The 72,089-nt window shown below is 42.6% G+C and overlaps 2 protein-coding genes and 2 pseudogenes across 2 annotated transcripts; 2 read left to right on the forward strand and 2 right to left on the reverse strand.

The window, feature by feature from the left end:
* Positions 1 to 9,893: 9,893 nt before the first annotated feature.
* On the reverse strand, positions 9,894 to 13,699 carry LOC131407605 (DNA-directed RNA polymerase II subunit GRINL1A-like; annotated as a pseudogene).
* A 4,691-nt stretch (positions 13,700 to 18,390) lies between these two features.
* Positions 18,391 to 20,524, forward strand: LOC131407228 (interferon-induced protein with tetratricopeptide repeats 2-like). The gene has a single exon (XM_058543486.1). The coding sequence runs from the start codon at positions 18,537 to 18,539 to the stop codon at positions 19,785 to 19,787; it is 1,251 nt and encodes a 416-aa protein (XP_058399469.1). The 5' UTR covers positions 18,391 to 18,536; the 3' UTR covers positions 19,788 to 20,524.
* A 5,289-nt stretch (positions 20,525 to 25,813) lies between these two features.
* Positions 25,814 to 43,246, forward strand: LOC131407233 (interferon-induced protein with tetratricopeptide repeats 1B-like). Its single transcript, XM_058543495.1, has 2 exons — positions 25,814 to 26,022; positions 40,637 to 43,246. The coding sequence occupies exons 1-2, from the start codon at positions 26,018 to 26,020 to the stop codon at positions 42,054 to 42,056; spliced, it is 1,425 nt and encodes a 474-aa protein (XP_058399478.1). The 5' UTR covers positions 25,814 to 26,017; the 3' UTR covers positions 42,057 to 43,246.
* Positions 43,247 to 46,651: 3,405 nt separating this feature from the next.
* LOC131407606 (DNA-directed RNA polymerase II subunit GRINL1A-like) lies at positions 46,652 to 51,008 on the reverse strand (annotated as a pseudogene).
* Positions 51,009 to 72,089: the final 21,081 nt, after the last annotated feature.

The following is a 72,089-nucleotide window of genomic DNA, read 5'->3' on the forward strand; positions in this document are numbered from 1 at the left end:
GCTTTTCCTGTCCCTTCTCTTCCTCCTAATCATCCTCCATCACCTCTAAGGCTTCCTCAGTGAAGCATCCTACATAAAAAGCAAGCCCATTTGATCCAGCTGTAATTCATGAATGTATGAGGGTCTAGCCTGGCCCCCAATGCCGGATGGTGACAGGTCACAAAGATGGTGACCTTACTCCAATTTTCTGCCTTGACATAGCAGTGAACTTATAGCTTGAAAATCCACCGTTTCAGGAGTTCTCCCTCCTTTCCCAATTTGGGGAAGGAGCGACTAATATGCCCCATGCTGGCCCACAATGTGCTTGTTTGGGCAAACCCAGAAGAACCTTTCCCTATGAGGTGGTCAGGGAACCGACTCACATCATGACAGGGAGATTTAATGCAGCTTATTTTCTATTGGAACCAAAGATGAAAAAGATCACTGATGGGTGAGTAGAAGCTGGTCTTGGCAAGTGGGAGTCAGTCATCAGAAGCTGGGAATATTCTTGGATATTCACCATTCACATGGTGACCAGGCAGCTGGGGCTTGTCAACTTTGGGGAAGGGTGCTGGTGGCTGAGAAGAAGCTGATCTGAATTTGAAGCTCAGAAGTTGAGTCTTGTCTTCCAGCAATAGTGATACCAAGCAATGGGTTCACTCTGCTCACTGCAATCTGAGTCAACTAATCACAACGAATTAAAGACGGGGAAAGGAAGCTTTAATCTGATCAGCCAGCATAATTGGAAGACAGATGACTAATGTCTCAAAAAACCCTATCTTCAAGAATTACAGAATCTCGAGGTAGTTATATAGGGAAAACGGGCAGTAGGGAGGGGGTTTAGAAATGTCAGCCTTCAGGCATGAAGGACTCCAGGGTCTTTCACTGTTCTTTTCTTCTGTCAGTGAGGATGAATATCTTATAAGTGTGTTTCTGTTACCAGACACATACCCAGGTTCTTTACCCACCACACAAGAGGGGCCAAATGAAATTGGAATGCCAGGCTTATGGCAAAGAAAGAGTTTTTATTTCGGGTGACATCAGCCGGAAGATGAGAGCTTTCAAATTTGTCCTGTTTCCCTGAAAGATGGGAGGGAAGGGGTTTTAAAGGTTGCGAGGGAGAGCATGTGCTGGAGTTTTAAGGAAGGGAAGGGAGCTGGAGCATGTGGCCATGCTGGTTGGCATCTTCCCACCGGCCTTTGTTTGGCCTTGAAAACTGAATTTCTTTTCCTTGACTGGACTTTTCTGGTTAGTTTTCATCTTCAGCCTGTGTTTGGCCTTGTGAAGCTGAATATTGATCTTTGGACTTTGATTTCCTGGGAAAGGTAGAGCTCACTTATGTATTAAGGAGGGACAGAAAGACCTGGTTGATTTGAAACAATAGTTGATTATGCTGAATATGCACAGCTGCAGTTAGCAAAGCTTATCTCCAAGATTTTGCTCTCTTCTTCTAGCCTAGGGAAGATTTTTTTAACCTCTTCATGCTTAGTTTCAATCTCCATTGTCTTATGATTGTTTCTTAATCTTGGGGAATGGGAGCAAAGACCACTCTAGCTACTTTCTGCTGTAAAAAGGCAAAGATCAGGATCAGAGGAATGAAACCATTTTACCTTTATTTTTAAATATTTTGGGGTATCAGGTGGGGAGAGCAAGATATGCTTTGCATGACTAATATTTTATTACTCTGATCATTGGCTTTGGAACAACATTTAAGTTCATATTTTATAATTATATAGATGACCACATATATTAGCAAAATAGACAGCCAAAATTTTAGTATCCCCTCCATAATGAACCTCAATCCTTAGGGAATCTAGGAAAAGAGGCCTGTAAACCAATCAAGGTTAGTAGCCTAGAACCTCAAGTGAAATCTGATGTAGCCAAGTAGCCTGCCGTCTATAGTCCAACAAATAAGGTAAGACCTGGGAGTCATTTATTACTTATCTTTAGAAGACTGTTCTTTGAACAGCAACTTGCAGTCTGTCAGGGGTTCATTTAACCATTCAGAGAAGTCATTGTCTAGAGTATAAAGTCACCCAAGGTTTGGGTGATTCCAGTTGTAATGTTTTTGTATGGCATGATTCATATTCCCCATGGTGTTTTTCATATGGTCCCGTCCAGAAGGGATGTGTCGGGGGAAGAGGGGGAATCTCCCTCTGCCCTTTTCCTTAAGGTTCTTATGGCTGGCCAAATAATTAACAAGACAGGTTAACAGGAGAAAATAATACCAAGTTTAATAACATGTATACATAGGAGAAAGCAGGGACACTGCGTTTCTCAACACAATAGCAGAAATTCTCGTCTTAAATACCATGTTCAACCAAAGACAAGGAGGATGTTGGGGGTGGGGGTGTCAGTTACAGGAGATTATCACTAAAGCACTGTAAACAAGAGTAAGGTTTATTATGTAGTTTTAAGGCCTCACCTTCCACATTGATAAGTCTCTAGAAATGAGGTCATCCCCCCTCTTCCCAATGCAGAGAGGGAGATACCTTTACAAATGGAGACTTCCCTTGTAAATGATTGTCTGGTAACTCCTCGCAGGGCCATCCAGAGCATGTGGCCAGAGAGACAGAACTTCCGATAAGATGGGCTTGTTGGTGCCTTTTCTATTGTAACCTCTATCCTACATTATCTTTATAGCAGTCATGATAATAACTCCTTCCTGAAACAGATCTTTTGTTTTAAATTCTTTAGGCAGTTTGGGAGGGGAAACTCAAATATTCTTCCTGAGTTCTCTGAGTCCTTATTGTCTTCGGCTCGAAGTAATCCGCATACCAGAGTGGTGCTTCCTGGGGTAGCTTGCCCCGAGCACCATCAGATGGAAGTCCAGGATTTCAATAGGACCCAGTCTCTACAACAAAGATGGTGCAGAGAAACATCTGACAGTGTTTAGCTCTTTAATTTGAGTTCCCTCCAGGTCTTTTGGATCATATCTAGAACACAGAAAGGGTCTCCCAAAGTTAGGCCTACATTGTGTAAGCAAGTAACCAGATATATAATAAGAAGCATTTCTAGAGAACAAAAAGAGGAACAAGGTTAACGATTGGAGAAAATTATAAACCAATTTCTGAGCCCAGGGGATGGTCAGTCAAGAAGATCTCTAGATGTCAGGGTTGAAGCATCCCCTGTAGTTTGAAACGTCTCCAATGATGTCACCAGCCATTCAAGTAAACCTTTTGAATGGCTTACATAGCAACAGGCATGAAGATTGCCCAAACATGGGCTATCATAGTGCTCTCTCTTAGTTTTAGATCAAGTTATCCAGCTTCAGTTTGCAGGGCCTCAGGAAAAAGGATGGTTTTAGTTCTCAATGATTCCAAATGAAAAGGACTGAAAATGTTAATTTGGAGATCTGTACCAGATATCTGAGGAAACTAGAATTCAGGATCTAGTCCAGTTTACAAATAGAAAACAAAAACCTCAAAGACAATTAACAGAACCTGAATCCAACATCCATAAATATGTATTATAGTTCCTGTTGAAACATAATTTTTCTTTCTAAAATCATCCTCATTTTTATCAAAGATAACCAAATTAAGACTCACTGGTTTGCAAAATAAGTCTAGTTTTAATAAATTTGGCCCAGTTATTCTGTACAGCAAGAATAGCAACTGATCCTATAGGATCTTTTAAATCTGCTTTGCTGGAACTTTTTATAAGGAATCTCAGATTGAACTTAAAAGGCTTCTCGAGGCCAGGAAAGCCAAGCCAAGGACTTTGTCATCCGACTTTCCTGTAATACCTACAGATTTGGGTGAATTCCTCTCTTTTTTTGAGGTTCCCCAAAATATTGAGGTTCTAAGCACCTGCCAGATAAGTGACCGTCCTTATCCAGAAGGTTGCTGTTTGGAACATTATAAACACGGTACCAGGCAAATATTTTCAAGGGGCTTTATTCCATAAAGTCCAATTTTTGTCTCTCAAAAGCCATCTGGTCATATCTGAGTCCATGCCTGTTTTTCTGAAATATGATATTCCAGTTAAAGTCTTGTTAATATAACCAATGTTTCCAATTAGGTCCTGCTACAAGGAGAACAGATTCTTATTGAACTTACGCAAATAATTATATTGCCATGAAATAAGAACATTCACTTACTAAGAGTTTTCAAATTCCGGAGGGATCAGGTAGGGAGAAAAAGGTAAATGTTTACCTTTTCTGTTTACAAAAGTATAATTTACAAAATTGTTATAAGTCATAGTTAAAGAGAAAAGAGAAAAAGTTTTCCTTAAACCTGAAAAAACAAAACATTAAAACAATCAACAATATTTCAAACAAAAAGTCATAAAAATTATAATCATTCTGGTCAGTTTTCTTAATTTCATGTAAACAACTCTTGAGCTTCTGTTAGCAGTTTCATGAGGCCATCAGTTTTTCCTTTACAGTTCTGTAGTTTTTTTACCCAGCTCAGTTTCATCATCTGAAAGTTTATCAGAAATCTGTATTTTAGAGTAAGTGTCAAAGTCTTTTCCATGACTCTCTCTGAAGATGAAACATATTTGCAAAAACATCAGATTAAAACAACAACCTTCTGCAAATGACAAAACATTAAAAAATGGCAATTGATAAAGACACTTGGCTATTTCTGTAACATATAACACTTTGAGATAATAACTAGAATTATGACTGACAACCAGGACAGATCAGAACTTTTGGGATATTATATATTTTTTTAAAAAACATTTATATTAATAACATTTACCTATATAATATAACCTAGGAAGGCTTATTATAATTTATTTGACAATATTTCCCATGTAATTTCACATACCAATTAAGTCTAATTAGTTTAATGTCTTTTTCTTTATAGAAAGAGAGAATAAATTCTTTGAGAAGTTTTCAAGGCTGATTGAAAATTCTCAAAGTTTCCTTTTTAAGTTAAAAAAAGATTTTAATTTGGGGGGAAATTTGTCAAAAATATCAAAAGGCTTTAAAAAACTTGGTCAAATAGGAAATAATGTCCAGTTATCCCATTCATCAAGGTGACAATAGAAACAGCCAAAAGCAAACAGAGTTAAAACAGTCAAAAAAAAAACCTTACTAGAGACCTCAGTTCTTTTGAGCATAGGAAATTATTTTAACAAACCATAGATGTCCTGTCTTTAAGACTTACTCAAAGGAACTCCTTTTTAACCTCTATATAAAGAGCAGACCAAAAGTTTAAGAAAGTTATCTTTATAAGAGAGAAAGCCAAATCCTAATTTTCCACCAGCTTACTTTAGCCAACTTGACCATGTACAAAACTTCTCAGGGTTTTACTTTCGTAAACCTTTTGTTACTTACTTTTTATGTTCAGAATTTGTCCCATGCTTTCTTCCCTTTTTTCTTTCCTAGTATTTTAGGACAAATTTATCTTTCTTAACAAAACAAACAAAAATATCTCTATTCTTTATACCTTCTTTACTGACAGCATACATTTTGCTTTCCTTGTATACAGACTTTCCAGAAATATCTGCTTTCTCATAGAAAATTTCTCAATATGCAAAAAACATGTTTATCAATAAATTTAAGCATCTTTCAGTTTCTCTGAGATAAGAAACCAAAGGCAGACAAATCTATGCTTAGTAATCAATTTTTAATGTTTTATCTTGTGTGGAATTGAACCAGATACTCAATAAATTTTATCATTTAACTTAATTTAGCAAAACTCTAAAGTTTCAAGTTACCAAAAGATTTTTGAGGCTGTTTTTCAAGTGTATATATCATAATACATAATGATAGCACCCCAAAACTCTTACCCATTTCTATCTATCTAAATTACTTGTTCTCAACAATTATGTTTAGATTATTCACAAAAACTTCATGTGCCATTAAAGCAGTTAGCCATTATCTTAAGTTGTTTTAAGTATATACATCATAACATATAATTATTGTTAAAATGTTACCCAAAAACTTTTTTTTTTTGACGAAGATTGGCCCTGCGCTAGCATCTGTTGCCAATCTTCCTCGTTTTTCTTTTTTCTCCCCAAAGCCCCAGTACATAGTTGTATATCATTGTTGTAGAGTTGTAGCTCTTCTATGCAGGACACCACCACAGCATGGCTTGATGAGCAGTGAGTAGGTCCATGCCCAGTAGGTCCACAAACCCCAGGCTGCTGAGGGAGAACATGTGAACTTAACCAATACGCCAGTGGGCCAACTCCCAAAAAACTTTTATCCTTTTCATATCTATTTAGTTGACTTGTTCCCAATAATTATATTTAGATTGCCTACAAAACCCTCATGAGACTTCAGACAGAAACAGTTATTATTGTTACTATTTTTTCTGACAAATTTTCCAACCGAGATAACATGTTTGTATCATATTCACTGTCGATAACTTGGAAAACATGTTTATTTCAATTAAACCAAGCAACAAACAAGCTTTTCATTTATTAAAGATCATTTTATATCATGTTAACCTGAAAGACATCTGGGTTAGTTTCTGTTATATTTAGAAATAATTTGTAAAAATGTTTATTTAAAGCCAATTAAATAGAGCTCCTTTAGGAATTGTACCATCTGGAGGCAGACAAATACACATAGAGACAGATAAACACAAATAGAGATCTTCAAAATTTTAACCAGATCTCAGGTACAAAACTCAGAAGAACACTTAGAGCCATTGCTCCTTGGCAGATGGACCTGCTCAGATAGCAAAAGATATGTATTCAAGATTCTTTTCTTTTTACTGTCAGGATCATTTTGACAGTGTTTTTGAAGTTACTTTGTCTTTTAGAAGTTTCTGTATATTAATTAAAGATTGCATTCCATAGTGAGAGGTTTTGAATCCTCTCTTTTAAGGGTATCCCCTTAAAGTGGCCTCGTCTGAAACAGAGGTTCTCCAGAAAAGCCATTACAATTCCAAGTTATTCTTTCTATTTACCATGGTAGAAACTATTCCCGTCCTCTAACCCTGCCAAAAATATCATGCAAAAGCAATAAACAAACATACACAGAAAGTTATGATTAACCAAAAGTTGCTTGAGAAGCATAGATTTGGTTTAAAGAAGTACTAATAGCATATGAAATCAGTAAACATATCCTTTTGCAGAAAAGCATTTTTGAATAAGATGTAAATAGCCTTAAACTCCATGAGCCAAGAGCTGCAGTTGTTCTTGAGGACTTGAATTATTTGATTTTTATTTTATATTTTAAAAATTGTTCATTGAGTCAATATCTGTTGAGCACTCATTATGTGCAAGGGCTAGTGTTAAACATTATGAAAGATTAGAAGCTAAGACATTACCTGTGAATCTAGGTAAATCTAGCAAACTATTACAATTAAGAAATGTTTACCAATGCAAGTTTGGGAACTGCCACTCAGAAGACCAACTGCTTAATCCGTATTATGGCCAAAATATAGGACTTGGCATTCAGTAGCCAAATAAATGACGCTATGTTGGGCACTCTTACGTTTCATGGCATATAACTTCAGTGTCCCAAAAAACATATAGTAAACAATCAATAAAATCTTGTCAATTGACTGATTTCCCTGAAATTGTTATACTTGTATTTTGAATAAGAATTCTGGCTAAGTCTTTGTTGTGTATACAGTGAAGTCAGAGGAACCGGTTGCTATTTCTTAAAAATGCCATTGGGGGAAGGCAAGAGCCTGGATGCAACCAGCTAAACCCTCCTATTAATGTAGTATGTGCCCGAAATGCTTAATGTCAGCTTTTTGAAAACAGGGATCACAACTTGTATCAGTCAGGACTCTAACAAGGACACTTAAAAGGATAACTGAAAGTGAGCTGATTTACAAAGGGACTATTTAACAGTTGTGGGGTAGGGGAACCACAAGATAGCACAGTAATCCTGGAATGATAGTAGCCCAGCTCTTAACCATCTCTACACCTCAAGAGATGAGATGGTTACTGGAAAATGGAAGGAGAGAGTCTCATAGAAGCCTCTTTGAAAGAAGCAGTATCCTTCAGTAGAATTACATAGCCTGCAGCCTTCCAGCAGGCCGAGAACCAGAGAATAAACACTCTGTTATCACTGTCTCCCTCCCTTCAATCTTCTGCAGGTGCCCCCCATTGACAAAACACAACCAGTAGCCAGAGGACATAGGACCCTGCTAATGTAATCTATTCGGTATGCCTCCTACTTCACAGGGCAGGGTGGAGAAGGATGGAAAGTGGAGCTAGAGGGGGAAATGCAAGATATTGTTCACATGATCTTTCTACACTCTGCTGTGGCAGAGGGAAGTAGAAGGAAGTCCAGGATTGTGCTTAGGAGTGCAGACTCAGGGGCAGACTGCCTAAATTCAAGCCAACACCTACAATTTGCGAGCCGTGCAAACTTGAGCAAGATTTTTAACTTCTTTATGCCTCAGTTTCCTCATCTGTAAAAGAGGTTTAGTAGTGTCTAGGGCCATTTCAAAGTTCAGATAAGATAATATGTGTAAAGCACTTAGAATAGTGCCTGGCATATAGCACTCAATAAATGTTAATTATTTTTATTATTATTTTTTATGTTTTTCCTTATGGTAAATTCCTTTCTATAAATTTAATTTATTTGCTTATTATTAATGGCTTTTAGTTATTATATACATTCAATATATTTTCCATTTAGGTGTACATACTTCCAACCCTATTTTCCTCTGCATACATAATTTCACAAAAATGGGCTAATACTATACATATTATTTAGTTATCTGCTTTTATTCCCACTTAGTATTGCAACTCTTTCGACGTTTAATGGTTGCATGTATGATTTTCTCATGTAGAAGTATAATAACTTACCTAACAAATCCCCTTTGTTGGATGTTTAGATTATTTCCATTTTTTAAAACCAATATAAGCTACATATCCACGGTCATTTCATTAGGATACAGTCGTAGAAATAAAATTTGTAGGTCTAACATAGGCAATCCTTTAAGGATTGATCTTTTTTGCTCTGATTAATATTTTATTCTTCTTTCAACAGTGTTTAGAGGCATCAACATATTGGACAAAGAAATCTTTGATAGCATAAGAGTTAATTTCTCTGGAGACAACCATGTAATACTTTAAGTGACATGAAAGTGTATATATGTGAGACTGAGGATTCTGCAACGTATATATGTGCCTCTTTTGGGGAAATTTAAAGTGATGTACTGGCAAGACAATTCAATTGTAGCCTTTGAAAATATTAATTCTTCTCCAAAAGTTAATTTCCAGTAAATGAACCTATCATCTGTTAGATCAAAGAACTCAACACAAGTAGAGTGCAACCTTCACCTCCATCCATCATCTTAGACTTTTCTGAGAGCCCAGGCTACTCCAGGACAATTTGGTCACTGAGAAAGATCCTCCACCTTTCCTCTTCTACTAGAAGTACTCCTTATTCCCAACCAGAAGAAAGGTAACACTCTTCCTAAGGAAGACAGAAGGAGGAAACACACAGTTGTTAAGCATTTCCTATGAGCTTCTTCCTAGGTACTTCACATCCAATATTTCAATAACCCCGTGCAAAAATGCATAAAATTCTCTAGACTGCTCCCTTCTTTATCCCAAAAAGCAGGGTACTGTGTTTTCCTAATTCATTTTAGGTGATGCTTGGCACAGCTAAGTATTTCACTGAAAGACATGTAATAAATACTATTTGATAGAGATGAGAATAAGAGAAAAAGTAGTTACCTGCTTTCATTTGGTTTAAAGAAAAAAAGAGAGTGCTCTACTACAAGCAGTACTCAGACCAATGCATGACATAGTATAAAACTTTAATACAATGTGGTTAAACACAATATTCAAATATTAAACTTTTCAAGCATATGAAACTCATCTTCTGACAGATGAACTGGGCACTTTTTTATAGGTTCCTTAGTGTAACTTTATAAAATTCTTGCCCTCAACAGTGTCTGACACTGATCTCGATACTTAAAAAGTCTGATGTAAGATAACCACATCTCAACAGGGAGAGATTTAGAATATTATCCCAATGCCTGTTTTCACAACACATCATCTGAGAACTGATCATGATCTTCATCCCTTACTTCTCAGTATTTCCCCTGAAGTCTCCCCTTCTGGATTACAGCTCTGCATTTTAATATTCAATCTTTCAGCTAATTTTTGTCCCGTGAGCTTGGCTTGCATCTCCTCACAACTGTTTCTGAAGTGCCAAAGATCCTTCCAGGAAAGCAGCTGTGTAGGCATATGGCGAAGTGGTAGAAGTCTAGTTGCTGTGATGTCAAGATGCCTCTTCTCCCTGTGCCCTCCTTCTGAGGAAACAGGAGCTCCTCTTCTTGGATGATGACTAGATGAATTATTTTGTTGGAAAGGTAATACATTTGTTTTAAATTTATGTGGTGGGGGCACTGGGTTTTTGGGTGGAATTCCTAGCGCTTCCATGGATGAGGCTTCTTCTGAGTTCCACTATGAAGGCCTGTCAAGTTACAGTACCCGTGTTTTCTTCTGAGTGGTGTTCACGTTGGTTGCAATTATGGTCCTTTGTACCCTATCAATAGACAGGTTGTCAGAGCTGGAGTATCTTCTGCTTAACTTGAACGTAGATGCTGAGGGAGGTGCCCACTAGCTTCCGATAAGGAGATAAGGAAGATGCCCTGTCTCTGCAGCTGGAAGCCTTGCCTTTGCCCATAGCTACCTCGCCTCTGAAGCCTCCGCGTCCGTTTTGTGGAGATGGACAGTCCCTGCCTGTGTGAGGTTGCTTTAGATGACCTGCTGTATCTACAGAGGAGCAGCCAGGAACTGGTCATGAAATGTCAGTATCAGTGTCAGAATTCTGGGCCTTACCTGTGTCCACATCCACTCCCGCCGTGGCTTTTCGCCTTAGCTTAGTCTGATCTAACGAGATGAAACCGTCTCCTTTTTCTTCGAAGCCCTTCACGTTCTGCAATGGCGGCTTACAGTTTGGCCGGAGTCTAAGATCTTTTTACCCTTGGTGGACAACTTGCAATGAATTTTTCATTGTGCCAAGTCTCTCCTGGCGCTTCAACGCCTCCCACAGCTCCGCCAAACTCCGCTGCCCCGAGGCGGGGGAGCTGGGGCTTGGAGCTGCGGCCACGAGGACATCGGGGGCGAGGTGGGCGGGCGGCGGACACTCGGCCCCTCCACAGCACCGCAGCTCGCACCCATCGCGGAGGTTGAGGACACTGATATGTTACGAAACCACCATCTAGAAAGCCAGTCATGATTTGGACTTCCACCAGAAACCATTCAATTATTGCAGAAGGATTGGATCTTATTTTCGGTACCTACTTTGCAATCTATTAAATATTTGGGAAAGGATTTTTTTTTTTTTTTTTACCAAAAAGTGAGACTAATTCCTAGTTATGAATCTGCAGGTCCAGATTTGTGGTGACAACTGGATGTGATTACAGAGTCACTGAGGTCTTATGGTGTGGGTACATGCACTTAGACTTTGGAGCCAGAAAGATGGGTTTGAATTCTAGTAAGACATTTATTAGTTGTGTGGTCTTAACGCCAATTTCTTCCTCTTTAAAGGATTGCTCAATTATGTCTATGCAAAGGGCACATGGATCTTGGTGACAGTGAACTTTTATCAACTTAATCAGATGGTCACGCCAATTTAGCTGCTGCTTCAGACGTCCTTTTGTTGACGGAGCAAACTGACATTCCCTGGCACATGGTATGCAGCTATGCATCTGGTAAATGCTGTATTATCTATCTGTGTTAGCAAAGACCATCAGAAGCAGTTTGCTTCCAGCTGGCAGGACCAGAAATACACCTTCCCTGTCCTATCTCAGGGATATATAATTCTCCAGTCCTCTGTCACTATTTCCTTTGCAGAGACTGTGATCATTTCTCCATTTCACAAGACATCATGTTGGTCCACTGTGATATTGGTGGTATTATGCTGATTTGGACCTGGTAGGCAGGAAGTTGCAACCATTCTAGACACCTTGGTAAGACACATGGGTATCAGTGGGTGGGAAATAAACCCCTTAAAATTTCAGAAGTCTGCCACCTCAGTGACATGTCTAGGAGGCGAGTGTCTGGGGCATTGTTGACATGTACTTTCCAATGTGAAGCATAAGTTGTGGCATGTGTTCCCTCCTACCATTGAGAAAAAGGCACTGGGCCTAGTGGGCCTCCTTGGAGTTTGGAGACAATACATCCTCATTTGAGTATGCTCCTTTGACCCATTTTCTGAATAACCCTAAAGGCTGCCAGTTTTGAGTGGGCCCAGAGTAAGAGAAAGGTCTGCAATAGGTCTGAGCTGCAGCCAAGCTCCTCTGCTACTTGTGCCATATGACCTAACAGATTTGATGATGCCCAAAGTATCTGTGACAGATAGAGATGCTCTATGGAGCCTTTGTCAGATGAATCACAGAACACACCCTTAGGATCTTGGAGCACAGCTATGCCATGCTCTGCAAATTACTGTTCTCATTTGAGGAACAGTGTCTGGCTTATCCAGGGCTCTAGTAGAAACTGAATGCTTGACCATGAGCCACCAAGTTATATACGACTTGACTACCCATCACGAATTGTGTGTAGTCTAACCCATCAAACTACAAAGTTGGGTGTGCACAGTAGCCCTCCATCATTAAGTAGAAGTGGTATATATGAAATTGAGCCCATGTGGGACCTAAAGGCTCAAGTAAGTCAAACAAGCAAGATTCCCATGACCTGTACTCCTACTATCTTGCCTCTTCTCTTTCAATCCTTACCTGTGTCCTCATGGGGAGTTCTATGTGACTAGTTGACTGAGGAAGAGACGATTTGGGCTAATTTATACGTGGCTCTGCACAACATGGGGGCACCACCCAAAAGTAGACAACTGCAGAGCTCCAGCGCCATTTAGGGGTAGTTCTGAAGGACAGTGGTTTGGGAAGTTCTCTTCCAGTGGAAGAGCTTTGGACAGTTCACCCGGATGTTAACTTTTCCTAGAAGGAGAGATGTCCAGAGTTATGGATCTACATAGATTCATGGCCCCCATAACCTGGAAGCTGAAATTGCTACGTGGCTACTTTGGGCTCCTTATTCTCGTAAAGCAACAGTATCAGAACTTGGGTCAACGACTGCTAGTTTCCTATTTTTTGCCCCTCACATCCACCCTCACCTTCTAACTCAGGTCCAACCAGAGAAAGCCAAATCTGTTCCCCAAACCAATCACATAAGATGTCCCACTCTAGTTAGCCCTCCTCTAGCTTCCCCCGTGCCAACAGCCTCGTCAGCACCCGTGGAGCCTTCCCTTCTCACTAGAAAGCTCTCCCACGCCCTGCCTGCCCGGCGTCTCTGCCAAACGCAAGTGATGGTGGCCGACTCCGCGCTCCACGAGCCCTGAGTCAACAGCCTCTGTCTGTCCGCACTGGGAGTGTGTTTGTTTATCTTACAGAGCCACCTCGCCTCCCTCCCCAGGCGGAAGAGAAGAGGGAGGCAGGCCGGCGAGAGAGCAGGGCTCGGGGAACACGCGCCGGGCTGCGGCTTGGCCCCGGCGGGCGGAGCACGGCCCGCGGCTGGAGCGGCCTCTCCCGTCCGCCGGCGGTGGTTCTCCCGGAGGCGACGCTCCCGCAGGCCGTGGAGGTGCGGGAGCCGCGTTTACGCGGACCCGGGGGGCCGCCCCGGAGTGTGCCCCCCGCCCCCCCGCCCCGCCCGAGTCCTCCTGGCCGCGCCGCCCGCGCAGCGGCGAGTCCTGCCCCAGCCGCGCTGGCGCTGCCCGCGGGGACGCCGCCGGCCCCGCGTCGTCGCCGGGCTCCGGGGAGCGGGGTCTGCGTCCTCCGCCTGAAGCGCGGGGAGCCGGCTTGGCCGCGGAAGCTGCTTCGTGCTTCATCCCCGCCTCCCTGCCCACCGCGCGAGGGTGGAGTGTCCGCCCTCTGGCCTTGCCTTCAGGTTCATTCAGGTTCCTTCCGGCAAACCTCGGAAAAAGATTTCGTCTGTAGATCTGATCTTGAACTTCCCGGAGAAGCTACCAGCGGCCCCTGCCGGCTGTGGCCGTGGCCATGGGGAGGGGCTGGGGTCTCGCGTTAGCGCAAAATCTCTGGCTCTGGGCCGGGTCGGGGCTGCCCGGCGTGGGCGCGGTTCCCTCTGGCCGCCGGGCTCCCCCGCGGCTGCCGACGCTGTGGGCAGGGGGCCCCGCTGGCCTCGCTCCTCACAGGGACCCGCAGGGGCGCAGCCCAGAGGCCCACCTGCTTCCTGCTGCGGGCGGGCCGGGGAGACTGGGGCAGAAGCAGAAGCCGGGGGCCCCGGACCCGGCACGGTTAGGACGTCTGTGCCGCTCTGCCTGGAGGCCTGGCCGGCGCTGGATCCCTCCCAAAGTGGGGCATTCCTGCTCTGATTTGTGCTGGGGGAGAGCTCGCTGTGGGCAGGGGGGACAGGGGTGGTCTTCCGCCCCTGCGGTCCGGGTAGGGGGCTGGCAGGCGTGTTGGCTGTGCTGTGGCCCTCCGCCCTGTCCCCTGACCCTCCCCAGGCCCTGCGTCGCTCCTCTGAGTACTCTTAGTAGCATTAGAGGTGTGAATGGCAGGCTGCTGAGGCTGTGCTGCTTGCAGCTGGCAGAGCCCCTGAGCTCCTCCTCCTGCTCTTGTCAGATCAGCTGCAGGCTGAGGCTTCAGGGTGGTGGGTGCCCTCTGCTCAGAGCTCCCACAACCCGGGAGCAGACATGTGGCCGTTACCTCCTATTCCTGGCCTATCAGTGAGTCCTGGATCTCTCTTTCCATGTGTAACCCACGGACACCATGAATTCAGTCTGCGGGGGGTCCTTGTAGTCAGAGAGTGGCTCCACGTTGGGCTTTAGTTCCTCATATTCATGACCCACAATAATACATGGATCCTTCTCAGTTTGCACTGAAGTGCCTCTCTTGCTGGGATTGAGAATGAGAAATTTCTCAAGCAGATTTTCACATTCCGTTGACATGTAGAAAGGAATGTGATATATTCTGCTCAGTACCCACTCCCGTAGCTCTTGATGGCAGGAAGTGTCCATCGAGCAGTGTATAGAGGACGACTTCGAGACTCCATATATCCACTGGGTCATACTTTGACCCTGGAAGGGTTCCCGGGCCCCGTTGAGAGGGACTGCCACCGAAGGTATCCAGCTTGCTGTGAAAGGTGCATTTGTTGCTGAAGTGTGCAAGCTTGATGCTCATGGCAGCATCCACAAGCAGGTTTTCTGCCTTTAAGTCTCTACTGACAATACACTCTGGTGACAGTTTGCACAGTAGACACTATCTGCTGGCATTTGCCTTCAGCCTCTTGTCTTTCCTACTGCCATGAGCCACTAGGGGCTCAGACAGCTCTCCTCCACTAGCGTCCTCCCTAACATGGCAGAGAGTTTCCTCAGCCTCCGACACTTCAAATATTGAACAACATTTGGGTGATCTAAGGCTTCATGATTCCTGCTGTGGGACAGTCTCTGGAGGCTGGAAGGGTCGAGTCTCATTAATGACCTTCATGGCTCTCACTTTCCCAGTCAGGATGTGCTGGGCCGCCTTCACCGCAGCCGAGTTGCCCTCGCCGATGGTCTCGAGGAGACGTTGTCAGTATGAGCCTCTCCTCAGCAGAGATGGCTGAGAAGCCCGCAGCGTGTTGGATGTCCTGCCGCGCTTGGAGTCAAGGTGCCCTAAGGTCAGCTTACTTTTGGGAAAAGCTGATGAGACCCTTGTTCCAAATCGCCTCGAAAGAAAATCAGTCCAAAATTCACCTGATGAACTGGTCTTTATCGTGGAATCAAAACACAATGCCAGACAAAAAAGAAAAATAAACTGAATAGCTAGTAACAAACTAAAAAAGAAATGAGTAAAAAGAATAAAGGAAAAAGGAAAATGAAGAAAAAAGAAAAAGAGAATAAAGAGAAACATGAGAAAAATAAAGAATAAAAAAAAAAAGAAATGAGAAAAAGAAACAGTAAAGAAAATAACAAACAAAATAGACAAAAATGCAAGGAGGAAACAAGCTAACTGTGGTCCAAGTCCCTCAGGGCTTTGCAGCTTCCTGAGGTGGAAGGACCAATAACCTAGGCCCAGCCGGGGACTCAGTAGGTCCTTGGAGTTCCCAAGCAACAGTTTTGTATGAGATCATAGGAAGAAATGGACCTATCAACAAGGTAAACAGTTGGAACTTCTAGAGGCATCGGGAGCATAAGTCTCACAAGTCTGAGTCCAGGAATCAAGTATCTGGGACCAGCTTCTGATTTACCAGTGGAAATAAAAACCCATAATCACACAGTGAAATTGGATGCCTTTTGAATGGCTGCTCAAAGGGATTTTATGAGTGTATATATTAAATGTCTCTATCCTGCAAATACACAATTGACTATATGTTTTATATATTGGAGATAATTTCAACTGTATTCACTCTCTCTGTTTCTTTTATAAAATGAGAAAGGAGCTAAACAGCTTATGTGCTAAGGGAATCTTCCTGTAGCCTCACTGAGAAGGAAAATAGATCAGATTGGACATGAACTTTTCAAGGGGAGGCTCCTGTCATTACAATGCCAGATACCAAGCCAGGCACTCTCTTGGGCTCCCTGCCCCCGGCCCCCCATGTTATATCAAGAGGCTTAGACAGCCTGGCTCTTCACTGAGACCTGCCCAGGGCTTTGAAAGGACAGAGGGTCCCTTCCCTGACTGGAAACTCCTACCCATTTTCCATCCTATCTTTTGTTTATTCTACTTGAGGTAGTTAAATCTCCATTTGTTTCAAGTAACAGATATGGCCAGGAACTGATTTCAAGTTCCTAGAATGGCTGACAGGACCCGTGGACTATAGCAACCTCAGGAGGACTAGAACAGAAGACTGGAGAGCTTGAGGGATCCAGACTCTGTGTCTTCTCCATGTGCATCTGGGTCACTCACTCCGCAGCATATATTACAGAATATGGTCACCATCAGACCCCCAGCGTGCACAGTACTCTTCATAACATGTGAAAACTGGCTCCAGCTCCCTCACTACCTCTCAGTTCCATTTCCAGCTTTCACTCAAGTTTGGGTGCCCAGCCCTGGTCCAATCAAATTAGGTGGTGGGAGGGGGCTATAAAAAGTGAAAGATAGGGGGCAGGAAGAAAATGTCCAAACACTTTGGACAAGTGTTTCAAAAGTGAGCCTTGCCACATTACATGACTTCAGAGATATCTATTGGTTCTCTATGTCATAATCCATAATATTTAGAATATCAGCTCCTGATAAAAGAGCTAATTCATATATACCATGAAGAAAAATTTTTTAAGTGAGAAAAAGCTACATTTCAGAGTTTCTAACACATAGGCAATGTAGAGAAACAATTTTGGGCAATTAATGATTTTTAACCTACTCATCTCTAAAGTTATTCAAGATAGGCTTTTTGTTTATTTGTCTGTTTGCTGTTTCTATTTGGTTAGTTTTGCTTATTTGTTTATTTATTTATTATTTATTTTGAGGACGAACACTAGAGAGAATGGAAAATCTTCCCAGAAGAGTTGTAGGGGCACCCTAAGGGAAAAAGACCATTTTCCACAAGAAAAGATGCTAGCTGTCTTGTGGGCCTCCTCCTGTAGCCACACTTCTAACCCCCTGTTACGAAAGAAAAGCACAAGAGAGGAAAAATAAAATTTAAAAAGAAAATTAAAGCAACAAATGCAAAATTATTAATAGATCACCTCAACGAGACGTGTTAAAAACAGAAATCACCAGTCTAAGAAGTAGAGGTGGGGAGGAGGGGAGGAAAAAATGATTATATTTTATTCCAAAATAAAAGTTTAAGACACTGCTAACATATATAATAATAATAAAGTTAAGAGGCAGAATAATACAAAAGCAGGGGAAATGAGTAAAAATTAAGAATGGTTGAAATTAAGATTTAAATGGTTAAGATGGAAAAGTTCAGACAAAATGAGAATATAGAATGTCAAAATAATAAAAAGACAAAACAAAACCAAATTGATAGAAAAGTTTGGAAAAACAAAAATAATCAATTAAGAATATATGAAAAGCACAAATAATTAGACAGGACATAGAAAGTAATAAAGAGTTAAACAGACAAATTAAGGAGAACTAAGGAATTAAAAATATAGAAGATAAAATGGAGTTGAATTTCAGAGGGATAACAAGAGATTAAAATCAGAATGGCAAACCATTAAAAGAGTAGAAAATTTTACAACTAAAATTTCAAAATACAGAAGTAATTCTAGGTAAAAATGAAGAACAGAAACAAAAAGCAAGTAAATAGAATTACTGCTTAAACATCACATAAAATCCAACCTCCGCTAAAATCAGTTGCCACAGATTTGGCAGCCCCTGCAGAGGTCATCACAAGGAGAGAGCGAAGGACCAGCGCCACCTCACAAACACCGCCTTATTCAGGAAAACCTAGCCCCAGGCTCAGAGACCTGCCCACTCCTTCTCCCTAACTCTTCTGCTGCCCATAGTTACCCAATGCCTGCTTCCCCCAGCATATAACACACACACCAAGACACAGAAAGAAAAAAAAAGAATTGGTAAATCTGTGCTGTTTCTCAAAATGTCCATCTTTGTGTTTTCCCCTACAGTGAGACCACAAAGAACTCCTTGGAGAGCAGCCTACGGCAACTAAAATGCCATTTCACCTGAAACTTGTTAGAGGGAGAAAATTCCTTGGATGATTTTGAAGACAGAGTGTGTAACCAGATTGAGTTTCAGAACCATGAATTCAAAGCCACAATGTACAACATATTGGCCTACATAAAACACCACAGAGGCCAAAATGAGGCAGCCCTGGAAGGCTTACAACAGGCTGAAGAGTTAATCCAGCAAGAGCATGCTGACCAAGCAGAAATCAGAAGTCTGGTCACCTGGGGAAACTATGCCTGGGTCTACTATCACATGGGCAGACTCGCAGAAGCTCAAATTTATGTAGACAAGGTAAAACAAGTGTGCGAGAAGTTTTCCAGCCACTATAGAATTGAGAGACCTGAAATAGATTGTGAGGAAGGGTGGTCACGGTTCAAGTGTGGAGGAAACCAAAATGAAAGGGCAAAGGCGTGTTTTCAGAAGGCTCTGGAAAAGAACCCAAAGAATCCAGAAGTCATCTGTGGACTGGCAATTGCGAGCTACCGTCTAGATAACCGGCCACCGCCTCAGAATCCCATTGACCCTCTGAGGCAAGCCATTCGGCTGAATCCTGACAACCAATATGTTAAAGTCCTCCTGGCTCTGAAACTTCACAAGATGAGTGAAGAAGGTGAAGGAGAGAGGTTAGTGGAAGAAGCTTTGGAGAAAGCCCCGCATGCAACAGATGTGCTTCGCAGTGCAGCAAAGCTCTATCGAAGCAAAGGTGCCCTGGACAAAGCTATAGAACTGCTTAGAAAGGCTCTAGAACGCATGCCAAACAATGCCCACCTGCATTACCATATTGGGTGCTGCTATAGGGCAAAAGTCCTCCAAATACAGAAGGTAGGAGAGAATGAAACGTATAGGAAAAGAGAGAAGGTACAGGAACTAATAGGACAAGCTGTGGCTCATTTAAAGAGAGCTGATGAGATCAATGGAAATCTCCCCGATGCCTGCTCCTACCTTGCCTGCTTCTATGCACAAGCAGGTCAGTATGAGGAAGCAGAGTATTACTTCCAAAAAGAATTCAGCAAAGAGCTGACTCCTGTAGCCAAACAAGTGCTCCATCTGCGATATGGCAACTTTCAGCGGTACCAAATGAAGTGTGAAGACAAGGCCATCCTCCATTTTATAGAGGGTGTGAAAATAAACCAGGAGTCCAAGGAGAAAGAAAAGATGAAAGACAAGCTGAAAAAAATTGCCCAGGGTAGACTTTCTAGAAATGGAGCAGATTCTGAGGCTTTGTCTCTCTTGGCGTTTCTTCAGGAGGTGAATGGAGAATCGGGGCAAGCAGGTGAAAATTCTGAGGGGGCTTTGGACTCTGGAGGCCTCTTCCCTTCAGCATCTTTAGCTGAGGAATGAGGAACTGGGACATGGTGCCCTCAGGGCTACTGCTGGAAGGGAGCTGAAACCCCGCCAGCAAGTTGGTATTCAAAATATTAACAACTGGGGTGGCATAGGCATGGACTAAGACACTGGCCACCGGACTGGATCAGGGATATGGAGAACATTACCAGGCCAAGTGTGAACACTTGAAGTGCTCAGGGCGTTCTGGGAGAGGCACTAGATTGGGACAGGTCCTGGGGCTTGGTAAGGGGGCTATTTCCCAGTGGACTTCTTGGGACCAGTTTGCACGGGGACATTTGCTTAGTCACCTCCCACGCGTGGGGTTTGTTTCTATGTTGATAGAAAGCAGCCAGATTGCTCACATCGGTAACACTGTGGTCCATTTTTGCAATGTTTTTCCATCCTTAGAGTCATTTTAGATCCTCTACAGTTCGGCCCTGCATAGACACAAATGTCCTGTGTCCATCCAAAGGCTAGGGGACCAAAGCTTAGATAGGACTGGGTGTCCCCTCTCTCTGACTTCTGCCTTCTTCCCCCTCCTCCTCCTCACACAATCCTCAATCTAGACTCCCCTACACAACATGGGTTCAATTGTCTCATTAACTGAGGTGGGAATGTAGTTTGAAAATAAGAGCAGAGAACAGGTCAAATCTGGAAGGAACACAGTTAGGAGAAGCAATGGGGTCCAGCCAACCACAGTACCATTTTTCAGGAGCCACACGGGGAAATTTCACCTCTTCTCTGCCCTCCCTAGAATCGTAATACAAGCAGGTGAAGAACAAAGAAAAGGATTCAAATCTTCCGGGAAACTACAAAATTCATGATAGGCTTGAGGCAAATGGGATTTTCTAGGTAAATACTGCATAGCCTGCAACATCAAGGTCGGTGTGAACCCAAACAGAGTCAGCTGACCCAGCATGACATCAGCAGCCACCCTCTGGGTTGCAAAATGTTTGCCTCTTAGAATTAGCTTAGATTTAAATGGTAGTTACCAGGGCCTGAGGGGTGGGGGAATGGGAGAGATGTTTAAGGGTACAAACTTGCAACTAGGAGATAAATAAGACCTGGAGATCTAATGCACAGTACAGTGATTACAGGCACACTGTTGTATTATAATCATGAAACTTCCTAAGCGATGAGATCTTAATTATTCCCACCACAAAAAAGAGATGAGAAATATACGGCATAATAGAGGTCCTAACTATCGCTACAATGACAATCATATTATAATACATAAACGCATCAAATCAACATGTTGTAACCTTAAAATTACACAATGTTATATGTCAACTATATTTCAATAAATTTAAGTAGACATTAACATTTTATTAAGCAATTAAAACATTGTACTATAAAATTCAAGGTGTTTTTAAATTAAAAATTCCAACTACTATAATGCAGTTTTATGTCATTTTCTGTTTCTATTAAAAAGTGTTGTGTGCGCTTGAGATCATCAGTATGTACAGTATGGATTTCTGAAACAAAGTCATAGATTTCATTAACAAATAACTTAGATGTGATGGACCATAAATGGTGTCCTGGATTTTCTGAAATTTTGTTGTACCTTAAGTCTTCCAGACTCAGCTACTGATGAATGAAATGTTACACTGGGTACGAACTGGCTCTGTATAACCCAGACTGGTCTACCATCATAACCACTGAATAGAACAAACAGTTTTTTCTACAACCTTAAGAGTGCAGGGCTACAGCTTACACCCCGACCTCCACCATCATGCACCCCCATGCACACAAACACCCTGTCGCCACACTGACAGTGGGTGGGCTGCTGCCCTCCTCTGTTAAATCTTGTTAACATCTTGTGCTTCTGGCCACATTCTCTGTCCTCTTCTGACCTCCAAAATGAGAAGTGAGCAAGTGTGGCCGATTCTGTTTTATGCCCCATTCTGGAGGCAATCTGAATGCATGTTGCAGAGTTCTCCCTATTAAGTACAAAAGAGAGACACAAAACCCTGAAGTCACTCTTGTTTCTCAAGAGGGCTCTGGTGGAAAACATAATTCACACCAGTTGCAAAGGTAGACTCGTTGCTTTGGATTGAATTGGACAAGTGTCCATCTCAGAGGAAGGTTTAGCTCACTTTGCCTGAGTAACTTATTATTGGATCTGGTGCCTGGGGAGGAAAACTAGGAATGTTCTGAGTGGAAAATAAGATGGGCAGGTACACTGACCCTGAGAGAGGACCACTGGCACCTGTAGAGGGCTAAAGAAGGTACACCAAGTGTATGTAATCTTGTCCTTGCATGTCATGCCACCCAAACCCTTGCTGGAACAGGACCCTGAAAGGAAAAAGGAGGAAAGGGTAGGGACGAGATGTATGACATATTATACTTGATATTTAATTGAGGACTTAAAGGTAACAAAATTGATTGGAAAACAATAAAGAAAATTATGTATCTAGCTCATGTTTCCTAAAATCTCTCTATCAGGGATAAGAAATGAGCCATATTAATTGGAATGACTGGAATTCCCTGGCTCTTAACCACATCACCCAGTGCGGGACATTTGACTCCCCTCATATCCTCACCCAGGTAAATAACAAGCCCCCAACAGGCATCTCCTAGGTGTCGATGAACAAGTCTGTCAGAATCATCTGATCACATCTGCTGTTGATATTGTTCCAGCACCCACACCCATCAATGTCCTCTGCCCACAAAACTGCTGCAATATATCTCATCATTCTCTGTATTTGATTGCCACCTGGAGAGTACCGACATCCCTGCCAAAGATGCTCTCAAGCATATCAGCGCCCATGAAGGAGGGAGGAGCATTTCTCTCATTCCTGTCAGGGTTCCAATTAGTACTAATTATTTCTCAGCCTCAGCGTCCTCAGTGCAAGATTCACCAGCCTCTGATAGTAGCCCCTTTTCCATAGAGCTCAAACACAGTCCCTGGGGGCAGCCGACCTTGAGCCAGGCTCTACTTTCCTCTTTCCTCTCACCTCATGTCAACTGACTGCACAATCTGCATCCAGTGGACCAGAAGCATGGAAGTGTTAGAATCCTGAAGGTAAACACAAATAAGACTGTGCTAGGATCCTTACCACGTGCACCACCAAACCTTGGAGGCCAACCTGGGAAATGTGGGTTTCAGCTAGAGACCATATACTCCTGTTTCCTCCCTTCCTCCACCACTTCCCCCATCATTTATTTTGGGGACGGGAGTAACTTAATTTGACTAATTAGAAATTGTCTGTATGATTTACAGTGCAGCTGCCTCCTTGCTGGTAATCTACACCTTCTTGGGAGGCTGCAAACAGGGAAACTGACCAAAATCCTTAATGTAAACTGGCACAGTGACTTGGGAAAACAGTCTGGCACTTCCTCAAATGGTTAAACATAGAGTTACCATATGACACAGCAATTCCATTCCTAGGTATATACCCAAAGAGAAATGAAAACATATTCACATAAACTTGTATCTGAATGTTCAGAGCAGCATTATTCATACAAGTCAAAAGTGGATCCATCAACCAATGAATTGATATATTAAATTAGGTATATTCATACAATGGAATATTATTTGCTAATACAAAAAAATGAAGTACTTACTGATACATGCTCCAACAAAGATGAACCTTGAAAACATGAGGCTAATCGAAAGAAGCCAGGCACAAAAGGTCACATATTAGATGATTCTATTCATAGGAAATGTCCGGAGTAGGCAAATTTATAGAAACAGAAAGTAGATTAGTGGTTGTCTAGGGCTGGGAGAGATGGGAGGATAGGAGGTGATAACAAACGGGTGTGGGGTTTCTTTTGGGGGTAATGAGAATGTTCTAAAACTGATAATGGTGACAGTTCACAGCTCTGTGAAATGCTGAAAGCTATTGAATTGTACACTTTAAATGGGTGAATTGTATGGTATGTGAATTATATTTCAATATAACCATTAAGAAAAAAGAAGGAGCACTCTTGTTTCAAGTATATATAGAAAGCAAGAAAGCAAGCTTTTCTTTCATCGTCTTTTTTTGTGTGTGTGAGGAAGATCAGCCCTGTGTTAACATCTGCCAATCCTTCCCTCTCTTTCTTTTTTTTTTTTTTGCTGAGGACGACTGGCCCTGGGCTAACATCCGTGCCCATCTTCCTCCACTTTATATGGGACGCTGCCAGAGCATGGCTTGCCAAGCGATGCGTCCGTGCGAGCCCAGGATCCGAACCAGCGAGCCCCTGGCCGCCTCAATGGAGCCCGCACACTTAATCGCTGGCGCCACCTGGCCGGCCCCTCATCTCCTATTTTTAACTCTAAGTTTGTTTGCATTGCATTGTGCCCTTCTTCTCACTAGCATTTTCAATACTCTCATTGCTTTTACACTCAACAGATATGTTAGAGAAATTCTGTATTCTATTTTCTGAACAGAGTATCGGTATGAAAATCTGGTCCCACATGATTTTATTTTTAAATACCCATACCCAGGAACCATTCATCAGCCAATTCCCACAAAGGAAGAGTCCAAATGCAGAAGAAAATTTGAATCAATGTGTAAATCTAAATCTACATGTGCACAGTTTTAGAGAACTATGAATTTCTTAACATGCAGAATGTTATTGAAACACCACATGCAACTGTTGCAAATACCATGCTAATTCATGTGTACTTCTTGAGCCAGGAGTTAGAACTAGAAGAGAAGCAAAAATAAATGGGCAGCTGGTGCTACTGTACTGGAAAATAATTCTTCATTAGGCAAGAATCTATTACATTCAGATTGAAAAGAAGGCTTTGACCAGCGCAGTAAATTTTCCTTATCTCTGATCTAACCACTTCTGTTGCTCAGATCTCTGCACTCCAAGCAGTGTCTGTCCCTAAAACCCGCATCCTCACAACACAGAAACTTTCATGACACAATTTCTTTTTGCTTTGAGCTAAGAAGTCAAGAGATAGGGATACGTTTTCCCTGCGCTGTATGTTCAGGGTTTCAAGTCCAACTGTGCCAGGAGTAAGCAACGGACTCTGAGCAAGAGAGATGCCATGTGTTCTTTTAAAAATTTACATTTTTTTGTGTCTGTGATATGTGGTGCCCTCTAAAGCACAAGACCACTGGTAGGGGTTCACCTTACCTGGGTGTAAGGGTGGTATTTATACCTTTTATAGTATCACAGTATTTATACTTTTTAGCAAGGTATGTCACTTTATTACTTCCAGGATAAATTGTGAAGGAAGACAGCCAATCAGAATTACATATTTTTCCAAGTTGCATGTTACTTTCAATGGACATAACAATCTCTAACCTCAAAGTATATTATGATACTCCAGCTGATGGAAAAACCACGTGTCAGTTTTGTTACACAGGAGTCTCTGCTTTCTGCAGCTTCAGAATGGAGACAGCCTTTCTCCTATCTAACTGACAATTACTTCATCATCAACTCAGCTATGAAAACTATACTCCCTAGATTTTTATGGATGTTTACATCATGGCTAGGAAGTTTTATAAAAATGGAAAAGGAATCTCTCAGGGTAATATTACTCCTTCAGAGCTCAAAGCATAAATATGCAAATTTATCAGCTAGCCAGCCAGCCATTAAACAATATTACAATGTGTTATTTCCCATTTTACAGCTGGGAATGATGGCCTTAGACCTCAGAGATTTAAACTGCTTGGGCTTCACTCCAGGGCTTGGCTTCCTATGTGGAGTATGGGGCAAAAAGGAAATTTAGGCTAAGTGATTGGACTCAGGGTTAATCCCAGAGTTAGTTAACTGAACACACACAAGTCAAGCCAGGTCTCCAGGAGCAAGTTGTCTCCCACAAGTAAATTTACTGGAAGAAACTACTTTTTACAAAGTATTTCTGGATTGGTGTTTCTCATCATGTGGTCCCAGAAACCCCTACATCAGCATCCCCTACAGAATTTATTAAAATGCAGTTTCCTAGGATCCACCCTAGATTTTTGGTCAAATTCTTGGCAGTGCTTGCACGTTCCCTCAATCTGTAGTTGCAGAGTCATGATTTTAAACATTGTACTTCAACTGAGTCATCACAGATCTCAATCTACAGTTTTCTTTTCCTCTTCTTGACTTGAAATCAGTTTCACTTTCCAGTTCCTCCTCACTTTCATAAAGGCAATCACTGAGAAACAGGGAGAAAGCATCAGCTGATGCAGGCACCCCACCCCCAGTTTCCCTTTATATAGTTCCTTTAGCGCTTACTTGAGGCGGACTGGGAAGATTTCTGAAGAGCAAATCGGCCTGGATCCCAGCTTTTCAGAACAGCAGAGAAGCAGATCGCAGTCATGAGGTCAGTGAAAGAGTTTCTCTGGTGCAGGCAAGTTCCTGAGTTGTCCTGTTGTTTATGGACTAAACATGCCTTTATCAGTATGGTCACTTTCTATTCCTGTGGTTTTTTCTAGTGTACACACTCAGGCTCCCTAAGCTTCTAGAACTGTTCACTGGGTGGAGCTGGGAGCCAGAAGCTGGGATGTGAGGGAGGCTTGGCAGGAGCGGTTAGATTCACTCAAGCACAAAGTTTGCTGATTCAAAGTTAGACCTAAGGGAAGTGCTTTTTGTGGGCTTTTCTGTTGTTGTTTTCTTCGAAAGAACTAAGAGGCTCTCTTCTTGTCATTTTAAAGGAAAGCATTTCTTTTCGGCAGATATTATTACAGATGGAATTGGTAGTGCAAATCCAACTCACGTTGATGGGAATTTTGCCCTGAAAGTTTGATCAGTTCAAGGTGGGAAGTGGAAGAGATGATTCTCACAGATGGGCATTTTCCATTTCTTATCTGAAAACAAAACCCAAAGCACAGAGTTTGCTTTATACTGCTGTGATGAGAGCTGGGTAGCAGCAGAAAATAATTTCTCTTCAAAACATAATGACCTAATCTCTTTTCTAATACTGATCTCACCTCTAGGGATGGAAAGCAGATCAGTGGTTGCCTGGGGATGGTGGAGGGTGGGGGTGGGATAGGCTAGGAAGGAAAGCACACTGGGAAATCTTTGGGGGTGATACGAAGAACCCACAAGGAGATGGTGGTGGTTACATGGGTATATACATTTGTCAGAACTCATCAAACTGTATACTTAAAATGGGTGCATTTTATTGTATGCAAAGTGTAATCTTCGTAAACTTGATTTTAAAAAATGCATGTAGACCTGCTCAAGATCTGCCACCAGATAGAGCAGAGCTGAGAGAAAAAGAAGTCTTTCCCACCAAACATCTATGGGGAGGGATTGAGGGCTTGATTGCCTGGGGAGGGAGGATCCCAGTGACCACTCAGAGAGTGAGGGAAGGAAGACCAAGGGTTCCCAAATGCTCTGCAGGCTCATATTTGGGGATGATACGAGGAATTCACTGCCAAGTGCCTCAGGTTACCCTTTTCTACATAATGGCTTCCTAGTCATGAGTGATGTTAATTGTGCCTGCATGAGTGAGGTTGACCAGAAAATCTGGCCCTGCCCAGTGCCCTGGCAGCCAGTCTGCTCAAGAGGTTTTGCAGTGACCTGTGCTTGGGTGTGCCAGAGCCCCGTGACTTGAAGAGGCCGGAGAGAGGCTCTCTGGACTACACTGGACTAAGCTCACATCAAGGGGCCACTGTTCCCAGAGGCTGCAGGCACAGAGGCAGGTTGGGCTGCTCCTCCCAGCAGTGCTAAAATTTGCCAAAGGGGAAAACCACCTGGGAAAAGCCTGGACCTGCCTGCTGATGGCTGCCTCCTCTGCTCCACCCACTGAGAGCCTGGGTTCCTACTCTCGTATACACAAATACACACAGTAAAAATGATAATGCTAATAACTAATACTACTTATTCTGCTTGGTAATTAGCTCCCTCTGCCTTGACCTTTCATTGCATTACCTCAGCATTCTCACTATAGTTCTATAAATAGAACTATAATATAATAATTATTATATTTATATATAAATGTCATATAAAATTATATAAAAACATGTAAATATAACATTAAAATATATAAATTTATATAAGTATAAAATGTGTTTTATATATTTATATAATAAAATGAATATTATTGTCATTTTGCAAATGATGTATTTGGAAATTGTAGTTAATTGTTTAAAGCCATACAGCTAGAAAATGGCAGAACTGGTTTATCAACGAGGTTCTCTGACTCTATGTTTCTCAATCACAAATGTATATAAGAAATGAACTATCTTACTGCTCTTTACTTATTCAGTTTTGAAAAGGAATGGGAACCTAGAAAATTTTAAGTGCTTAGCATCCTCTTTAGAGAGTAAAGACAGATCTTTGATGACATTTCACCTCATAGTGTGCCTATGGCTCAAAATCTAGAAGCTAAAAGACGACACATGTCAGAGAGGATGCACCCGTATTCAAAGAAAAGAAAATCTCTCCCACTTGGTGCCAAAGCAGCCAAGCATTATTATTTAGATTATTCACAGTCTGAAAGGACAAGGTATGGGAATGAAATCTAGTCCCTGTTTGGCTTACCACGTTGGCCTAAGTCTCTTACCTTAGACTTCTTATCTTACTTACATAAGAAGATTCTCAGAATCACAGACTCACGCGGCCAAGGCAGAAAGTTTTGCAACAGGTTTTCGAGTCAGAGAATCCAGTTTCCAGAGATTGCTTGTGAGAAAGAATTGGCAAAATAATAATGTGGAGGAAAGAACAATGAAAGGGCTAAGATGTGTTTCGAGAAAGTTCTGGAAGACAAACCCAACAACCTAGGTTGTTAGCAATCCCAAAGAACACCCAAGGAGCTGGGCCACAGAGCTGACTCCTAAAAACTGGTATGTTAAAGTTATCTTGGCCAAGAAACTTCAAAAAGTTAATGAAAAAGCTGAAGGAGAGAGGTTAAAGAAAAAGCCTTGCAGAATCTTATGAGCAACAGATAATGCTTTTCAATGAGGTCTTGCAAAGGGTTTCTTAAGTAAAGCTAGCTGTCTGTGCTCTCTACTGCCATCATCTGTTACTTCTAAGCAAGTTCTACCGTGAATATAAAGTCTTCCTTAGACACAAGCACATAGATCTTTGAATTCTTTTACGAAGAGATACTCATTGTGATACATAGATGGAAGGAATGGCAGAGAGAATAGCATTTCCAAGCTCCTATTGAGCAGGGATACATACATATATTCCCCACAGACAGCCAAAGATGACTGTGCCCAGAAGATATGGGCAGTTTCTTACTGAACTACACAGGATGTAAAAGCTGTACACGCAAGAAATAGGTGTCTCCCAAGACATCTGCTACTTCCACCAAAGTGGGTGGTGGGAGGCAAGCATCTTACAGTGCAGGCCTTTCTCTAGAGCTATGCTGTCCAATACCATAGCAACTATGTAGCTATTTATATTAATTAAAATAAAATCTAAAATTGAGTTTTTCAGATGCACTAGTTAACATTTCAAGCGCTCAACAGTAACCTATAGCTGGTGGCTACCACATTAGACAGCACAGATTTAGAACATTTCCATCATCTCAGAAAGTTCTTTTGGAACTAATGTAGTGTTTCTCAGTCTTGGCACTATTACCATTTGGGGCCAGATAATTCTTTGTTATGAGGGGCTGCTCTGTGCATTGTAGGATGTTGAGCAGCAGCCCTGGCCTCTACTCACCAGATGTCAGTAGCACCCCTATCTCCACTTGTGACAATCAAAATTGTCTCCAGCTATTGCCAAACACCACTTGGGTAGGGGGCAAAATTGTCCCCTGTTGAGAATCACTCTTTTAGTGCAATGACCAGCTCCAGTAGGGATGGGCCAAGCCCCACTAAGAGGACATACCCTAGACCTCAATACCGAGAGGCTGGTTGACTTGGAGGCTAAGCGTGTCTAATGAAAGACCAAGCACTCCTACGCCTGATTCCACTGCCACTTCAGGATCTCAACACAGAAAAGCAATCTTGAAAATTCCATGATTCCATGAATGGAGAGTTATGGAATTATCGTCACATCAGTGCTATAACTCTTTATTAACCTGCAGGTTGGAGACCAATAATATGACCCAAGAAGTCTCCTATGAGCCTCAGAAAAAAAGAAAGTACTTATGTGTGTCTGTCTCCCACTAGATAGCAAGCCACTTGAGAGGAGGGAACGGCTCCTCCATCATTTTACCTACAGCTGCCAGCAGAGTGCCAGGCGTAAAACAGATAAGCACTACTGCTTCGCTGAACATCTGAACTGATAACAAGTTCCTGACAACAAATGCTGTCTTGGGAACATGGGGCTACTACTGGTGGAGATCTCCTACCATCTATCCAATTATTTTTACCAAAGGAACCTTAAACATTCGTGAAATTATCAGAGTTGGGAGAATAATGTGTGTGCTGAGCCATGTTCTTTTCAGTCCATCTAATTTAGGATCATAAATTTCAGTTGCAACTACAAAATGTCCTTATTCCTCTTGACTGCCTTTGGCGCACAAGTTCTCCTTTAGTGCCATGTATTTCAGAGATATCTAAAAACAGTGGCCTCACAATACCCATACGCATTAAGGCAGCAGACTACGTGATGTCTTATATCTAGCTTAGAAGAAGAAATTCTCTCTAAAATGTATGTAGATGATTCCATTGAATTACTCTTGATATGAAAAAAGAAATTGAGAATCACTGTATTGAAAATCAAAAATCTAGGTGAACCCTCTTATCTAACCCTTGAGGAAGCGAGGCTCATAGAGGCTAAGGATCTTATCGAGATCACCCAGCTCATCTGTTAGTTACAGAGCTTGCTCTGAAATCCTGATGTCTGTACTCAAAGTCTGGTTCAAGTAGGAACCCTGTTCAGTGAGAATAAATTTCCTTCTCCAGTTTCCATTTTTCTTTCATATTTGTAAACACATATACACATTGTCAGCTATTTCCTTTGTGCTTGATGCTGCTTTATCCTGTGTCTCAAGGGTCTGTTTATCCCAAGGACAAACACTGCAGCTAAAGAATGCTGCCCCTTGTGCCCATTTCCAGAAGAATAGGGCAGGCCCTCTGGGGGGCGCTACCAAGGACACCCAAGGCACAGAGCTTGGATGAATGGAACCAAGGGTATCTGCTAAAGGTGCGACTAGCTACCTACTCTCACCTGCTTAGCAGCTAAAGTAGGTATTCAACACAAGTCCTTGTTCAGAGGAACCAATGCAACTCAAGGGAGTTTTTGGACTCTTCCAATGTGTTTGACCAAATGCACATGCTGGAAGAGTGTGATGTCACTGCACCATACTTTACACACGTAGGTGTAGAGGCTCTTGATACATACATACACCAACAGGGGTACCTGATCAGCCTACTCACTGAGAAAAAATGGGTATCATCTAGCTCTGCACCTCTGCTTCTCTGAGTCCCATCTGTCCCCATGTGGTATTTTGCCTGCCCTTGGAAAAGTAAGGGGCAGATCTCACCTACAGACCATTGAACAATTGATGACCTTCAGGAGGTACAACTGCCAAGACACCTGAAACAAACTCATACTTGAGTGGACACTAACAACATATACCACATCTCGGGGTCCCTATCATAGAAAACTTTCTATTTCCAGAGTACCGCTTGGGTGGCCAGCTGGCACTTTCACAGTTACATGTTCCCTCATATCTGCTTCTGCAGGATTACTGTGACTTGAGATATGAGAGCTGGTTTGGTGGTCCCAGCCCAAAGCTTTCTGGAAGCTAAGTGTGTACAGCCAGCGTCACTGCACACTGCACAAGTAGCCACAAAAGCTTTCCCTCTAGGGCCAGGCCTGGTCACACCATACAGTCTTGAGGATATTCTCTGAGTGGGGAGCCAGCAAGACTGTGATTCTGCCAAACACTTCAGCCTAAAGATCAAGAGTTAACCCAAGAAGATTTTTCTATACCTCAGGAAGAGATAAACAACCCTTCCTCTGTGATTACATAGTGACAAACGTCTACTCCTTTAGTACAAGTCAATTAAATGCTTATGAATCTGTCTCTCCTGCTAGATGGTAAATCACTTGAGAAGAGGAAATATGTCATAACCAGGTCCAGACAGAGTGCCTAGCATGTAACTAACGATCATTTAGGGTATGCTGCCTTTGAAATGACTTGAAACTAATGGCAATGAAGGCTGCCTTGGACATGCCAACAATATGTTTGGATCACAGGCTCCTTAAACATCTGTGCGCTTCCCAGAGCCATGGGAATGACATGAGTAGTGGAACTTTTTTTTCAGCCCAATTTAGAATTCCCAATTTCAATTGCAACTAGAAAATATCTTTACCTCTTTTCATTTTTCTTAGGAGACAGGGACTCCCCAAGTCCCAAGATAGTTCAGACAAGTCTAAAAACTATTTGCCTCCCAGGAACCTGAAGAACTTTGCTCCTAGACATTATAAGAGCAGACTATGCAATGTCTTGAGCCTAGTTCAATGGTGTAAATGTTCTTTAAATTTCCATTGATAATCCCAAGTGAATGAATGCTTGACATGTAACAATGAAAATTCAGTTAGAACTGGAATACGTGGGAGTCAGCCAGAAACGTAAATCATCGTGGGCCAAAGATAGCCATCAAGACCCTTGAGATGGTATGACAATTACTGGACCTTTCAGTTCTTGGTGGCTGAGTATTTTCTCTATGGATGTGATTGGCATGTGTTTGCAAACATGAGCAATCTCCAAATCAAACCTCAGACATGCTGTGTAGAGGTCAAAGCACTTTGACCCCCATTCCCTTATATTGTGTGGATTATTAAGGTACACACAGAGACACCAAGGCACAGAGAAATGAAGTTACTGACCCAGAGCCTCATAGAAAGATAGGTATGTACTGGGAGTGAGACCCTCTCCACCCTTCCCTAGACTTTAGGCCTAAAAGGGACCTAGGAATCTTCTAAGAGAATACCTCTCAAACTTTAACCAATGAATCACCTGGGCATCTCGTTGAAAAGAAGACTCTAATTTAGTAGGTCTGCGGATGGGCCTGAGATTCTGCATTTCTAATAAGCTTTAGTTGATGCTGATGCTGTTGATCCACAGACCATACTCTGAGTAGCAAAAATCTAGCTCACTGGGGTTTTTGTTTTTGTTTTTTTTTGTTTTTTGTGAGGAAGATCAGCCCTGAGCTAACATCCATGCCAATCCTCCTCTTTTTTGCTGAGGAAGATGGGCCCTGAGCTAACATCTATTGCCAGTCCTCCTCCTTTTTTTTTCCCCCTTTTTCTTCCTAAAGCCCTGATAGATAGCTGTATGTCATATAGTTGCACATCCTTCTAGTTGCTGTATGTGGGATGCCACCTCAGCATGGCTGGACAAGCGGTACGTCGGTGCGGCCCCGGAATCCGAACCCGGGCCGCCAGTAGTGGAGCGCGTGCACTTGACCGCTAAGCCACGGGGCCGGCCCCCCCAGCTCAGTGGTTTTTAACAATGATTGCACAATAAAATTACCTTGGAGTTTCTTTTTTCTTTTTTTTTTTTTCTCTTTTTTTTAATTACTGATAATATCAATGCCTGGGCCTCACTCCCATAGATTCTGATTCATTAGACTGGAGATTAGTTTAGACATCAGTTTTTTGTTTTGTTTTGTTTTGTAAGATTCTCAGGGAATATTCTAGTTTGCAGCCAGGGTTGCAAACCACTGTGCAAGGCCAACCTTTTTATTTCATTGATAAGGCAACTCCTAGAATTTAAATTAAATCAAATTCACCCAGTTTGTCAGTTCAACACAGAGCTGGTCCTAGAATCCTCACACTGAACTCATACTTCAGTGCTTGAGTTTCATTTCTTCAAGTAGGAACCCTATCCATTAGAAATCACTTTCCCCCTCTAGTTTCCATTGCTCTTTCCTATGTGTAGATACACACACTCACAAACTCACACGGAGACACACTAACACACACTGTGGGCTATTTCCTCTCTCCTTAATGCTGCTCTGTCCTGTGTGGTTCATGGGTATGTTTATGCCAAAGACACATTGGGTAAGATTCTGACAAGCTAATCAGCTGGCCAGAGCCCCACAGAACACCACTGCTGCTAATTCATAGTGATCATATGATCAGCACTTGCTCTGTTTCTCTGACAAGCTGTCACTAAGCAGTAATTTTATGCACAAAAAATCCAAAGCCACACTGCTGTCAGTGCAAACACGGTTCATTTCAATATTTGCTTACGTTCCTATCCCTTTCTTTCAGAGTTGGCTTAGGGCTGGTGCCTTGCAGAAAATATTTTCACCTGAAGACTCAATTGGGCTACTATAAGACTGCCATGTGATATAGAACTAGGAGAGCGCTGAGAGAAAGTAATCCCCCTTCCAAAAATCTCTTCTCTGCTTATACAGGTCGGTCCCTCCTAGGGAAGGGCTGGACGCCTGCTGCCCAAGAGGCTTTGCCAGGCTGTATGGCTGGGCATGTCCAGGGCTCTCTGACATGGGCTCTAAGGTGGGACTATCTAGATGGCCCTGGTCTGAAGCTCACAGCAGAGCACGCTGCCTCAGCAGCTGCACAGTAAGAGTCATGATATGAGGCACCTCTCGATGGTCACTGGGAAATATTAGAATGCGCAAGGGCTTCAGCTGGAGGTCAGCGCAGTGCAGACTGCCAGCTTCAGAGATGGACAGACTTGTCACATATCATGAAAGCAACACCCACAATTACTGAATGCTCTTCAATGAAACATGCTTTCCATGCATTACCCCATTTCATCTCACCACAACCCCATCAGGAAAGTCCTATGACTGTCCTGATTTCATAGGTAAGGAAATGTATCTTAGAAAGGTGAACCAACTAGTCCACGATCACACAGCCAGCAAGTGGCAAACTCTAGTAATGAATCTAGACGGTGTGACTCCGGGTGACCTTTGCCACGGAGCAACACTGTCTTGTGTGCACAAAAGCAAGTGAAGGTGAAATGTCTTACTATTTCTCATTGTGCCCAAGCTGGAGAAGAGGGAAGGTAACCTCAGGAAAAATATCCCATTGGCCTCATATCCAGAAAAGGACTGTTCCATGATGGAGCTTTACCCTCTTGTACTCAGAACACATAGCCCTAAAATAGGTGAGATGATATATGTCTGAGGAATCCCCCACCATCAGGTGATTCTGTAACGGGACAGGTCTAGCAGGTTCTTCCTAGTGCCCTAGGTTTGCTCATCCCCAGATGAAACAACGATTGCCTAACAGTCACTCTTCCCTTTAGGAAACTCATGCTCCCACAGGGCCAGGTTCCCTTTCCTTTGTTCCCTGAGTAGTTCTGCTCTCATTTCCATGCTCCCATTTTGCTTAGAGAGTTTTACTGCCTACTTCTATAATTAGAGTAAACTTAGGGAGTGGGATTGGGATTCTCGTTATTTAAATAATCTTGAGATTTCTTAGGTTTGGGGAAGAATCCATGGATCTAAACAATATCCTGTGCTTATAAGACGTCAGGAGAGCCAGCATATTCTTCTAGGAACTAGGAATGAGCAGATGCAGTCTACCTCAAGATGCCTAAATCCCTCCTTGAACGAGAGATGGAAATATGTTTTGAATTCACACAGAGAGAGATCTTGCACCACACATCTTCTCAAGTGTGCCCTTTCCCTAAGATAGCTGCATATTTGAACTGGAAATGCTTAAAATAGATACATTTCCTGTTTGATGTTCCTTTCCTGGGTAGTCCTTCTTGTCTATATAATCTTTGACCTTAGAAAGGTCGGGATACCCCTCTGTCTGCTGGATCAATAATGTAGAAGTTCCCTGAAGAGGAAGAAAATGAGCCCTGGACATCCGGGAGCCAACCCAATGCTATCAGCTAGGCCTTGGAGTTGCTACAATGCGACCTGGCATTGACAGCAAGGACTCAGTGTTCTCCTGTAGCACACAAACAATTTCACATTACATCAACATCAGATAAGCCCACCCTGAGACCACAATGGATCAAGACAAAAACAAGGCCACTCCATAATCATGTCTGAACATAGAGAGAAATATCAACATTGTCCAGTGGGGTCCAAACAGCCCCCTATCCTGGCTAATATGAGTGACTGCTACTTCTTTTCAAATTATACCTATAAGATTTATTAAGATACCCAATCATAGAATCATTCCTGCTTCCTGACAGCACCCAATCCTAAACAAAGCCTTGTTTCCTTAAACCCTCCACAAACTCACCTAACACAAGCCCATTTGTCATAAGTCTTTTCTAATACCCTTTTACTGAGACATCCTGTGATTCCCCGTGGTATATGTCCTCCCTCGCGGCAATGAGGAATACATTCAACTTGCTCAACCACAGATGGGTTCCTGGTAGGTCTTGGGCTGAAGGAGATTGACGCTGACAATGTTCAGCTCTGGTTGTAGACACCCTCCATCATCCATCACTAATTACAGCAAAGCAAGACCAGCCAGAGGTCCAAGGCAGACTGGGAAATGTCCCAACATCAGAAAAAACACTGAAACAGTAAAGTAATATCTAACCTGGGTGGGCATTTCAGTACACAGTGACTAAAAGCGGACTAAGACAGGTTTCTGAAAATTCTTTCTCTCAGTGTCTTAGCAATTCTCTCTTTACAATTAAAGAATTAAAGTACTGTCTAGCCCAGCAAGAGTACGTAACCTGAATTTCAAGAGTTAATGATATCGAAGATTTAGAAAAGTATATACAATTTTAACTTTTTATGATCATCTCTGTTAGTTAAGGTGATGCAAGCTGTTATCACAGATTAACTCTGAAATGTGACTGGAGAAATAACATAGAAGTTTACTTCTCACTCATATAAAAGGAAAAATAGGTATTCCTGATTAGCAGGTGGCTCTCCTCCATCCAGTGATTCAGGGACTAAGACTCCTTAGTTTCTTTTGACTCCACCATCTTTAATATGTGGCTTCCAAGTGTTCACATAAAAAAGAAAAGATCATAGAGGAAACACATGAAGGTTTTATGAAGCAGGCCTGCAAATGACACACATAACGTTTGCCTCTCTTCCATTAGCCACAACTCAGGTACATGATCACACCCTACCACAAAGAAGTCTGAGAAATATAATCCAGTCATGGACCCAGGACAAAGAGAAAACAGCACAGCCAGACAGTTCCACTTGATAACTGTTTGTAGACTGTAACGAAATATACACCCCTATCTTGAAATATTCACTCAAAGGGAAATTGCACTCAGGCTTTGCTCTTTTGCTTATCCTGTGTAATACCCACTTTGTAACCAAGACACAATAACTTATAGGATGGCTCAGCAACCCTTTGCGTGTGGATTTCAGAGTAGCAGTTTTCCAAATTTCCCTGCTAACTGTGTAGGCAACTATACCACTCTCGGTCTCACAGAAAGTTTTCATTAAACATGTGAATGTCATTTCTTTGACCCTCTGGTGATTGCTGCTTTGTAACAGATGACCTAAAAAATGTTAGGAATAGAAGAAATGTGAGAACAATCCAAAAGAATTATTTGAATTTAGATTTAGATATCCATACATCATAGAATTCTCTCTAGACCCCAATGGCCCCAGCACATTCTGATTGTATGCATATGTCCCTCTACTGACCAGTGAAACACAGTTGTTTGAACCACAGATGTTGAACAGTGAAGACCATCAAAATAGCCAATATGCTTGAGCAGGCTCCATCATGATCTGAGTTGGCAGTAATGCAAATGATGCTAGAGGATGTAAACAACGTGAGACTTTTCCCACAGACCAATATCCCCAAACCCAGAGGGAGCCATTTTGTCTAACAGAGCCCCACAGAAGACCTAACCATCTGAAACCTCATTTTCCCACAGACTGACAGTGGCTCTCTACCGTATTCCTTTAAGCATAAACCTCTCACCCTAGTCCCAGGAGTTTCCACTGCAGATGTCCCTGGAACCACATGGCTGGGTACATTGTGATAGTTACAAATTTGACAACAGTCTGACATGTTCCACAGAAATCTACCTCTCTGTCCCCCACTGATCTTTCTACAACACTGAATGTCATCCTAAGGTCCAGGTATTCCCTATCTCCTAGGCCACATTGACTCCAGCAGGGAATTTGCATATCAAAAGTGTCTCTCACAAACATCCTCTCAGCTGCCCAAACTGAGCATGTTCTCCTAATCAAAGTAAGACAGCCCTCTCTCTAAGTTTCATCTTCACCCAGATGGAGCCCTGCCAATTTCACCGGGTCTGGAGGGTTTACAAAATCGTCTGGGGAGAGCACCCATATATAAATGCCACGCTTATCTGAGAAGCCCTAGAACTCTGTAGACAAATCTTAGAGCAGCCTCCCCGACTGAACCAAAGCACTACCCAGCACCTGCTGTCTCATGGCTCCTTGAGGTAATGACTTTCTCTGCTTTGTTGACTTTGTTTCTGTGCATTTTGAAATTCCAAAACGCTCCTTAAGGGCTAGTTCTTAGACAGGCCTCTTCCCAAGGGAGCAGACTCACTCATGATTCTGACTCTGACTGACACCCGTAACTTGGCAACTGAGGAGACTTCAATAAGGCGATTGAAAGAGGGCTACTGAAGATGGTTGTGGGCAGAATTCAGGGAAATCAGAAGACAGTGCTGGACCCAGTCCCTAACAACAGTGGTAACATGACTCCACCAGGCCTACAGGGCAACAGGAGGGAGCAGTCACCAGACTCTGAGAGACCCTCAGCTGTAGCTGTAGGGGAAGGGCTTCTCAAGAGGCCTTTGGTGAAAAACTCAACCTCTGACAACCCAAAGCCTGGCACAGTGGGAGCTTAGGAATTAACACCATGACCTTCACCTCCTTCTGCACTCTAACTTCGGGCTGGTGGCTCCCAGTGGGCCAAACCCAGAAGAAAGTCAAAAATCAAAAAGGTCCAGTTAATGAAACCCATACTGTCAGTTTCTGCGAACACGCAGCTCAGTGAAGAATGCAGGAAAGTAGATCTGATGGACAACATAAGAATATACCCACAGAGGCACCTTTCCTAACTGTCCTATTCCGGAGCTTGCTTAGTGAGAGCAGCAGTGCTCTTAAGAGAATGAATGAGAAAGCTGTCTTAATTCCAAAGGAGATGTCATTTATGTAGCATTTTCTAACGCAGTAACAAGTTCCAGGAGACACTTATAGAATGTTCATCAGAGGACAGAGGTCTGAGCCTGGAGGGGAGGCCAGCATGGGGCCCAGTCAGGGTGACAGCATCTAGATCCTTCCAGGCAGCATTGATTAAATCCAAGCGGGAAGGACAAGGAGCTGTTTTTAACGATGGCCATTTAAAGTCTTGCCATTACCATGAAACGATGAAATTGTGATCACTATGAAATTTGTTTTCTACTAACTCAACTGTTGTCCAAGGGTGGTCCCCTGACCAGGAGCATCAGCAGCACCCGTGAACTTGTTAGAAATACAGATTCATAGGCCCCACCCTAGTCCTGCTGACTGACACCCATCAATCTGTGTGTTACAAGTCTTCCAGGTCACCATGATGCTTGCTAAAATTTGAATAGCTACAGTCCTAGATGTTAGACAATAAAATATCTTATCAGGGTTGTGATGTGTTTGTTTCAAAAAGAATATGTTCCTTTCTTTCCTGGTTTGGTTAGAACTGGTGAACTGTAGAAAATATGTTCTGCTCAAGGGTTCTCACCTACTAGAGTTCTCCCATCTGACATTACAGTCAGTGGGAGAAGAGTGTACAGTAAAGGGCCCTCCTTCAGGAGTCCTTCTCCAGCACACATCTACACCTGTCTCGCAAAGAGACTGCAAGTGAGGGATTGCAACGGAATTTACCACAAGAGTCCGTGGGTCTCTCTCTTTTAGTTTTTTGTGAGGAAGATCGGCCCTGAGCTAACATCCCTTGCCAATCTTCCTCTTTTTGCTGAGGAAGATTAGCCCTGAGCTAACATCCATGCCCATCTTCCTGTATTTTGTATATGGGATGCTGTCATAGCATAGTTTGATGAGCAGTGCATAGATCCCCGCCCAGGATTGGAAAGTGTAAATGCTGGGCTGCTTAGGTGGACCATGCGAGCTTAACCACTACACCACCGGGCCAGCCCCTCTGAGTCTCTCTTTTTAATATAATGGACTGCTGGTCATAAAATGACATTAGTGATGTCTGCAAGCCCTCCCACTCCCCCAGCTGTAATAGTGAGGCTCCCTAAGAGATTGTGCAGTGGCCTGTAGTCATGTTTGTAGAACCTCCTGACCTAAGGCAGCCTAAGGGGGCTCTGGAGTATCCAGGCTGAATAAAAAAATCTAGGCTGAATAAAAGAGGAGGATTGGCAAGGGCTAACAAGGAGGATTGTTAGCTCAGGGCTAGTCTTCCTCACCAAAAAAAAAAAAAAAAAGTGAGACTTACTCCTTCTTCCCATAGACACCTCTGATCTCATGCAGTGTTCACCCATCCTCTTACTTCTGTTCCCATGCAGTAAGTCCCTCATTGTGAGATGATTCCACCCATTTTTCAATCACTCTGGGATTGGCTGAGTGAGTTCATACAGGTATTGGAGGCAGGATATTCTACCACCTTCTCCATCCCAGCTTAAGCATTCATGAAATTCATTATTTGGAACTATATTTGGCTCTTATATTTCACTCAGAACACTTGCTGGGCAGTGAAGAAACCAAAATATGTGTCCATGTTAGGACCATGGAAATGATGAGTAAGAAATCGACCCTTCTGTGAACACTCTCTCCACATTTCTTCTGAGAGCATTAGTGATATACTACAATGTTGAGAAGGGGCAGCAGGAGAGAGAGTTTTGCAAGGTTGAGGATGTTGCTGAAATTATTTTCACATTAGCAGAATTAATGTCGTTTGGGTTGCCTTTTAGAGTTCACATAGCCTACCTGTTGGCACCATGAAGTGATTAGCATTTCCTCAGGGTTTTTATCAACCTGCTCTCTGTCTTAATGACATGACCATAGAACCCTGGGAGGCTAAAAATAATGAAAGCATGGACAGAGTGGGGTAATAGTTCACTACTCAATGTGCTGGCTTCATTTCCATTAGACTGAATGCTCCTAAAAAGTACAAATAATTGTTGTCTATTTTTCTAGTGAGGAATCAAATGGGAATCTCACTGAAGATATCCTGCGTCAATTGAGATGTCACTATACATGGGATTTGCTAATTGAAGACACTGAAATGCCTGACTTAGAAAACAGGATCTTGGATGAGATTGAGTTCCTGGACACCAAATACAATGTGGGAATACACAACCTACTGGCCTATGTGAAACACCTGAAAGGCCAGAATGAGGAAGCCCTGAAGAGCCTGAGAGAGGCTGAAGACTTAATCCAGCGAGAACATGCCGACCAATCAGGCATGAGAAGTCTGGTTACCTGGGGCAACTATGCCTGGCTGTACTACCACATGGGCAGACTAGCAGAAGCCCAGGCTTACGTGGACAAGGTGGAGAACACTTGCAAGAAGTTTGCAAATTCCTCCAGCTATAGGATGGACTGTCCTCAGATGGACTGTGAGGAAGGATGGGCCTTGCTGAAATGTGGAGTGAAGAATTATAAACGGGCCAAAGCCTGCTTTGAAAAGGCTCTGGAAGCGGACCCCGAAAACCCTGAATTCAGCGTTGGGTATGCAATCACCACCTATCGCCTGGACGGCCTTAATGGAGCACCACACAGTAGTGAGGAATTTTGTCTGAACCCACTAAAACAGGCCATCAGGCTAAATCCAGAAGATGCGTATATTAAGACTCTCCTTGCCCTGAAGCTTCAGGATGTAGGACAAGAAGCTGAAGGAGAAAAGTACATTGAAGAAGCACGGACCAACATGTCCTCGCAGACCTATGTGCTTCGATATGCAGCCAAGTTTTACCGAAGAAAAGGCTCTCTGGATAAAGCTCTCCAGCTCTTACAAGAGGCCTTGAGGGCAACACCCTCCTCTGCCTTCCTGCATCACCAGATAGGGCTTTGCTATAAAGCACAAATGATCAAAATAAAGGAAGCTACAAACATGCAGCCTGAAGGACAGGATAGAGAAGACGTCAACAAATTGGTTGGCCTGGCTATAGAGAAATTTCAAAAGACTTTGACACTAAGGCCCACATTTGAGTTGGCTTATGTTTCCCTGGCTCAAATGTATGCAGAAATAGGCGACCACAGAAAGGCTGAGGACACTTTTCAGCAAGTGTTGCACATGAAGATCACTGACGATCATCTACTACAAGAGATTCATTACCAGTATGGTCGTTTCCAAGAATTTCACGGGAAATCTGAGGATAAAGCAATTACCCATTATTTAAAAGGTCTAAAAATAGAAAACATGTCCTATACCAGGGGAAAACTTCTCAATGCTTTGGGAAAATTGGCTAAAAGACGTGTGCATCGGAATGTATGTGTTGTGGAAAGTTTCAGCCTCCTTGGACTCATCCACAAATTGAAAGGGGAAGTGAGTGAAGCCTTGGTGTGCTATGAGAAGGCTCTGAGGCTGGCTGCTGACTTGAATACCATGTTTTGAAGTAGAGCTCACCATACCTCTTTAATGTGTTCATAACTAAATATAACAGAAAACTTTCCTGATTGCTGCCTTCAGAAATATATAACATGCTGATACAAAATAGTTTGATACAACACATACTCTGCTGCCTGCTGACCCCCCCTTTCTTTCCCCTTCCTTCCATGTCTATGAGAGGAGCATCCACTCTTCTATAACGCATCCCTGTACTCACTGACCAAAGCTGATGAATGCTGTTTGGGGCACCTATCATCTGCTAGACCAACAAGAACCTTTTTCCCTAAGGCTTTGCATTTGGAACGAGCAGCTTCCATCCTCAGTCTAGCTGGCCTCCTGAACAGAGGTGTCTTAAACAGGGAAGGTTTCAGCCTTCTCCTGGGCCCAGCACACAGGGTCACATGCCAGTAGAGCTGTGTGCACACACCCGTACATCTGCAGGCATGCACCTGCAGGACGTCCACACATTAGTCCAAAGACATTCCTGCTGGTTGGTTCACACACTCAAAGCATGAAATCCTGGAGACAGTTATTCTGAACCAAGAGCACGGGCTGCTCATATACACATGCACCACGCAACTCTACACTCACACACTGATTCTTCCGCTCGCATAGGCGCATTTGTACATATTTGTGCACATACACGTTCTCTATTTGGAGAATACATGAAACTACTACCCACTCACAATTTAAAAAAAAACAAGGAAGTTTCCTTTTTCCTGTGGGTTGGGGAGCTGGCCTATAAGATCTAAGACCAAAGCAAACAAGGAAAGACAGAGTTAGAGAGATGAAGAGGGCTTCAGGAGTTTACTGCAGTTCCAGCCCTGGATTCTATTTCCCAAGGCCCTGCTATAGCCAAGACCTCCTGGTCAGTGAGCCAAGTCTATAACCTCAGAATAAATTAAAATTTTTCAAGCCACTGGCAAGCACAAGGGATCTACGTGTTCCAAACACATTGCTGGACATTCATTCACACTGAAGAAATGTTAAAATGTATTGGGGAAAGACAAAGTAGGGGAAAAAACTGTTCAGGATGTGCAAGCCGAAAACGACATAAATACCTCAATGCAGTTTTTAAGTGTTTGCTGTGTGGGGTGTGATATAATCTTCTCCTTTTTCTAACTAAAATATTTTCTACAAAAATATTCAATAAAGCTAACAACTTCATTAGTTAACAAAGTCTTTCAGTGTATTTTATGTGTGAAATTTTAAAAAGATGTGTATTCTAGGTTTGGGTGTAAATAAAAAACACAGAAGCAGCCTATACAGCAGCAGAAGGCCTGAGGCAGAGGAATCCATGTAAATATAAACCCTACCAAGAATTTTAAACAATATTGGGGAGAGATTTGGCCTACTTCTACAGGCCATGGAAGTATAAGGTTGACTTATGTGACCTTGATACCTCAGAGCTGGAATTGACCAACGGTGGGGAGTAGGAGGAGTTTGAGTGGGTCATTTAGATGACACCTGAGGAACACACAAATAACACCCTTTTCAACTTTGTTGATACTAAACAAAGAACAGATTTATTAGATTTAACTAGAAGAAAACTAGTAGAGCAGGAATACTGTCTTTTCTCTGTAAACAAGGTGTGACTCAAGTCGGAACAATATGCATGCTGAAACGTTTTATCAATTAATTGTACTGATTGCCTCTTATGCAATAACAACAAAACAAGATAAATTGATGGATAGAGAAACTGATGGATGAAAAGATATGTAATAAAGCAAATACACATAGAGACAGATAAACACAAATAGAGATCTTCAAAATTTTAACCAGATCTCAGGTACAAAACTCAGAAGAACACTTAGAGCCATTGCTCCTTGGCAGATGGACCTGCTCAGATAGCAAAAGATATATATTCAAGATTCTTTTCTTTTTACTGTAAGGATCATTTTGACAGCTGTTTTTGAAATTACTTTGTCTTTTAGAAGTTTCTGTATATTAATTAAAGATTGCATTCCATAGTGAGAGGTTTTGAATCCTCTCTTTTAAGGGTATCCCCTTAAAGAGGCCTCGTGTGAAACCGAGGTTCTCCAGAATAGCCATTACAATTCCAAGTTATTCTTTCTATTTACCATGGTAGAAACTATTCAAGTCCTCTAACACTGACAAACATATCATGCAAAAGCAATAAACAAACATACACAGAAAGTTATGATTAACCGAAAGTTGCTTGAGAAGCATAGATTTGGTTTAAAGAAGTACTAATAGCATGTGAAATCAGTAAACACATCCTTTTGCAGAAAAGCATTTTTGAATAAGATGTAAATAGCCTTAAACTCCATGAACCAAGAGCTGCAGTTGTTCGTGAGGACTTGAATTATTTGATTTTTATTTTATATTTTAAAAATTGTTCATTGAGTCAATATCTGTTGAGCACTCATTATGTGCAAGGGCTAGTGTTAAACATTATGAAAGATTAGAAGCTAACAGAAGACATTACCTGTGAATCTAGGTAAATCTAGCAAACTATTACAATTAAGAAATGTTTACCAATGCAAGTTTGGGAACTGCCACTCAGATGACCAACTGCTTAATCCATATTATGGCCAAAATATAGGACTTGGCGTTCAGTAGCCAAATAAATGACGCTATGTTGGGCACTCTTATGTTTCATGGCATATAACTTCAGTGTCCCACAAGACATACAGTAAACAATCAATAATATCTTGTCAATTGACTGATTTCCCTGAAATTGTTATACTTGTATTTTGAATAAGAATTCTGGCTAAGTCTTTGTTGTGTATACAGTGAAGTCAGAGGAACCCGTTGCTATTTCTTAAAAATGCCATTGGGGGAAGGCAAGAGCCTGGATGTAACTAGCTAAACCCTCCTATTAATGTAGTATGTGCCCGAAATGCTTAATGTCAGCTTTTTGAAAACAGGGATCACAACTTGTATCAGTCAGGACTCTAACAAGGACACTTAAAAGGATGACTGAAAGTGAGCTGATTTACAAAGGCACTATTTAACAGTTGTGGGGTAGGGGAACCGCAAGATAGCACAGTAATCCTGGAATGATACTAGCCCAGCTCTTAACCATCTCTACACCTCAAGAGATGAGATGGTTACTGGAAAATGGAAGGAGAGAGTCTCAGAAGCCTCTTTGAAAGAAGCAGTATCCTTCAGTAGAATTACATAGCCTGCAGCCTTCCAGCAGGCCGAGAACCAGAGAATAAACACTCTATTATCACTGTCTCCCTCCCTTCAATCTTCTGCAGGTGCCCCCCATTGACAAAACACAACCAGTAGCCAGAGGACACAGGACCCTGCTAATGTAATCTGTTCGGTATGCCTCCTACTTCACAGGGCAGGGTGGAGAAGGATGGAAAGTGGAGCTAGAGGGGGAAATGCAAGATATTGTTCACATGATCTTTCTACACTCTGCTGTGGCAGAGGGAAGTAGAAGGAAGTCCAGGATTGTGCTTAGGAGTGCAGACTCAGGGGCAGACTGCCTAAATTCAAGCCAACACCTACAATTTGCGAGCCGTACAAACTTGAGCAAGATTTTTAACTTCTTTATGCCTCAGTTTCCTCATCTGTAAAAGAGGTTTAGTAGTGTCTAGGGCCATTTCAAAGTTCAAATAAGATAATATGTGTAAAGCACTTAGAATAGTGCCTGGCATATAGCACTCAATAAATATTAATTATTTTTATTATTATTTTTTATGTTTTTCCTTATGGTAATTTCCTTTCTATAAATTTAATTTATTTGCTTATTATTAATGGCTTTTAGTTATTATATACATTCAATATGTTTTCCATTTAGGTGTACATACTTCCAACCCTATTTTCCTCTGCATACATAATTTCACAAAAATGGGGTAATACTATACATATTATTTAGTTATCTGCTTTTATTCCCACTTAGTATTGCAACTCTTTCGATGTTTAATGGTTGCATGTATGATTTTTTCATTTAGAAGTATAATAACTTACCTAACAAATCCCCTTTGTTGGATGTTTAGATTATTTCCATTTTTTAAAACCAATATAAGCTACATATCCACGGTCATTTCATTAGGATACAGTCGTAGAAATAAAATTTGTAGGTCTAACATAGGCAGTCCTTTAAGGATTGATCTTTTTTGCTCTGATTAATATTTTATTCTTCTTTCAACAGTGTTTAGAGGCATCAACATATTAGACAAAGAAATCTTTGATAGCATAAGAGTTAATTTCTCTGGAGACAACCATGTAATACTTTAAGTGACATGAAAGTGTATATATGTGAGACTGAGGATTCTGCAACGTATATATGTGCCTCTTTTGGGGAAATTTAAAGTGATGTACTGGCAAGACAATTCAATTGTAGCCTTTGAAAATATTAATTCTTCTCCAAAAGTTAATTTCCAGTAAATGAACCTATCATCTGTTAGATCAAAGAACTCAACACAAGTAGAGTGCAACCTTCACCTCCATCCATCATCTTAGACTTTTCTGAGAGCCCAGGCTACTCCAGGACAATTTGGTCACTGAGAAAGATCCTCCACCTTTCCTCTTCTACTAGAAGTACTCCTTATTCCCAACCAGAAGAAAGGTAACACTCTTCCTAAGGAAGACAGAAGGAGGAAACACATAGTTGTTAAGCATTTCCTATGAGCTTCTTCCTAGGTACTTCACATCCAATATTTCAATAACCCCGTGCAAAAATGCATAAAATTCTCTAGACTGCTCCCTTCTTTATTCCAAAAAGCAGGGTACTGTGTCTTCCTAATTCATTTTAGGTGATGCTTGGCACAGCTAAGTATTTCACTGAAAGACATGTAATAAATACTATTTGATAGAGATGAGAATAAGAGAAAAAGTAGTTACCTGCTTTCATTTGGTTTAAAGAAAAAAAGAGAGTGCTCTACTACAAGCAGTACTCAGACCAATGCATGACATAGTGCAAAACTTTAATACAATGTGGTTAAACACAATATTCAAATATTAAACTTTTCAAGCATATGAAACTCATCTTCTGACAGATGAACTGGGCACTTTTTTATAGGTTCCTTAGTGTAACTTTATAAAATTCTTGCCCTCAACAGTGTCTGACACTGATCTCGATACTTAAAAAGTCTGATGTAAGATAACCACATCTCAACAGGGAGAGATTTAGGATATTATCCCAATGCCTGTTTTCACAACACATCATCTGAGAACTGATCATGATCTTCATCCCTTACTTCTCAGTATTTCCCCTGAAGTCTCCCCTTCTGGATTACAGCTCTGCATTTTAATATTCAATCTTTCAGCTAATTTTTGTCCCGTGAGCTTGGCTTGCATCTCCTCACAACTGTTTCTGAAGTGCCAAAGATCCTTCCAGGAAAGCAGCTGTGTAGGCATATGGCGAAGTGGTAGAAGTCTAGTTGCTGTGATGTCAAGATGCCTCTTCTCCCTGTGCCCTCCTTCTGAGGAAACAGGAGCTCCTCTTCTTGGATGATGACTAGATGAATTATTTTGTTGGAAAGGTAATACATTTGTTTTAAATTTATGTGGTGGGGGCACTGGGTTTTTGGGTCGAATTCCTAGCGCCTCCATGGATGAGGCTTCTTCTGAGTTCCACTATGAAGGCCTGTCAAGTTACAGTACCCGTGTTTTCTTGTGAGGTGTGTTCACCTTGGTTGCAATTATGGTCCTTTGTACCCTATCAATAAACAGGTTGTCAGAGCTGGAGTATCTTCTGCTTAACTTGAACGTAGATGCTGAGGGAGGTGCCCACTAGCTTCCGATAAGGAGATAAGGAAGATGCCCTGTCTCTGCAGCTGGAAGCCTTGCCTTTGCCCATAGTGTACCTCGCCTCTGAAGCCTCCGCGTCCGTTTTGTGGAGATGGACAGTCCCTGCCTGTGTGAGGTTGCTTTAGACGACCTGCTGTATCTACAGAGGAGCAGCCAGGAACTGGTCATGAAATGTCAGTATCAGTGTCAGAATTCTGGGCCTTACCTGTGTCCACATCCACTCCCGCCGTGGCTTCTCGCCTTAGCTTAGTCTAATCTAACGGGATGAAACCGTCTCCTTTTTCTTCGAAGCCCTTCACGTTCTGCAATGGCAGCTTACAGTTTGGCCGGAGTCTAAGATCTTTTTACCCTTGGTGGACAACTTGCAATGAATTTTTCATTGTGCCAAGTCTCTCCTGGCGCTTCAACGCCTCCCACAGCTCCGCCAAACTCCGCTGCCCCGAGGCGGGGGAGCTGGGGCTTGGAGCTGCGGCCACGAGGACATCGGGGGCGAGGTGGGCGGGCGGCGGACACTCGGCCCCTCCGCAGCACCGCAGCTCGCACCCATCGCGGAGGTTGAGGACACTGATATGTTACGAAACCACCATCTAGAAAGCCAGTCATGATTTGGACTTCCACCAGAAACCATTCAATTATTGCAGAAGGATTGGATCTTATTTTCGGTACCTACTTTGCAATCTATTAAATATTTGGGAAAGGATTTTTTTTTTTTTTTTTTACCAAAAAGTGAGACTAATTCCTAGTTATGAATCTGCAGGTCCAGATTTGTGGTGACAACTGGATGTGATTACAGAGTCACTGAGGTCTTATGGTGTGGGTACATGCACTTAGACTTTGGAGCCAGAAAGATGGGTTTGAATTCTAGTAAGACATTTATTAGTTGTGTGGTCTTAACGCCAATTTCTTCCTCTTTAAAGGATTGCTCAATTATGTCTATGCAAAGGGCACATGGATCTTGGTGACAGTGGACTTTTATCAACTTAATCAGATGGTCACGCCAATTTAGCTGCTGCTTCAGACGTCCTTTTGTTGACGGAGCAAACTGACATTCCCTGGCACATGGTATGCAGCTATGCATCTGGTAAATGCTGTATTATCTATCTGTGTTAGCAAAGACCATCAGAAGCAGTTTGCTTCCAGCTGGCAGGACCAGAAATACACCTTCCCTGTCCTATCTCAGGGATATATAATTCTCCAGTCCTCTGTCACTATTTCCTTTGCAGAGACTGTGATCATTTCTCCATTTCACAAGACATCATGTTGGTCCACTGTGATATTGGTGGTATTATGCTGATTTGGACCTGGTAGGCAGGAAGTTGCAACCATTCTAGACACCTTGGTAAGACACATGGGTATCAGTGGGTGGGAAATAAACCCCTTAAAATTTCAGAAGTCTGCCACCTCAGTGACATGTCTAGGAGGCGAGTGTCTGGGGCATTGTTGACATGTACTTTCCAATGTGAAGCATAAGTTGTGGCATCAGATAAGTTGTGGCATCTGTTCCCTCCTACCATTGAGAAAAAAGCACTGGGCCTAGTGGGCCTCCTTGGAGTTTGGAGACAATACATCCTCATTTGAGTATGCTCCTTTGACCCATTTTCTGAATAACCCTAAAGGCTGCCAGTTTTGAGTGGGCCCAGAGTAAGAGAAAGGTCTGCAATAGGTCTGAGCTGCAGCCAAGCTCCTCTGCTACTTGTGCCATATGACCTAACAGATTTGATGATGCCCAAAGTATCTGTGACAGATAGAGATGCTCTATGGAGCCTTTGTCAGATGAATCACAGAACACACCCTTAGGATCTTGGAGCACAGCTATGCCATGCTCTGCAAATTACTGTTCTCATTTGAGGAACAGTGTCTGGCTTATCCAGGGCTCTAGTAGAAACTGAATGCTTGACCATGAGCCACCAAGTTATATACGACTTGACTACCCATCACGAATTGTGTGTAGTCTAACCCATCAAACTACAAAGTTGGGTGTGCACAGTAGCCCTCCATCATTAAGTAGAAGTGGTATATATGAAATTGAGCCCATGTGGGACCTAAAGGCTCAAGTAAGTCAAACAAGCAAGATTCCCATGACCTGTACTCCTACTATCTTGCCTCTTCTCTTTCAATCCTTACCTGTGTCCTCATGGGGAGTTCTATGTGACTAGTTGACTGAGGAAGAGACGATTTGGGCTAATTTATACGTGGCTCTGCACAACATGGGGGCACCACCCAAAAGTAGACAACTGCAGAGCTCCAGCGCCATTTAGGGGTAGTTCTGAAGGACAGTGGTTTGGGAAGTTCTCTTCCAGTGGAAGAGCTTTGGACAGTTCACCCGGATGTTAACTTTTCCTAGAAGGAGAGATGTCCAGAGTTATGGATCTACATAGATTCATGGCCCCCATAACCTGGAAGCTGAAATTGCTACGTGGCTACTTTGGGCTCCTTATTCTCGTAAAGCAACAGTATCAGAACTTGGGTCAACGACTGCTAGTTTCCTATTTTTTGCCCCTCACATCCACCCTCACCTTCTAACTCAGGTCCAACCAGAGAAAGCCAAATCTGTTCCCCAAACCAATCACATAAGATGTCCCACTCTAGTTAGCCCTCCTCTAGCTTCCCCAGTGCCAACAGCCTCGTCAGCACCCGTGGAGCCTTCCCTTCTCACTAGAAAGCTCTCCCACGCCCTGCCTGCCCGGCGTCTCTGCCAAACGCAAGTGATGGTGGCCGACTCCGCGCTCCACGAGCCCTGAGTCAACAGCCTCTGTCTGTCCGCACTGGGAGTGTGTTTGTTTATCTTACAGAGCCACCTCGCCTCCCTCCCCAGGCGGAAGAGAAGAGGGAGGCAGGCCGGCGAGAGAGCAGGGCTCGGGGAACACGCGCCGGGCTGCGGCTTGGCCCCGGCGGGCGGAGCACGGCCCGCGGCTGGAGCGGCCTCTCCCGTCCGCCGGCGGTGGTTCTCCCGGAGGCGACGCTCCCGCAGGCCGTGGAGGTGCGGGAGCCGCGTTTACGCGGACCCGGGGGGCCGCCCCGGAGTGTGCCCCCCGCCCCCCCCCCCCCGCCCGAGTCCTCCTGGCCGCGCCGCCCGCGCAGCGGCGAGTCCTGCCCCAGCCGCGCTGGCGCTGCCCGCGGGGACGCCGCCGGCCCCGCGTCGTCGCCGGGCTCCGGGGAGCGGGGTCTGCGTCCTCCGCCTGAAGCGCGGGGAGCCGGCTTGGCCGCGGAAGCTGCTTCGTGCTTCATCCCCGCCTCCCTGCCCAGCGCGCGAGGGTGGAGTGTCCGCCCTCTGGCCTTGCCTTCAGGTTCATTCAGGTTCCTTCCGGCAAACCTCGGAAAAAGATTTCGTCTGTAGATCTGATCTTGAACTTCCCGGAGAAGCTACCAGCGGCCCCTGCCGGCTGTGGCCGTGGCCATGGGGAGGGGCTGGGGTCTCGCGTTAGCGCAAAATCTCTGGCTCTGGGCCGGGTCGGGGCTGCCCGGCGTGGGCGCGGTTCCCTCTGGCCGCCGGGCTCCCCCGCGGCTGCCGACGCTGTGGGCAGGGGGCCCCGCTGGCCTCGCTCCTCACAGGGACCCGCAGGGGCGCAGCCCAGAGGCCCACCTGCTTCCTGCTGCGGGCGGGCCGGGGAGACTGGGGTAGAAGCAGAAGCCGGGGGCCCCGGACCCGGCACGGTTAGGACGTCTGTGCCGCTCTGCCTGGAGGCCTGGCCGGCGCTGGATCCCTCCCAAAGTGGGGCATTCCTGCTCTGATTTGTGCTGGGGGAGAGCTCGCTGTGGGCAGGGGGGACAGGGGTGGTCTTCCGCCCCTGCGGTCCGGGTAGGGGGCTGGCAGGCGTGTTGGCTGTGCTGTGGCCCTCCGCCCTGTCCCCTGACCCTCCCCAGGCCCTGCGTCGCTCCTCTGAGTACTCTTAGAGTAGCATTAGAGGTGTGAATGGCAGGCTGCTGAGGCTGTGCTGCTTGCAGCTGGCAGAGCCCCTGAGCTCCTCCTCCTGGTCTTGTCAGATCAGCTGCAGGCTGAGGCTTCAGGGTGGTGGGTGCCCTCTGCTCAGAGCTCCCACAACCCGGGAGCAGACATGTGGCCGTTACCTCCTATTCCTGGCCTATCAGTGAGTCCTGGATCTCTCTTTCCATGTGTAACCCACGGACACTATGAATTCAGTCTGCGGGCGGTCCTTGTAGTCAGGGGAGTGGCTCCACGTTGGGCTTTAGTTCCTCATATTCATGACCCACAATAATACATGGATCCTTCTCAGTTTGCACTGAAGTGCTTCTCTTGCTGGGATTGAGTGAGAAATTTCTCAAGCAGATTTTCACATTCCGTTGACATGTAGAAAGGAATGTGATATATTCTGCTCAGTACACACTCCCGTAGCTCTTGATGGCAGGAAGTGTCCATCGAGCAGTGTATAGAGGACGACTTCGAGACTCCATATATCCACTGGGTCATACTTTGACCCTGGAAGGGTTCCCGGGCCCCGTTGAGAGGGACTGCCGCCGAAGGTATCCAGCTTGTTGTGAAGGGTGAATTTGTTGCTGAAGTGTGCAAGCTTGATGTTCATGGCAGCGTCCACAAGCAGGTTTTCTGCCTTTAAATCTCTACGGACAATACACTCTGGTGACAGTTTGCACAGCAGACACTATCTGCTGGCATTTGCCTTCAGCCTCTTGTCTTTCCCACTGCCATGAGCCACTAGGGACTCAGACAGCTCTCCTCCACTAGTGTCTTTCCTAACAAGGCAGAGAGTTTCCTCAGCCTCCGTCACTTCAAATATTGAACGATATTTGGGTATTCTAAGGCTTCATGATTCCTGTTGTGGGACAGTCTCTGGAGGCTGGAAATGTTGAGTCTCATTAATGACCTTCATGGCTCTCGCTTTCCCAGTCAGGATGTGCTGGGCCGCGTTCACCGCAGCCGAGTTGCCCTCGCCGATGGTCTGGAGGAGATGTTGTCAGTATGAGCCTCTCCTCAGCAGAGATGGCTGAGAGGCCCGCGGCATGTTGGATGTCCTGCCGCGCTTGGAGTCAAGGTGCCCTAAGGTCGGCTTACTTTCAGGAAAAGCTGATGAGACCCTTGTTCCAAATCACCTCGAAAGAAAATCAGTTCAAAATTCACCTGATGAACTGGTCTTTATCGTGGAATCAAAACACAATGCCAGACAAAAAAGAAAAATAAACTGAACAAATAGTAACAAACTAAAAAAGAAATGAGTAAAAAGAGTAAAGGAAAAAGGAAAATGAAGAAAAAAGAAAAAGAGAATAAAGAGAAACATGAGAAAAATAAAGAATTAAAAAAAAGAAGAAATGAGAAAAAGAAACAGTAAAGAAAAAGAAGAAATGAGAAAGAGAAACAGTAACGAGAATAACAAACAAAATAGACAAAAATGCACGGAGGAAACAAGCTAACTGTGGTCAAAGTCCCTCAGGGCTTTGCAGCTCCCTGAGCTGGAATGACCAATAACCTAGGCCCAGCCAGGCACTCTGTAGCTCCTTGGAGTTCCCAAGCAACAGTTTTGTATGAGATCATAGGAAGAAATGGACCTATCAACAAGGCTGGGATGATCCACAGTGATTTTCTCACTTTTTGGTCTCAAAACCCCTTACTCTTTAAAAAACAAAAATTAAGGACCCCAAAGACCTTTTTTTTATGTGGGTTATAGCAATTGGTATTTACCTTATTAGAAAGTAAAGCCTGTAGGATGCTTCAGTGGCCTTTTCTAGTTTGAAAAGCTGCAATAATTTTTGGCTTTTAAAGAGCTCATAATGTCTACACTTAAAATATTCCATACCCTTTTCTTTAAAGCCTGAAGGATTGGTCTCAAAATGATGCCACAGCTTAATTGGCATTGTGATACTGTGCAAAAATGTTCTGTTGCATAAGACACAATAAAGTACATTATTAAGATCTATAAAGCTAGGGGAAGCTAGCAGTCACCATGTTTTCAATTCTTATTTACAGTTTCACCCAGTTTCCTTGGAGTACATTCCTCTCTTCCCACACTCCCACCTCAGGGCTCTGTACTAGCTCCTCCTTCTGCCTGGAACTAACTTTCTCAGAGATTCCCATAGCTCCCTCCTCCACCTCATTCAAGTCTTTGATCCAGTGTCACCTTCTTAGTGACACCTTCCCTGATCTACCTGTTTGGTCTTAGAAAACCCCTTGCATGTCTTATCTGCCAGCCCTATCCAAATCTTTGTATTATGGAAATTTTCAAACTTAACAAAATGAGAAAAGTATAAAGGCCCTTCCTCACATATCTATTATCCAACATCAATAATTAGCAACACTTTTGTAATCTTAGTTTATCCATAAATACTTCAGTCTGCATCTTTAAATACTTTTATTTCAGAAACACAGCCACCATGGCATTATCAAATCTAACAAATTAGCAGTATCATATACCGGTATATATTCAAATTTCTCAGTTGTCTCAAAGATGTTTTGTTAGTTGATGTGTTTGACAAGGTACACACATTGCTTTATAATTTTCCATAGCCATATCACAGTTCAAAATACTATATATTTACACATTTACTTACTGTCTGGCTCTCTCATTAGAACATCAACTTTGTGTGTTTTGTTCTTTGTTGTGTCTTCAGCATCTAGAATGGTTCTTAGCATGCAGTAGGCATTCAATAAATGTTTGTGGAATGAATGAATGAATGAAGTTGGCAACAAGGATGTAACAGTCAAGGGGTATGTATGCTCTGTAAACCTTGTCAAATGTGTCAATTTGTAGCTCTAAAACGTTGGGGAACTTGTCTGAGCCTCAATTTTCCTTTCTGTAAAATGGGACTAACAACACCAACTATGTAGGGTTTGCAAGGTTGCAGTGTTGTTGTGAGAATCAGACAAAATATGTGTACAGGGCCTGGTGGGTAGCTACACTCTACTGTAGCTACTATATTTATTTTTCATTAAGATCTTTAGATCTTGAGATGAGGTCATCCTGGATTTAGGATAAGCCCTAAATCCTATGACAGTGTCCTTATGACAGGAAAGAAGAAGACACAGGGACACACAGGGAAGAAGACCATGTAAACATAGAGGCGGAGATTGGAGTAACGCCGCCACGAGCCAAGTAACACCAGGAGCCAGCAGAAGCTAGAAGAGGCAGGAATGGATTCTCTCCTCAAGCCTTCAGAGAGAGCGTGTCCCTGCCAACGCCTTGATTTCAGACTTCTAGCCTCCAGAACAGGAGAGAATAGATTTCTATTGTTTTGAGCTATCAAGTCTGGGAATGTTTGTTATAGCAGCCACAGGAATCTAATACACATTCCTCCACACTGATAGTGCAAAGCACCACACCAGTGCTCAGCCAGTTGGATGGTTTGAATGACTGATGTACATTCTAGAGCAGCTTCACCGTATTTTCAATTGACTCGAGTCCAGCAAAAATTGGTTCTCTATCTTCATTCATCTTCCTCTCTCTAGCTATTCTCAATATATCTCCCCCACACCCACCCCACTCTCCTACTTTTATGGTAGAATCAGAGGCACCAAGAGATCTAATGATTTCTGCCTGACTCATTCAGAGGGTTGTGTCAATGGGCCAAACATCAACTGGAGTGACTATACTTATCTGATTTAATGCTGTACAAATATATTTTCCATCGTCCTGTGAAAGGTCAGGAGGGTGGGACTGGTGGCTGACCAGTAGAATGTCAAAAGTAACTGGAGATAGAAATATTTCAAACAGACAAATCAGTGTATACGCATGTGCACACGCGTGTGTATATGTGTGGATTTATGTATGTGAATAGTGTGTGTGTGTCTAGGCAAGAGAAGCAGGATCTCAGCTTCAAAACTTAAGCTGTGCTAAGCTGAATCTGACTCCACCATGCCGTTGGTGCATTCAGGGACAATTGCCACTGGCGTGCCACTGTGTGTGGGGGGGGGCCCTTCTGGGGGCCCTTTGTGGAAATGACTAGGAGTCTCTGGGGAAAGAATTTAAGGAAAGAGAGAATGGGAGAACACAAATTTGGTCCGAGGAACGTGGCTCAGTGTGAAAAGGGAGGGGAAGCTTTGGGAGTATTTGCCTTCTAGATCTGCTTCCCTTCCTCCCTGTCCTAGGCACTTGTGCCAGAGCCTTGAGGAGCGGAGACTGAAATAAAAGTACGTTAAAGCTCCTCTGTTACTGCAGTTTCTGTGTGTGGTAGCTCGGCTATGTGCAGAGAGTCAACACAAACCTCCATCCCAGCTCACCGGGGAGCAGGCGGCCTGGCCAAGGGCCAGAGCAACCGACACCAGGCTTGGCTTGGCTTTGGAGGGAGCAGTGACAGGAGCGTGGCCACAGCACGTGGAGCAGGGAGGAGAAACCCCGAGGACACTCCGTGGAGCTCCCAGACATAATTGGGAGTGGGGGGTGGGCTGGGGCGGGGCTGGATTCTGCTGTTGCGGGTGGAAATGGAGCCGGAGAAACATGGTTTTGTTTCTTTCTTCTGTTTTTCTTATGGAGACAAGAAAGGAAGCAGCTTAGGAAGTGGCTCCATCGCGGCTCTCCCACTCCTGGCCCTTCCTGGCCGCCAGGGCCCCCTCCTGGCAGGGTCTTGTACACCCAGAATGGGACGGCCTTCTCCCCTTTCCTGTCAGCAGGGGCAAGCTGAGAAGGATGAGGCTGAGAAAAGTCACTCCTTGGCTTTCGAAGGGGGAGACTGGGTGACCTCTGCAAGCTTTATTGAGCTATAATTGACATATAACATTGTGTAAGTTTAAAATGTACAATGTGATGAATTGTGACGTATATATTGCAAAATGTTTACCACAGTAAGGTTAGTTAGTACATTCTTCACCTCACATAATTATCATTTTATTGTTTTTAGGGTGGGAACATTAAAGCTCTACTCTCACACAAACTTTCAAGTACACAACACAGTTTTGTTAACTATAGTCACCATGCTATCCATGAAATCCCCAGAAATTATTCATCTTATTACTGGAAGTTTATACCCTTTGACCAATGTCTCCCCATTTCCCCCACCCCTCAGACCCTGGCAATCACCATTCTCTTCTCTGTTTCTGTGAATTCAATGTTTTTAGATTCCACATAAGTGAGATCAAACAGCATTTGTCTTTCTCTGACTGACTTAGCATAATGCCGTCAAGGTCCATCCATGTTGTTGCAAATGGCAAGATTTCCTTCTTTTTATGGCTAAATAATATTCCATTGCATATATATACCACATCTTCTTTAACTACTCATCTGTCAATGGACACTTAAGTTGTTTCCATATCTTGGCTATTGTGAATAATGCTGCAATGAGCATGGGGGTGCAGGAATCTCTTTGAGATAGTGATTTCATCTCTTTTGGATATATACCCAGAAGTGGGATTCCTGGATCATAAGGTATTTCTTATTTTTAATTGTTTGAGGAACCTCCATACTATTTTCCATAGTGGTTGTACCAATTTACATTCCCACCAACAGTGCACCAGTGTTCCCCTTTTCTCTACATTCTGGCCAGCATTTGTTATCTCTTATCTTTTATATAATAGCCATTCTAACAATGTGAGGTGATATCTCATCGTAGTTTTGATTTGCATTTCCTTGATAATTAGTGATGTTGAGCACCTTTTCATGTACCCATTGGCCATTGGTATGTCTTCTTTGGAAAAGTGTCTATTCAAGTCCTCTGCCCATTTTTTACTTGGATTGTTTGGGTGGGGTTTTTTTTCCTTTTTTTTTTTTTTTGTTTTTTTTTTTTGTTTTTTTTTTGCTGTTTCATTGTATGAGTTCCTTATATTTTTTGGATATTAATCCCTTATCAGATATATGGTTTGCAAATATTCTCTCCCTTTCCACAGGTTGCCTTTTCATTTTATTGATGTTTCCTTTGCTGTGAGAAGCTTTTTAGTTTGATGTAGTCCTGCTTGTTTGTTTTCGCTTTTATTGCTTGTGCTTCTGGTGTCATATCAAAAAATTATTGCCAAGACTGATGTCAAGGAGCTTTTTCTGCAAAGGCAATTTTAACAGACGCTGGAGGACTGGAAGGTACTATCATGTTTCTCCACTAGGGCGCATGCTTGTCCCACTCACTGGCCTGCTCTTCCTGAGCTGGGTTTTGGTGGCCCCAACACCTTCCTTCCCCACATAGGTCGCCACATCCTCTTCAGAAGTGAGTGCTTTAAATATAACATCATTTTTCTTTTGTTTTTCTTATTTGAAAAGGAATACCTAGAAAATTGAGAAGATACAGAAAACCACAAGAAAAAATAAAACAGAAATTACCCACAGTCTCAGAACACTGGGATTCCACTAGCATTTTAGTGTGGAATGAGTTGAATTTTATTTTTTTAATTAAAGTAACAATTGGCATCAGAATTCCTCTTTTTTGGAGGGAAGGTTCTGTGTTTTTATTGGTTTTCTTTTTTCTATTTTTGAGAAATATAAAATATATTTTCTGGATTTAGCATGAGAAAACGTCTTGTACCTAGGTACAGGAAGGAGAGAGATGGGGTGTGGGGCCTGGGTGTTCTCTAACAAAAGGGATTCAGAGGTGGGGAAGCTGGATGACCCTGGGAGGTATTTGCTGCATTGTGTGAGTGGATATTTTTGGGTTGCTGGGAAGAGGTGTTAATTTCACATCTAGTTCAAAACAAGCAGCATAAACATGGTGTCCGGAAGTGGGAGCTCAGGAGGCCATGAGCACTGAAGCCCACAGGAAGCTGCAGAAATCTGGGTAGGCTTTTGGACCTCCACAGCCTGTGGTGGAATAACAGGGGTGGGTCAGCTATACCTAGAAATTTGAGTAAAGGGAAACATCTAGCTGGGTTATAAGTGTCCTGCTAGAAATTTATCGCTGGGATCATACTGTTATGTTTTATACATATATGTGTGTGTATATATATACACACACATATATATATACACACTTTTTATCCTGTTTAAATTTTTTTTACTTTATATTCTTGAACATTTCTCTTGTCCATTAAAAACATATACGTGTGTATATATCACCACATATACATGTTTGTAAATATATGTTTATATTTATTTATATGAAACATAAAATGCTTTAAAACTATGCAATATTTCATCATTTAGATGAGATTCTGATCTTAAATTTGTATGTTGAGGATGTTTCTATGGTAATGATGTTAAAGAAGACCTCCCAACCAGATTTCGAGTTCAGGGGGCTGAACATTCACTTCCAAACTATCTTCCACAGCTCTGGCCTTTCCTCCTGCAAAAGACCATCCGGGAGTGCCTGGGCACAGTGGCGACCATTCTCACATTGCATTGGGCTGTTTTAGTTGTGTTTCCATTTCCTCCACTACACTGGGAGCTCCCTGATCTCAGGACTCCTCATGTTTCATCTTCACAGCACAGCATGTGCTTTCAATAAACAGGGGCTTTTTGAGTCAATGGGCAGACAGGACACACAAAATGTAATTCAGTGTTGGGGCTCTCCCACCCCACCCCCATCAGGCTTCTCCTATTTCAGTGAAGCAGCATTCTAAGCTGACAGTTAAATCTGCTCCCCACACTGCTTAGATGAGCCCTGAGGAGGTGATCATTCACGATTCCTGCATCCAGGTGACTGGACATACATAGATTCTTTTCATATATGACACCTAATGGGTTTTTCCAAGAGTATTTCATACTGCCCATTGTTCTCTTTCCTGAAGCTGAAAGTGAGTGTGGGGAGGGCTGGAGGGGATAGGGGAAAGAGGGGACAAGTGAGGTTTTCCGCTGGCACACCTTGATATACTATTATTATTTTGACTTTAGGTAGGTAAATACTTTAAAGATCGCATTCCAATTCTGAAAGAACTTAATACCATTAGAGGAAAAATGTGAGAAACAAACTTGCTATTTTGAATTCGAACGGTTGAAAAAATATCCAGGCACACAATTTCACCCAGTCCACGATTTTGTTGACTATTGTTTGTAACATTTCTAATACTGAAGAATTGAGCTGTTCACTAAAAAATAGGCTTCTTTTTATTGGCCGCTGAGAAGAGAACTACTTTCCAGAACTAATACATCCTTTTTTGGGGAAATAAGTACTTCTTTTGCTTTTTTTTTTTTTTTTCTGTTTAGAAAAGGTGAGTCCTGGTGCCTGTGTCAGAGCAGGTCTGTTTCAGTGGCAGCTAGGATAAATGGAGTGGCCACTAGGCAACATGATTCCCTTTTCTCTTCCTAGACCGCTTGCCAAAGATAATGCAATGTATATACTAAGCTCAGAGAAAAACGAAACTACGGGTGTTTTTCAGACATTTCATTCAACTCAAGTTGGCCTTTTCCAAATTGCTTTTTTCTCTCTTTCACTTTCTTCTTACTATAACAGAATTTCAATGAGTTAAGACACTCAAGACTAAATCAACTGCATAGCTATTATACTCTCAGCAAAATAAAAATGGAAACTAACTTTAAAAATAGAGAAACAAATAATGCACGTTTTTCAGATGCATCGAATCTTAGAATCTTGAAGGGCCCGTGGAGGTCACTTATCCAAACACCTGGGGAATACACACCACTACTCCTTCCAATGACCATGGAAGACATCATTAACTGATCACTGTGCAGACATGTCCTCAGAATCCTTCCCAGCAAACCATTGCAGTCCTTCACTATCAATTCATGGGAGTTGACACTCAAGATAAAACATCTTCACTCATCCTGGCTTAACCACACTACCTACTCTATGAAGGCAGTTTCTCTTATAATACCTTTGGTGGATGATTCAAGTCTTTCCCCATTTGCTTCCAACTTATCTCTCTGGCTCTAAACAGTTCTATGCGTCATGAAGTTGAGCCAAATGGAATGCTCTCTGTTTCCCAAATAAAGCCTTCATTGTTCTTGAAATACTATGTAAATTTTTGGAAGTCTCCAGCATTGCTACCACCCCATACCATTCCAGCATCCTTCAATGAGCATTCAAGAGCTGCCTCTGCAGCAAAGACTTCTAACCATTCATGCCTTGCAGAATTTTATATGATCACTTCTTCCTTTAAATCCTCACAGCACTCTGTACCTTATAGTCAACCCTAGCGAGTGTTTTGCCACCAAGACTTCTTATATGGTTAGTGGTTTTGTTTCCTGTTTAAGAAACCATGTCTACCCCAATTTACCCATGCTTCTTTAAAGTATCAATAAAGACTCTAAGGAAACAGAGCTGATGACTAATAACATTTTTGACACCCAGGAAAGAGGTCTGCTGAGAAAAATATTGTCAAGTGGGGAGCTGCAAGGAGCCTGCTAAGGAGAGGAGAAAGCCACAATTGGCAGGACTTTTTTAATAGCGTAGTCAAAAGATTTAGTCAATGTATAGATGGAGACGGCATGTTTGGGATATTCAATGAGATATTCCTGAGCTGTAGGTCATTTGTAGTAATAACATGAATGTGGAGTAAAAGGAGGTAGAGTGAATAACACTAGGGGCCATTTCCTCGAGATGCTCTGTGAACATGAAAAATTTACTGGGCTTTAGAGCAAGGATTAACAAACCACAGCTGGTGGACTCAATATCGTCTGCCCCCTGCTTATGTAAATAAGTTTTATTGGAACATGTATTGTCCACGACTGCTTTTGCACTATAACGGCAGAGTTGAGTAGTCGAGACAGAGCCTATGTTGCCCACAACACTGAAAATAGTTACTATCTGGCCCTTAAAAAAAGTTTGCAATCTCTGCTAGAGAACTTTATTATAGCTGTGATTCACATTCCTGGGATCCTTGAGATTCACCAGATGGTAGGAACTGCTAGAGATGGTATACCAGGGACCCCTGGACAAAAGTGCAGATGCCCACTGGGGGATTTTTTGGTTATTCGAAATGTTTCAGTGTTTCCTGTGAGATCGAATTTAATCAACTAATAACAAGAATCTAGAATAGAGCAAAGGATTGTCTCTGGTCTTGCATTGTGCTATAACAATATTTGCACACTTGTTGCTTTGATTTGTCTCCGTTAGAGAAGAGCAAAAACCCACCTTTTAGTGCCCAAATGATAGTGGAAAATTTTATATAGGGATGTTATCATTTGGGAATAATTAGAGAAGGAGACATGTGACCTCGAGGGAGAGGACCAGTGATAGGATATATCCATGATACCGGAGTCCAGGCAGCCTTTTGTGTTGGCCCTTCCCAAAAGGGGGGATGCACAAGTCTCTGCTCTGCTCAGTCCTGAAAAGCAGCCCACAAGAAAGCCCTCTGCATTGGACAGCTGAGAAACCAGGGCAGATCATGAATTTATAGTATCTTGATTAGGAAATAAAGGGATCATTTTGAAAAACATTTTGACTGATGTCTGTTCCTTAGCATCCCAGATCTTGTATTCATTGACTCATAAAACAATGCTGTTTATTGCTATTGAAATCTGGCAAGATAAAGAATATTTCCCTTGATCCTTGGATGGTGACAAGAGACAATGGGTAAGGATGGGGACCAGGGCTCCTAGCAGGAACTAGCATTTCCATGTCTGAAGAGAGGGAGGCGACTTCCCCAGGGATAGACTTTCTTGGAGTTTTCTTCCTTTCAGAACACACACAGATGCAGAATGACTTAATTTATTGATGCTGCTGCTATTTTTAGAAGAGGCTTCTGGTGTTATGACTTCTTCTGCCATCATCCCAGAAATCAAGAAGGCATTTTATTCTTCAGCATTTTCTTATGATGAAAGGCATTCAATCTTGAGAGGCATGCCCAAAGGTTCACATGACAGCAACTGAGTTAGGCAAAACTGAGGTAGACTTGTGAACTGTGGGGGCTTTGTAATGTGTCAACTTGGCAAGACTGAACTGTGTTTCCCGGAATTTCCTTCTCTGTATGTTTCCAGTCAGGGTGAGTCAGGAGACATTTTTGCCTGTGATTTGGAGGGTGGAAAAGCAGCAGTCATTTTGTTTTTTATGCTTGGAAGGGCAGGCAGGCATTTTTGTAGCTCAGGGCACATGGTTGCTTATCTCCTGGCTCAACCCTTTGGTGTGCCAGGCCTGCAACTACTCCACCTTCCCCTGGATCCTCCCTGAGCGTCTCTGAGTCCTGGGCCAGGAGTGTGTTTAGTTCCAGCACCAGCAACTCCTGCAGGACCCCCCTATCAACGAGGTTGGAGGCAGCGAGAGATGACTCCAATTCCAGCCCATTGTCGTGGGGATGGAGCCCTGGCTGTGGCTCCGACCTATCCTTGCTCTACTCCCTGCCTAGGAACTGTAAGTGCCAGCATCAGACAAAAGACAAGAGCCTCACAGAGACTGCTTAGCCAGCTCCCACAATTGCATAAAATCAAATTTCTGTAAGAAATATGTATATACACCTGCTAGGGGCTTCTCTTCTCTCACTGAACCCTGACTAATACACAGAGAGACTTAGTGAAACTAGGAATTAGGAAAGTAGTGATCTAGGTTCATTTCTGCCAGTTCTGCTTCTGTCACTTTGTGAAAATTATTTTATCTTTTTAGGCCTCAGTTTCTTTAAAGTACAAGAGTTTTACCAAGTGATTCACTTACATCCCTTTCCAGCTCTAGGGCTATTAAATGACTTGATGACTCTGCCAAGGTTTGCCAGATGCTTCAGGAATAGCTTTCTAACTGCAATGTATGGAGATTATGTTATGATTTCATTATTTCTACATTATCTTCAACCCTCAACTACACAATTTGTGTGACAGCAATGCCAGTTCAGGTCAGAGAGTGAGCTTTCTATTCCGCAGTATAATTTTGGAGAGAATGTTAAGCTGTAAAGCGCAGAGTTTACAACTGGAAGTGCTGGACAGGGCCAAGGCAAGGTGGTCTGAGAGGGCAGTGAGGCACCAAGCGCAAGTCACTTAAGGAGACACTCACTCTCAGGGTCGTGCAAGTGTAGGGTCAGCATTTGTACCAACCTGAGAGCGAGTGTCTCCTTAAATTTTACACCCCAGGTGCCTCACTCACTTTACTCCTCTCCTAGTTCTGAAGCCTGACTACCAGGGTAAGCAAAGATCCACCACTTGAAAGTATGCAGTCTTATGCAAGTTATTTTAATCCCTTTGAGTCTGTTTCCTGATCTCTACAAAGGGGATAATCACAATGCATATCATAAACCATAATCAGAGATTAAACACAATAGTATATGTAGAACAGCTAAAATAGTTCCTGGCACATAGTGAAGGCTCAATAAATGTTAGCTACCTTCATTTTTATTTGCATTATATTCAAATATTAGAGGCACAGAACAGTGTCTGACACACAGTTGAAATTCAATAAATAATGAATGAATAGAGACGGATAGATGGATGGGTGGACAGACAAAATACGGACTCTGAGTTCAGCTTCCCTGAATTTCTCCTCAGCTGTTCAGAGAAATACAAGCAAGAGAGAGAGAACTATCACTGACAAATTATTGATTATTTTTAAATGGAGGAAACTCTTTAAAAAAACCTCTGCTGCGCGGGGCCCTGAGCCGGGGAGCGCCCCCGCTGTGGGCATTTTGTGGACCCAGCACAATCGAGACCAGCGGCATAATATCTGACTTTGCCTGCTACTAAAGCATTGGGGAGTACCCCCAGAAAACCCGGTTCACAAAGAAACTAAAACTGGCTCTTAAAGGGCCCGCACGCAAACTCACCCTTTTCAGAAAGCATCCTAAAATCACCAGAAAGAAAGGTGCACAGTGCTGTGGTGAAAAGAGACTCACCTAATAGGCCCTGAGTGCATCTCGGTGAGGGGTGAGACCTCTCCAGGGACTGGGACAGTGGCGGCAGCCATTGTTGTGTCCCGGTGTGGGCGGGCTGACACAGACGCCATTGGAGTTCTCCCTGGGGGCTGCTAGCCCAGGTCTAGAGCACCGATTTAATCCAGCTCAGCCAGGGCAGGCAGCCCACCCTAGAGACTGGCCCCAGCCAACAACAAGCCCTCAGGCAACTTGTGGGCCTGCATAGATTGGTGACTGGATTCTCTGCAGCCTGGCAACTGAGCCGACTTGAGCAGGGCAGGGTGTGCACAAGGAGCAGGTGGAGAGTGTGGGGCGGTGGCGGAGTGTGTGGGGCTCCCGCGGTGGAGAGACTGGGTCCGCTTGGGAATGTCAGGACACTCACCCGGGGCAGGACTGTGTTGACTGTGTGTGTGGACCTGTGGGCGGCAGGGTTTGTCAGCTGCAGAAGACTTGTGCTTCTCAAAGACCCACATAGGAGGTTTGCCCCACCTTCCAAAGCCTGAAACGATTGGGTGCTCCTGTGCCTGAGGCCAGCCCCACCCAGCTGCAATCCTCAGAGAGCTGACAAGAGACCTAATAGGCTAGAGGCTTACAGCAATTGTAAGGCCCTGAGCCTAACAACCTGCCACGCTGGGGGCCTACTCACTTAAAAGAAATACTGCAACGCAAATGTGGTATTAGAACTTGCAGCCAATTCTGCTGGGGGTCCCCACACCTGATAAAGAGACTGAAGGGCCCACAACAACTACAAGCAGCTGAGCATTACAATAGCTGGCCAGGAGCATAACTCAGCCTCCCTGGGCGCCTACAGGGAGAGCAAACAGGCCACAACAGAAGGACACACATAGCCCACATAGGGGTCACTCCTGGAACATTGAGAACTGAGGGAAGCACGCTGGAAGCCTCCTAAGGCATCACTTACATAAGGTCACCTATCCAAGAGCAGGAGACGTAGCTGACCTACCTAATACGTAGACACAAGCACAGGGAAAGAGGCAAAATGAGGAGGCAAAAGAATACATTCCAAGTAAGGGAACAGGACAAAACCCCAGAAAAGGAACTAAGTGAAACAGAAATGAGCAACCTACCTGACAGAGAGTTCAAACTAAGAGTGTTAAGGATGCTCACTGATGTGGGGAGAAGAATAGATGAACTCAGTGAGAATGTCAACAAAGAAATGGAAGATATAAAAAAGAACCAATCAGAAATGAAGAATACAATACTGGAAATGAAAAATTCATTAGAGGGACTCAAAAGCAGAGTAGAGGATACAGAAGAACGGATCTGTGAGCTGGACGAAAGACTAGAAGAAATTACCCAAGGTGAACAGGTAAAAGAGAAAAGAATTCAAAAGAGTGAGGACAGTCTAAGGGACCTCTGGGACAACATCAAGCGCACTAAAATCCGTGTTATAGGTGTCCCGGAAGGTGAAGAGCGAGACAAGGGGGCAGAGAATCTATTTCAAGAAATAATAGATGAAAACTTCGCTAACCTAAGGAAGGAAACAGACATCCAGGTACAGGAAGCACAGAGAGCCCCAAACAAGATAGACCCGAAGAGGCCCACACCAAGACACATCATAATCAAAATGTCCAGAATTAAAGATGAAGAGAGAATCCTAAAAGCCGCAAGAGAATGTCAAGTTACATACAAAGGAAACCCCATAAGGCTATCAGCTGACTTCTCAGCAGAAACCTTACAGGCTAGAAGAGAATGGCATGATATATTTCAAGTGCTAAAAGGAAAAAACTTACAGCCAAGAATACTCTACCCAGCAAGGTTATCATTCAAAATGGAAGGAGAGATCAAAATTTTCCCAGATAAGCAAAACTTAAAGGAGTTTGTCACGAAGAAACCAGTGCTTCGGGGCCGGCCCGGTGGCGCAAGCGGTTAAGTGCGCGCGCTCCGCTGCGGCGGCCCGGGGTTCGCTGGTTCGGATCCCGGGCGCGCACCGAAGTACTGCTTGGTAAGCCATGCTGTGGCGGCGTCCCATATAAAGTGGAGGAAGATGGGCACCGATGTTAGCCCAGGGCCGTCTTCCTCAGCAAAAAAAGAGGAGGATTGGCGGATGTTAGCTCAGGGCTGATCTCCTCACAAAAAAAAAAAAAAAAAAAGAAACCAGTGCTTCAAGAAATGTTAAAGGGACTGATTTAAGGGGAAAAGAGAAGACCACAATTAGGAAAAATTATCTATTTCCATGATTAGAATGTAATGGATACAAATACACAAAAAAGAGGTTAGATATGATATCAAAAACATAAAAGGAGGGAGGAGGAGAGTTAAGAGTACAGCTTTCAGACAGAGGTCACACTAAAGTGACCATCAATTCTGTATAGAAGAAGAAAGGAACAGAGAAGAACTACTAAAATACTGAGAAAAAAAAAAAAGTTAAAAAATGGCAGTAAGTACATACTTATCAATAGCTACTTTAAATGTCAAGGGACTAAATGCTCCAATTAAAAGGCATAGGGTGGCTGACTGGTTAAAAAAACAAGACCCATATATATGCTGTATACAAGAGACGCACTTCAGACCTAAAGACACTCACAAACTGAAAGTGAAGGGATGGAAAAAGATACTCCACGCAAATAGCAATGAAAAGAAAGCTGGGGTAGCAGTACTCATATCAGACAAAATAGACTTTAAAACAAAAACTGTAAAAAGAGACAAAGAAGGGCATTACATAATGATGAAGGGAACAATCCAACAAGAGGATATAACACTTGTAAATATCTACGCACCCAATGTAGGTGCACCTAAATATATAAAGCAATTATTAACAGACATAAAAACAGAAATAGACAGTGACACAATAATAGTAGGGGACTTTAACACTCCACTTACACCAACGGATAGATCATCCAAACAGAAGATCAATAAGGAAACATTGGCCTTAAATGACACACTACAACAGATGGACCTAGTAGATATATACAGAGCATTCCATCCAAAAACCGAAGAATACACGTTCTTTTCAAATGCACATGCAACATTCTCCAGGATTGATCACATATTAGGCCACAAAACAAGTCTCCATAAATTTAAGAAGATTGAAATAATACCAAGCATCTTTTCTGACCACAACGGTATGAAACTAGAAATCAACTATAGGAAGAAAATCAGAAAAGCCACAAATACGTGGAGATTAAACAAAATGCTACTGAACAACGACTGGGTTAACGAAGAAATCAAAGAAGAAATCAAAAAATACCTGGAGACAAATGAAAATGAAAATACGACATGCCAGAATTTATGGGATACAGCAAAAGCGGTTCTAAGAGGGAAGTTTATAGCGATACAGGCCTATCTCAACAAACAAGAAAAATCTCAAATAAACAATCTAACAATGCACCTAAAGGAACTGGAAAAAGAAGAACAAACCAAGGCCAAAATCAGTAGAAGAAGGGAAATAATAAAAATCAGAGCAGAAATAAATGAAATAGAGACCAAAAAAACAATAGAAAAAATTAATAAAACCAAGAGCTGGTTCTTTGAAAGGTCAACAAAATTGACAAATCTTTAGCTAGACTCACCAAGAAAAAAAGAGAGAAGGCACAAATAAGTAAAATCAGAAATGAAAGAGGAGAGGTTACAACAGACACCTCGGAAATACAAAAGATTATAAGAGAATACTATGAAAAGCTATATGCCAACCAATTCGACAATCTGGAAGAAATGGATAAATTCCTAGAATCATACAACCTTCCAAAACTGGATCAAGAAGAAGTAGAGAATTTGAATAGACCAATCACCAGTAAGGAGATCGAAACAGTAATCACAAACCTCCCCAAAAATAAAAGTCCAGGACCAGACGGCTTCCCTGGTGAATTCTACCAAACATACAAAGAAGACTTAATACCTATCCTTCTCAAACTCTTCCAAAAAATTGAGGAGGGGGGGAAGCTCCCTAACTCATTCTACAAAGCTGACATTACCCTGATACCAAAACCAGACAAGGACAACCCAAAAAAAAGAAAATTACAGGCCAATATCACTGATGAACATCGATGCAAAAATCCTCAACAAAATACTAGCAAATCGCATACAACAATATGTTAAAAAGATTATACACCATGATCAAGTGGGATTTATTCCAGGGATGCAGGGATGGTTTAACATTCGCAAATCAATTAACGTAATACAACACATTAATAAAATGAAGAATAAAAATCACATGATCATCTCAATAGATGCAGAGAAAGTATTTGACAAGATACAGCATCCATTTATGATAAAAACTCTGAATAAAATGGGTATAGAAGGAAAGTATCTCAACATAATAAAGACCATATATGAGAAACCCACAGCTAATATCATCCTCAATGGTGAAAAACTGAAAGCCATCTCTCTAAGAACAGGAACCAGACAAGGATGCCCACTGTCACCACTCCTATTTAACATAGTACTGGAAGTCCTAGCCAGAGCAATCAGGCAAGAGAAAGAAATAAAAGGGATCCAAACTGGAAAGGAAGAAGTGAAACTGTCACTATTTGCAGATGACATGATTTTATATATAGAAAACCCTAAAGAATCCACCAGAAAACTTTTAGAAGTAATGAACGAATATGGTAAAGTTGCAGGATACAAAATCAACATACAAAAATCAGTTGCATTTCCGTACACTAACAATGAAGTAGCAGAAAGAGAAATTAAGAATACCATCCCATTTACAATTACAACAAAAAGAATAAAATACCTAGGAATAAACGTAACCAAAGAGGTGAAAGATCTGTACACCGAAAACTATAAAACATTTCTGAAAGAAATTGAAGAAGACACAAAGAAATGGAAAGATATTCCGTGCTCTTGGATTGGAAGAATTAACATAGTTAAGATGTCCATACTTCCTAAAGCCATCTATAGATTCAATGCAATCCCTATCAAAGTTCCAACAACATTTTTCACAGAAATAGAACAAAGAATCCTAAAATTTATATGGAACAACAAAAGACCCCGAATAGCTAAAGGAATCCTGAGAAAAAAGAACAAAGCTGGAGGTATCACACTCCCTGATTTCAAAATATACCACAAAGCTATAGTAACCAAAACAGCATGGTACTGGCACAAAAACAGACACACAGATCAATGGAATAGAATCGAAAGCCCAGAAATAAACCCACACATCTATGGACAGCTAATCTTTGACAAAGGAGCCAAGAACATACAATGGGGAAAAGAAAGTCTCTTCAACAATTGGTGTTGGGAAAACTGGATAGCCATATGCAAAAAAATGAAAGTAGACCCTTACCTTACACCATACACAAAAATTAACTCCAAATGGATTAAAGACTTGAATGTAAGACCTGAAACTGTGAAACTTCTAGAAGAAAACATAGGCAGTACGCTCTTCGACATCGGTCTTAGCAACATCTTTTCAAGCACCACGTCTGACCGGGCAAGAGAAACAATAGAAAAAATAAACAAATGGGACTACATCAAACTAAAAAGCTTCTGCACAGCAAAGGAAACCATCAACAAAACGAAAAGACAACCTAACAATTGGGAGAAGATAGGTGCAAACCATACTTCTGATAAGGGCTTAATCTCCAAAATATATAAAGAACTCATGCATCTCAACAACAAAAAAACTACCAACCCAATTAAAAAATGGGCAAAGGACCTGAACAGACATTTCTCCAAAAAAGATATACAGATGGCCAACAGACACATGAAAAGATGTTCAAAATCATTAACTATCAGGGAAATGCAAATCAAAACTACAAGGAGATATCACCTCACGCCCGTCAGAATGGCTATAACTAACAAGACAGGAAACAACATGTGTTGGAGAGGATGTGGAGAGAAGGGATCTCTCATACACTGCTGGTGGGAGTGCAAACTGGTGCAGCCACTATGGAAAACAGTATGGAGATTCCTCAAAAAATCAAGCATAGAACTACCATATGATCCAGCTATTCCACTGTTGGGTATTTATCCAAAGAACTTGAAAACACCAATTTGTAAAGGTACATGCACCCCTGTGTTCATTGCAGCGTTATTCACAATAGCCAAGACTTGGAAGCAACCTAAGTGCCCATCAAGGGACGAATGGATAAAGAAGCTGTGGTATATATACACAATGGAATACTACTCAGCCATAAGAAACGATGAAATCCAGCCATTTGTGACAACATGGACGGACATTGAGGGTATAATGCAAAGTGAAATAAGTCAGAGGGAGAAGGTCAAATACCGTATGATTTCCTTCATTAAGTAGTAGATAATAACAACAATAAACAAACACATAGGGACAGAGATTGGATTGGCGGTTACCAGAGGGGAAGGGGGGAGGGAGCAGGGTGAAAGGGATAATTCGGTACATGTGTGTGGTGATGGGTTGTAATTAGTATTTTGGTGGTGAACACGATGTAATCTATGCAGAAATACAAGTACAATGATGTACACCTGAAATTTTTACAATGTCATAAACCAATGTTACTGCAATAAACAAAAAATTTTTAAAAAAATAAAAAAATAAAATAAAATAAAACAACCTCTGCTGCTCATGATTGGGTTTAGGGATATGATTAGGTTGGGGAAAGGAAGGTGCCTTCTTTCATTCATTCCTTCATTTTCCAAGTAAAGAAAGCACAACTTGCAATTTGAACTTCCTCAGTGTCTTTTACTCTATGGTTATTTTCCCAAAAACCCCTTCCTGCTCTCCTTTTGGGAGCATGCCCCCTTGTTTTTCTGTTTTGTTTGTTCTTGGTTTTTTGTTTTTAAGTGTTCTAGCCTCATTTATCTGTATTACAAAGGTAACTTGAAAATACAGAGTGCTATCTAAATGTGAGGGACAAGAGATGACAGTGACTTTTTGAGAACCCGTTATAGAATCCTGCCCCTTTTCTTCAGTTTCCCTGTCCTTGATCAGAATAAGTTCTTTGTGTGATCAGCCTCAAGGGCAAGAGTCTTAGTGAGACCAGCAAGAGGGTGACAACAGGAAAAAGAACAATTTTTCAAATGCAAAGTAATTTACTGCATTTCTTTGGGAAGTAATAACAACAGCGGTTTCATTTTCTCAGTTCTAATGACTTCATATCTATGCTGAAAGAAAAAGAAAAATAGGTGACAAGACTGGTGCTCTCCTTACATAAGACTTTTGACAAGCAAGAGAGGCCATGGCTGGACTGACTCCAAAAGCTAAAGTCCATAGCTGGGCGTTGAGTCACTGTACCCAGAGGGTCTGCAGACAAGACCTATGAGACAAATCTCTCTCTGCTTCAGTCAGGGAGGTGTGGAGGAGGGCCCACATAATGACCATGCAATAATATAATGTAACTAACATGTATTAACAGCTTGTAATTTACCAGGCACCACCCTTGGGGTTTTTCTTGGTTTATCTAATGATAACTACTCCTTACAACAAACCTATGTGATAGGAAGCAGAGGCAGAGAGATGCTAAGTAACTTTCCCAAGCCACACAGTTAGAAAGTTGCCCTATTTCACTTCAGAGCTAAAGGACTTGACAATTACCATTATGTTAGTTTGGAATATTAGCCAAAAAAATAAAATCATAAAGACCAGCTCCAAATAGTTCCTTATGCTTTGGAAAAGCAAGACATCTCATAAAATATAATCAAATGGTGAAAAATATAAAGTCTTAAGTTTAGGTTAAAAAAAGTCCTAATAGAAGCACACAGAATATATATTACTGATATATACACTCATAAAAATCATGTAGAATGTAAAATAGAATATCATA

Source organism: Diceros bicornis, chromosome 6 (assembly GCF_020826845.1).
Source record: "Diceros bicornis minor isolate mBicDic1 chromosome 6, mDicBic1.mat.cur, whole genome shotgun sequence".
Taxonomy (NCBI): domain Eukaryota; kingdom Metazoa; phylum Chordata; class Mammalia; order Perissodactyla; family Rhinocerotidae; genus Diceros; species Diceros bicornis.

What these genes read in the sequence shown, in the direction of transcription:
- LOC131407228 (XM_058543486.1), top strand. Translation starts at nt 18,537, where the DNA reads ATGTACAACATATTGGCCTACATAAAACACCACAGAGGCCAAAATGAG.